Here is a 72,089-nt window from a genome sequence, read left to right as displayed (position 1 = left end):
TGCACGAAATTCCGGCGTAATTTTGATCAAGGAGATGTTCTTATCACCTTCATCGAACGTGATCGTAAATATGTTATGCAACATTTCGATAGGAAATTCTATTTTGTGAAGATGCGTCATTTTTCTTACGGGGTGTTATTTATAGACCCCTTCTCAATTTTCGATTTGTGTTCATGGCGATGGTCGTGCCCAAGGCAGATCATTGCTACATTTAAACCAAATTCAGAATTTATGGAACCCATCTTCTATTCCCCAATTCCACCAGTCTATTCCCCTGTTTCTATTGATAAAGTTAATTACATAGAGATAACAATTACAAATGAGAAAAATGAAATCAACGATTTTTGCTGGTGCTAATAGCACTGCAATAATAGAAATTAATATTTAAAATATATAAATAAATACCAATATCGAGAGTTATGAATTACAGTCCTTCCCACCAAACAGGAGAACATTTGCAAATTTGAATCAGACCAACAAAGAGATACAGTATGACATCATGGTGGGGGATTGGTTCATTCATCCACATAGATCAGATCTGTATATAAAATTTGATATTGTAAAACAAAGTAATGGTGGAGAATATCCAGCTACTGCTAATGTAAAACTTATAGATAATTTTGTTCCATTCTTATTCCCTCAAATTGAAATAAGGAAGCATGGAACAGTGATTAACAGGATTAATTGCCCTGGAATTACATCCACTACAGTGGTGACATTGAAACTATCCAAATCAGAAAGTGTATATTATAAAGTTGGTGGGTTCGAAGCTGTAAAAAAAATTCAAACAAAAAGTCACACAGTAGTGTTCCCCATGAGATTGCTATTTGAATTTTTCTCTGATTATAAAGAAATTATGTGGAAAGGTAGTTTGAGTGTCATATTTCGCAGATCACCTAATGATCATAATGCCATCATGAGATACAAAACTTTAAATGCAGATGCAACAGCTAATTTTTCTAGTTTACCCGAAGCTGCGAAATGTGTGATCCAGTCTATGGAGTTACGAATGCCTATAGTTGAATATGAATCCAATTATGCTCTCAAATACAAAGCCAACATTTTGAAAAATCCTCAAATTCCGATACAGTTTTATACTTATCAATGCATTCAGAAGCCTGTAGACGGTAATTTTTTTGAATTTGACATTACTAATCAGTTTCAATATTTGCAACACGACATGCCAGAATTTGTAGCTGTGTTGTTTCAGACAGGGAGAGATGACAATCAGGAAATGGATAGCAGTTAGTTTGATAATTGTAAAATTAAAAATGTGTATTTAAAGAATGGTAGAAATGAGGTATTCCCTCGTGAAAATTTTAATTTAAACATTGCAGAACAAGATTATGTGAAGTTATATGAAGCATTTAGTGCTTTTAAACGAGTAACTGAAGGAAAAATAGATACGTATTATAATCCAAACAAGCTTATAATTCCCAGACCAATGTTTTTAATAAGTGCATCAAAAAGAAAATTGGTAGTTATAAATTATCGAACAAATATTAAGTTAAAATGTGAGTTTTATGAAAGTTTACCGGAAAATACCATTTGCTATGCAATTTTAATTGTAGAGAAATCATACATATATGATGTAAAGAATGAAAGAGTTTTATTTTTATTTTTATACTATTTAATAATAATATATATAATGAAATATAATACAATATATTTTTATTTATTTTTATTTTAGAGCAAAAATTTAACCTTAGGCTACTCTACCACCATCTAACTCAAATAGATATTACAATAAATAAGAAAAATATTATACAACATTTATTGCAATGTTTACTTGCATTATAGTGTCCATATTCTTTAGTATGGACATTGTGATCTAATATTTGCATTTTATTATTATTACTATCAAAAGCTACTTTATTTTTGTAGTATAGACACCAGCTGATTTGCTAGTTAAATAAATATATTTTCAAATCTTTCATTGTAAGTTCTCTTGTTCATGCTCAACTTACATATATCACAATGTTTACTTGTGTTATTGTATCCATATTCTCTGGTATGGATGTTACAATCTAATATTTGTAATTTATTGTCATTGTCATCGAGGGCTATTTTATTTTTAAATGTAGTATTCACACCATCCAATTTGCTAGTGAGATGATATGAAGATATACTTTTTGTTTTCTTTTCAAATAAACATTCTTTAAAAGGTCCCATTGTAAGTTCTTTTGTACATGATCGACTTACACCCTTGTCTCTTTTAATTTCTTCTTTGCCATCAATATTTATGCAATACATTTTTGTTCTTAGACAAGCAAATTCTGTTATTATAGATCCTGCTGCCTCATCTTTCATATTCCCAGGGATCATCTGATTTTCAAGACTGTGTAATGGATGATTTTCTGGATAATTAATAAAGTCCAAATATTCTTTCATATCTAGCAAATCACTGTAGAATTCCGGTGTTTCTATAGCATACTCAAAACTATCAGTATTTCAATTTTATCTTTGTACACTTCGCAACATCTTATTTGACCGCCCCGAAAGAATTCTAAGTCCCAAATCATAAACTTAGCAACATTGCACTTCAGCTCCAGGTGAGGGTAGCCAACTTTGAGTAAGTCCTTCCAATAGACGAAAAACGCTGCGGTGATAGGTTTTCAATTTAACACTTTCCATGGACTTAGAAACTATAAACCGCTATTATAATACGAAATCAAACAGAAATAATAAATTGGAAAAAGAACCTTGAAGGATATTTACGATTCTGCTTGCTCGACTTGAAATTTGAGGGTTTGAAACACTGAATAGAGTTTTTCTCCACCTGGAGGAAATTGCCATCACGTTTGTGCAGAAAGAAGCAAATTTATAAGAAGTTTATGCAACATTTTATTTACAATACCTTGCATAATATCGAACAGTTCTCAAAAACACATATTTTACACGACTTGTTGAGAAAATGTGCTTGAAACAGAGGAAGGTGGGAGTCTTCATAAACGTCAATATGTTTTTAATGGTACAACATCATTAAGTTAACGTAGAGCAGTTGGTTAGGCGCTGCTATCCTCATTTTTCATCAAGCGTGAAATGTCGCGGGTTCAAATCCAACCCTCTCCTCTTTCTTTTTTTTCTTTTTTTGTTTGCTGAACAGATACCGTTGATATTAGAATATTTAAAAAAAATGAATCCGATGCACACTTGAGGGACGTCCCTTCTGCGCATATTTCCCCTTAGAAGTTGGAGATTTCCAGGATTTAAAGTTAAAACTTTTCTTATTAAGTTATTGTTCATATGTTGTGTTAGCACACGCATCATGATTAATTCACAAATCACATATATGTATTCAGGATGCAAAATGTAATGTTATTTAAGTTATGTATTGTTTGTTCTTCACTGACACCTAAAATATTGATTATTTGATTTCGATACACTAAAAAAAGATACACAGTTAAGTTAAGAAGTGATGTAGTGCAGTACTGTAACGAAGGAGAGCGTTTAATGGGTTCAAATTGCTAAGATTGGTAATTTTATGTCCGTTCCTTCGTAATGACTGTTGTCAATACTAATTAAAATAAATAAATTGTTATTGCGACGAAGGCCGATTCGATAAGAAACTACTAATATGTATTTATATAGTGAGTAATACAAACAAAATTCCTCACTGCTTTGTATCTAAAATGTTTGTCTTCTTTGAACAGAAACTACGAGTATCAGATATAACAAACTTTCCCCACTAACTTTGCAATATTCGAAACCACCATTACAGACTTAGCTCTATGTAACTTGATTCTGCGCATTCCACGTGGCATGTGACTTCCTCCTATCATAGAAATAATTTTCTCTTACCATTTCCTTTCCTCTCGTGAAATACAGAGACCAATGTTAACTTCTTAGCACGGTGGATAAACTTTACACCCAACGATATACTCCTCAAAAAAATCCTGCCTAGGAGGAGAATCGAACCTACGACCACCCTCGTAAGAATCAAGCACGTTACCTCTTTTCCCGATAGCTCATGTTAAAATTTGCTACCAGTTTGAAGAAACCAATTCACACATAATGTCATATCTATAATTTCCTCATGGCAATTTTCATGAGGAAACGAATTCAGATAAAATCGAGAAACGCTGAAAGGGAAAAATGATGATCATATCTATTGTCGTTTTGTCAAATTTTGTAAATTGTGTAAAAATTCCGAGTTTTCAGAAGTATTTTGTTGTTTGTTTAAAGTAGGAACAGGAGAGCGATAAGGAGTCATTTGAACCAGACTATGTTTGACAAGAAACTTCAGCTTTTTCCAAAGACTGTATGAAAAGAGAGAGGAACGTATGAAATATAAAATATGTGCGAAATTTAAACAATGGAAACCTTGAAAGATAATACTAACGAACTTCAAACTATGAAAAACATATTTTCGTGGTGGAAAACTCCAAGTCATTTTCGAAATATGAACTTGATATTTTTCTTTATTATGAAGTGGAGATATGGGACGATACGATCCCTCAGCAAGAAAATTTTAAGTAAGCTACCTCCAACATTTTCAATGGTCATAATTACTAATTAGGGTCCGGAAGTTGATGAAAAATCAACTTTTTTTCTGACCCTTAAAAACAATGCTAAACCTGATATCATGTCCGTTTCCCTTCAGTTAGAGCCGGAAAATACTTTCTATTTTACATTTTTTGTTTATATTTTTCGGCCTTTTTTGGCTTCTAGTTTATTTGTCAGTATTTTTAACAGTTTTTGTTGCATTTTTACTTATTTTTTCAGGTTTATTTTTCTCCTCCCCTGTTGTTTCGTGCATTTTAAATGCATTTACTAGTAAAACTTACATATTTTGATTTCTTGACATGGTCCATTTAGCAAATTCACCATGAATCGAAAATACGGTCAATGGAAAAGCATAATATTATTCTTAACTGAAATGTTTAGCAATGGATTAAAATACTTTGTGTGAATATCTACTTTGACGTTGTTTGTTCTGGACACTATTATCGCTTTAATCTGTAGTTTTAAAGTAAAATTAGTAACAATATTAAATGCAATTACACTCTGGTATACGCGAAGCAGAACTGTATTTTCGGATGCTGGCCGACTAGTATCATAGAAGGAGATGAATTGGTTGATTTGGTGTTTTAAGTCAACTTTATGCATATTAAGGCTAATCGGGACTGGACCTACAGTTTAAAGTGAGATCCGAACCGAGTGCATAAAATAACGTGAACTGTGTGGTGTGGGGGGATCGTTTGCTTATGGAATGGAAGTTCATGGGTTCAAACCTACTTCTTTGCAAAATCTTTTTCGGGAAGTAAACGGCTTTGGACGAGAATGCTTATCTACGTTTCTTGGATATTTCCGTTGATATTTATGCAATTTATGTCCAGCATTTCCGGATGTAGAAAGTTGACATGTAAGCTCTTAATATGTGTTAACTTATAACAGCTTAATGAAAGGAAAAGTATTTCCTAAAATCCTGCCAATCACTGAAAGATTAAAAACATTAGTAGAAGCTTTACTTGAGGCATTAACAGTGGCGACGATTATGGAGCGTGCATGGGCAGATTACCCCGCACTATGCTAAACATTATCTACCAAGGAAAATAAATTGTCCTTGCCCCCCATCCCCCCACCTTGCCCCATCAGTTTTGAAACCCAATCGCCGCAACTGAGCATGCATTGCATAAATATTTACAGCAATATCATATAATATTATATTACGTTATTAGAACACTTCGTACTCTGTAAATAAAAAGGAAAAAAATAATAACGAAAGGGTGGGATTTGAACCTACGATGTTTCGATCTTGACGAAAACATTAAAAAATGAAAAGTGCTGTCATCTAACCAACTACTCCAGGAGATTACTAACGGAAAACTCAGTAAAGCACGTTAATCTCATTTGAAGAAACATTGTGACTGAGTTTCGAACTATATTTCTCCAAGAACCAAGGAAAAGACACATTTTGCAGAATCGTTTGGTGTTGTGCAAGGTATCTTTACTAACATTTCGCAAAATAATCATCATAAATTTGCCTTCTTGCATTCAAATCTGACCGCAATTCCTTCCAGGTGGATGAGAACCTCTTCAGTGTTTCACAGTGCACATACATTTTCCTATTTTCAAATTCGGAACGAAAAATCTTGAAATATTTTCAACATTCGTATTTCTACTTAACATATTTTTGTCTACTCACATATTTCATTACCGCTTTAGGGTATCTTTACTTTATGGAATGTGAAAGTGAAAAAAAATCACAAGAGCGTTTTCTTTCGGGAAGAAGAAATGTTGCAAAGTTGGCTACCTTTAGTTGTCTCTGAAGCGCTATGCTGCCAAATTTACGAATTCCGGACTTTGAAATTTTTCAAATAAGATGTTGCGAAGTGTACATAGGTTTCATAATATCATAATGCAATTTATCCATCTCCAATTTAGCTAATTCTAGAACTGCAACACACACAGCTATTGCTGCATCACACTTTACTTTGTTTTTAGATCTTTCAATAAGAATCAGATTGTCTGTAATTCTTGTAAAACCTTTGTGTGTGGGATCAGCACTAAGTTTCTTGAGTTTTTTTGGATCACAAACCAAATTACACCTTACCTGATTTCTATTGTTCTATGTACATTTTCCATATATTGAATTAATTTTTAATTTAACAACATCTTTTTCACCTTTAGAATTTGTTTGTATTCTATTCTTTGTATTTTCCACAATATAAGATTTTAACCATTTTTCTTGCTCAAATTTTAACCCCTTATGGATTTTAGTAAGTTCCATACTTTGCTCTTTGTAATATTGCAACAGTCGATAGTGAAGTACATAATTTTTTTAGTTTCGAAAGATGACAATAATTTTGTTTGAATTGTACCTTTGGACATTCTGAGAAACTGGTGCCATAGCTAATCCATGGTGATCGACATGGAGATCTGATGGATATTTCAAATCAACTTCCAATAGACAACCTTTTGGATGGCCATTTGAAGAAATCCTTGTTTTTAAGTTCTTCTTCACTCATACATTTGTAATTACCAATTCGCAGTGATTGAGTCATCGCATAATCATATAAATTGTTCATATCAGTATAAAATATGTATTTAGATGGTTTGCTAGGATCATAGGTAAATATTTATTGTTTGCTTTTGCATATCTTAAAGGACACTGCACTGTACCACCACGTTTAGCAGATTCAACAAACATGAACTGGTTAATATTATAGATTAATAGACCAATTTCAACTTTAGTATTTAAAAACATGGCCTGCCAGGATAAACCGAGTGTTGTGTACATAAAAACAGGATCTACTTCATATAATTTAAAACAACGTTCTCGAAAAGTCTTGAATTCATCAGCCAACTGGAGAGTATCTAGAATAAAGTAGTTGTCATGGTAATCCCCCTTTGTTTTGCAACCTAGTATTTTCCAGACTCTCTTTGCATGTTGATAATCTAACTCGCTACATTCTTTATCATCAAGTTTGTTATAAAATTTATTTAACGATAGTTACTGTGTCTCTTTAAATTTTTCAAAATCATCCAAGTGATCATATGGACAACAATTCCAGCTTATCCTCTCCAAAATATTCTTTGGTGTGAACAAATTTCTCGTTGGTTAATTTACTCACTAGAGTAGCCAAACTGCTGGCAAGAAACTGATATGAATCCAAGAATTTAAGAACAACTTTTTTTCCATTCTCTATTTTGATAGTTTTCTCTATAGCAATATATTTATCTTTACTGCGTGGTATAATATTGATATAATGTGTATCATACCCTAATTCTTTGATAAATAAATGTGCATCAAAATTTTGCAAATTATGAATGAACATTTAAATAAAATTATGTTTTTTGATTTGCAAATTACATGAATTACAAATTTATGGATATATTCTCCATTAAAATTGAAATATCTATTACAGTATCTGCAACTTAAAGTATTATCATGTTCCTGTTGTTTTTCTGGTGCAAAAGGGTTCATTGGTATTTCATCATTATATACGATGGGACCATATTTTTCACAACACTCTCGACGTTTTTGAATACATTTTTGGTCTGCATCTTCACCTCGATAAAAATATAGTAAAGTGTTCCCCTGTGCATAGCACCACGCCATGAAGGTGTATAGGGCGTGTGGGGGTAACGCCCCACACTTTCTTGATCCGGTCGTGAGTGGGGGTGATGTGATCAGTATCACGCCCCTGACCCCCCAGGGTTTCGCCCAGGTACCCATGTTATTATGGGCGCCGGGGCCGCTTCCACCGTTAGAAAAGTTCCCGGATTCGAACCCGGGACCTTTAGCATGGTAGTCAGACGCGTTACCGACTGAGCCAGCGTGGCCATGATAAAAATATAGTTCTGAATTATTTTGTTCATATGTTTTTACTAATTTTAGTGCAGAGCCACATGCTTTACGTTTAGCTATATTTGTTGTACTTAAAGCATTACAATCTGGAAAACATGTTGCTACTGGTTCTGGTATTATTTCAAAATCTGCGTAAATTACAAATGGATATTGTGCCAATGCTTTGATATTACTAAATTTTACACTTTTGGATGAAACATAAGTCCTAGGAGGGTGGAGAGAGCAATATTTAATATGTGCCTTTAATTTCTCTTCACATGTTTTCCCACCTCTTCCATCAAAGTTTGATAAGCATCGATCACATATTGCTATTTTACCATGATCTGATGTTATTTGTCTATGTACCAATTGTCCTAGATCCTGTATGAGACAATGGTGTTTCTTGTTTCACATTGTAACATATAATAAATGTATAACACGTGTACCATCTGCTGCTGGATAGTGACGCAGTGGATAAATTTTATTCTTTTTATCAATACCATAAACTTGCACAGCTATTGGTCGATTGTAGTATTCTTTATATTGTTTTTCGAATTTACTAATATCTGAGATATCTACTGGATATTTTATGCCTGACATAGGTTTTTTAAACTCTTCTATATATTCAGGATAATTGTAATTAGAGATACGATATTTATGGTCAGATGCTGGATGAAAATGAGCTATGATGCACCAGAGAAAACATTTATTATCTTTATTTTGAATATTTATTACAGCATTTTTGTTTCTGATCTGGTCTGGTAATTCAATATACCTTGATTCACACCCAAGGGGGTAATATTTTGTTATTTTTAATTTACGTTCATGGTTTGTATTACAAAGTGACCATCCAGATCCTCTATCTTGGAATTCTTGGTGTTTTGAGAAATGTTCTTTACAAATATTTTTATAAATATCTTGCAAAGAATGAATATCATTATAATATTAAAATAATACATTGGTACGATGTGTACGATCTTTTTCTTCATTTTTAGAATTTCTAAAATTTGATGATAAAATGAAATATACTTTGAGAGAACTTATTTCAAGTTTATTTTGAATTGCATTTATAATTTTTGACTCAAATTTTGCTAGAAAATTTGGAATATCTGTATCTTCGTTATTTATGTCTGTTGTAGTATATATTTTCGTACACAAAATTTCTTGTTTTTGGTAATTCTTCATTTTATTTACTATTTCTTTTTATATAATTTCTATATATATAATTATATATATATATTTTTAATAAAGATAAGTTTTATATATTTTTTTTAAAAAAATTAAAAATATTTTTGGTTTTATATATTTAATTTTTATTTTTAAAAAATGTTTCGTTTCATATATTCCTTTTTAAAAATATTAAAATAATTTATACTGAATAAAAAAATAATTATAATTTTTTTTGTTATTAACATTATACACTTTGAAGTGTATATATATTTTTATAAATATAGCTTTTTGCTTTTCTTTAAAAAATTACAGACATGTACATTTTTCAGACGTACATGATTTCAGAATATATATATTTGGAAGAAATAATTATATATATACTGCCACTGGTAATAACTTTTTATCAGTATCTACATTTTCAATTGTAGATTCACTCCACTGTACTGTACAGCAAGTGCTGTACACATCTATTTTCTTTTTAAAAATGTAATAATTGTAAATGCTTGCTTGAACTATAGTGATTTAGGCTCAAAAAGTCAATTTTACCCTATACAAATATGTGATTATAAATGCTTGCTAGAAATATACCGATTTTGGCTCAAAAAGTAAATTTTGCCCTATAGAAATGTGAAATTGAGCTTTTAATAAAAAACATAATTATTGTTTACACTATAACAATGATAAAAATTGGATTTTTTGGATATTTTTCACTTTGTAAATTAGCTGATACCAGGGTAAAATAAATAAATAGCAAATAAGTGGCCGCAAACGAAGCATATTCTCTTCTCCTGCGATGTCACGCTGGAGCAATTTAAAAAGGGAGAAAGTGCATGAGCGGAGAGGAAGAGGATGATCTTGCAGGATATTATACGAATTATGAGTTAAGGTGAACCATGCCAGCGCCTTGATTTCTTGGAACGTTTGAGGTCGGATGGAAATCAGGAGGGAGGGGGAACATCATCTAGCTGGGACGACAATGTCGACTTAGATCCTCAGGTAGACGGGGAAATGGTACGTGGTCCGGGAGAGATTCCCCACACGAAATATGTGGACATAAAAAAAAATGGACGTTCATCGAGTGAAAAAGTATAACGCCACGTGCACTACGATGACGTTCACATTCAGATGAGAAGACGGATGCTATGACGTGCGTGCACGAAGGTTTCGATGCTGTACTGAACGATATTGTTTATAGACACAAACAATCGGAAGAAGTTGGTGTGTTGTTAGAGAACATGTCTGACGAGTCGGTTCGAGCGATCGGTTTGTCGCTACGTCAGATAGGCAAAGTGGGGTCGGATATGTTGTGGAATGTTGTGGCCAGGGTGCTGCAATCGAACGCACGTTTGTTGACGGACTTGCTGCAGCTGCGTGGGTTACGGACGACGAAAAATGAACTTTTTAGGTCTTCTTCCGCACAAGCAATATGCAAAAGTGAAGACAACTCTGGTGACTGTAAAGAGCGGGTCAAGGAGTGATAAGATATGTCTGGCCAAACTGTGGTGATCGGACGGACGTATGCTGACAAAGACATGGATCCTGAGTATTTTCGGAAATAGCACAACGCATTCAACAAGGGGTATAGAGTGTTGATGTTGGAGGCCATGGATTTTTGTAGAAAGTCCGAGGTGTCACTGTATTCGACGAGAGCAGGTTTCGCCTAATTAGCTGCGTTCCAACGTTACTTCGGAAGTGAGTACAAGATATTTGTGTTCACCGATTTGTAGAACCCGGAGGTGTTGTTTGACCAAGAGGTTCCTCAGCCGAAGAAGTCCATATAACTCTTGCTGATTCAGAGAGACAACCACTATGACGTCATTGTGAATTCTGTAGCTGTGTTCTCTATTTCTTATTTGCGAACGCTGTTATGTTGTTTTTTCAGAAATATGCGGCATGTGTGCAAAAATATGTGCCATCTGTGCCACACATCGCCAGTGTTCGAGAAGGAAGATGTGTTGTGTTGCGAACGGTTCAACAGGATGTTCAACAGCAATGATTGTTACAACAACCACCTCAGCACTCGCTACGGTGTGGGATACGGTTTGCACGCAGATACGAAGCTGCACGACCTGTTACCAGTTGTTGTTGGATGCAACCCACGCTAACAGTGCAAGACATGGGTACGGGTACAGATACTGCAAGAGTAGAGGTAATGGTATGTCGGTGAACATTTATTTGCTATTTATTTATTTTACCCTGATTTCAGCTAATTTTCCACGGGGGAAAGATCCAAAAAATCCACTTTTTACTATTTTTATAGTATAGAAATATTTTTTTATCAAAGCTCAACTCCTAGAGAGCAAAATTTACTTCTTGAGCCTGTATCAGTATATTTTAAGCATATATTTACAATTATTACATATTTTTTTAGCGAAATACATGTATTGATAGTGATTTCAGTTATTTTACAATGCTGTACAGTACTGTATAGTGCTGCGTATATAATTATTTCTCAAATGTGCGTATGTTCTGATTAATTTTTTACCTCTGAAAATGTACATGTGTGCCTTTTTTTTAGAAAGAAAAAAAGCTATATATAAATATACATATGCACTTTGCTATGCAGAATACTAATAACATATAAATTTATAATTAATTTTTATTAAGTATAAATTGTTCCAGCATATTTTCCAAACAAAATTGAATATATAAAACCTAAGATTTTTTAAAAATAAAAATTAAATTATAAAACCAAAGAAATTTTATTTTTAAAATTTTTAATATATAAAACCAAAACTTTCCTTAAAAAATATATATATAATTATATATATACAAATTATATAAAAGAATAACAGAAACCAAAAAAAAATTGTATATGAAAATATACCACATCAGATATTAATGATGAAGGCTCAGATATTCCAAATTTTTTAGCTAAATTCAAAGGAAAAAATATAGAAGCAATTAAAATAAACTTGAAAGATGTTCTCTCAAGATATATTTTAATCTATTCTCTATGTATATACATTCTCATAGTAAAAAAAAACAATACATTCATCGTACCCGTGTGTTAATTTTACACAAAACTGATAGTCGTTCTTTGTATGATATTTATGAAAAAAATTGTAAAGAACTTAAGTCAAAACACGAAACGTTCCAAGGAAAAGGTCCGGGTTGGTCACTTTGTGATACAAACCAAAAACTTGAATTGAAAATAGCAAAATATGTCCCTTTTGGGGGTGGATATAGTTATATTAAATTACCCGACGACATCAAAAACAAGAATGCTGTAATAAATATTCAAAATAAAGATAATAAATGTTTTTATGGTGTCTCATAACTTATTTTCATCCAGCATCTAACAATAAATATCGTATCTCTAATTACAATTATTCTGAATATATAGAAGAGCCTAAAAGAACTATGTCAGGCATAAAATATCCAGTAGATATCTCAGATATTAGTAAATTCGAAAAACAATATATAGAACGCTACAGATGAGAGAGGAGGCAGCAGGGTCTATAATAACAGAATTTGCTGGTCTAAGGCCAAAAATGTATTGCTTAAATATTGATGTCAAAGAAGAAATTAAAAGAGACAAGGGTGTAAGTCGACCATGTACAAGTGAACTTACAATGGAAGATTTTAAAGAATGTTTATTTGAAAAGAAGGCAATAAAGACGTCTTGATATCATCTCACTTGCTAATTAGATGGTGTGCATACAATGAAAAGAAACAAAATAGCCCTCAATGGGGAAGATAATAAATTGCAAATATTAGATTGCAATGTATATACTAGAGAATATGGACACGATAACACAAGTAAACATTGTGATATATGTAAGTTGAACATGAACAAGAGAACTTACGCTGAAAAATTTAATAAAATATTTATTTAACTAGCAAATTACCGAGTGTCTGTACTACAAAAATAAAGTAGCTCTTGATAGTAATAATAATAAATTGCAAATATTAGATAGCAATGTTCATACTAGAGAATATGGACACTATAACAATAGTAAACATTGTGATAAATGTTTATGAATTAAAAAAATAGATAATTATTAATATTATTTGTTTTAATATTTTCTTATTTATTGTAATATGTATTTGAGTTAGATGGTGGTAGAGTAGCAATAAGACTAAATTTTTGCTCTAAAATAAAAATAAATAAAAATATATTGTATTATATTGCATTATATATATTAGTATTAAATAGTATAAAATTAAAATTGTTCTAACACTCTTTCATTCTTTACATCATATATGTATGATTTCTCTACAATTAAAATAGCATTGCATATGATATTTTCCGGTAACGTTTCATGAAACTCACATATTAACTTAATGTTAGTTCGATCATTTAAAGTAACAATTTTCTTTTTGATGCATTCATTAAAAAACATTGGTCTGTGAAGAATGAACTCATCTGGATTATAATACATATCTATGTTACCTTCAGTCACTTTTTTAAATGCACTCTAAGCTTCGCATAACTAAAATTTTCATGTTATGTAATGTTTAAATTGTAATTTTCACGAGGGAATACCTCATTTCTACCATTCTTTAAATACACATTTTTAATTTTACAATTATCAAACTGGCTGCTACCCTTTTACTGATTGTCATCTCTCCCTGTCTGAAACAACACAGCTACAAACTCTGGCATGTCGTATTGCAAAGATTGAAACTGATTAGTAATGTCCAAAATAAAAATTTACCCTCTACCGGTTTCTCTATGCATTGATAAGTATAAAACTGTATGGGAATTTGAGGATTTTTCAAAATGTTGGCTTTGTATTTGAGAACATAATTGGATTGATATTCAACTATAGGAATCCATAGACTGGATCACACATTTCGCAGCTTCGGGTAAACTAGCCTCATCAGCTGTTCCATCTGCATTTAAAGTTTTGTATCTCATGATGGCATTATAATCATTAGGTTCTCTGCGAAATATGACACTCAAACCACCTTACCACATAATTTCTTTATAATCAGAGAAAAATCCAAATAGCATCTCTTGGGGAACAGTGCTGTGTGAGTTTTTGCTTGAATTTTTGTTCCAGCTTCGAATCCACCAACTTTATAACATACATTCTCTGATTTGGATAGTTTCAATGTCCCCGCTGTAGTGGATGTAATTCCAGGGCAATTAATCCTGTTAATCACTGTTCCATCCTTCCTTATTTCAATTTGAGGGAATAAGAATGGAACAAAATTTTATATAAGTTTTACATTAGCAGTAGCTGGATATTCTCCACCATTACTTTATTTTACAATATCAAATTTTATATACAGATCTGATCTATGTGGTTGAATGAACCAATCCCCCACCGTGATGTCATACTGTATCTCTTTGTTGGGCTGATTCAAATTTGCAATTATCCTCCTGTTTGGAGGGAAGGACTGTAACTCATAACTCTCGATATTTTCCTTCTTGGTATATATATATATATATATATATATATATATATATATATATATATATATATATATATATATATATATATACAGGGTGTTTCTAAAGGTCGTTTACAACGCTTGGGAGGTGATTCCTCACACGAAAACAAGCAAAAAGTCTAAGTTCCATTTTTACGACTGAGGCTTCGTTTCCGAGATAGGAGCCTCGCAAAAGGTGACAAAGTGAACGTCACACCTAACTGGGACGAATACTATCACAGATAGAGAGGCGGTTCCAAGGGAATCATAAAGGAATCGTATGTGCTCAGTCCGGAAGTCACTATGAAAAGTTCACTGCACGCATGCGCAATGGAGTCCTCAAAGGAATTGGGGATTTCCAGCAACAACAATGCATGGAAAAGGTATGTAACGCAGCAAGAAGGACCGTGACAATGAGAAATGCGTTCAAGACAACACATCCCGACCTCAAACATCAAAACATGACCACCGAACACAAAATCCGAAAAGTTGAGCACGGTTGCATACCCCAGTTACACGCGAGGAATGAACGAATCATGTCATGTGGCATACGAGAGACAGGAGGAGGGAAAGAAAAACACAATATCAGATGATTGCGACAACGTGTATTTTTACACGCGACAACTACGTAATATCCACCCCACACACACAACAAACAACAAATGCTACAATATCTTACGCACAGACAGTCCGTGTCACTGTACACCAACTGAAGATGTCACTTTCACCACACAAAGGGGGTGGGGAGCAATACCAAAAGTGTTCTCACTGGTATTTGCCGAGGGCAATAATCACAGACGGTGTTCAAAATGTCTGCCGTTTACTTCTACGCAGAGATGACAGCGACGAATCAAGGATTGTCGAGTACGAGCAAACAAGCCAGGTGTATCTGCTACCGTCGCGGCGGCGACGTTGATGCGAGCAACGAGGTCCTCAGCTGATGTGACAGGTGTGTCGTATACGAGGGTTTTCATTTCTCCCCAGAAGAAAAAATCGAGAGGGTTGAGATCTGGCGACCTCGGTGGCCAAGGCACAGGCTCATCCCTACCAATGAACCTATTGCGAAACACGTCATGCAGGAAATGTCGTACATTACGATCGAAATGAGCTGGTGCACCATCGTGTTGGTACCACATTTCTTGCCGTAGTGCCAAAGGTACGGTCTCCAACAGTTCAGGCAGAACCTCACTAAGAAATGCATGATACATGCGACCATTCAGGCGAACAGGGAGAATGTATGGTCCAATTAAATGATCATGTACTATCCCGCACCACACATTCACTGAAAACCTGTGCTGGTGATGGGCCACAAAAAGTGCATGTGGGTTGTCAAAGTCCCATACATGACTGTTTCTACTATTGAAGACATCCATCCTGGTGAAAATGGCTTCATCTGTCCACAATACGTTTGCCCCGAAGTGAGGGTTTGTGTCCAGCTGATGCAACAACCATTGGCAAAACTCCATACGAGGGCGAAAGTCACGAGGTAACAGTTCTTGTACTTTCTGCAGTTTAAAAGGGTGCATTCCTTCATCTGACAACACTCGCCAAACATTCACATGAGACGTGTTTCGTGCCCGAGCGAGCACTCGCGTACTGGTGCCAGGATGTTCTGCGACCGCTGTTAACACATCTTCTGCAAACTGATGTGTGCGTACACTTCGGGGTCTTCCAACTTCTTGTCGCGGTGGTAACACTGACCCTGTTTCACGCAGTCGACTGTCCACTACCTGAAAGAAGGTGTGAGACGGTAAACGTCTATGTGGAAAGCGTTCTCCATAAAGACGCCTTGCCTCACGGCTATTACCACGTGCCTCCCCATACATGAGATGCATGTCTGCTAGCTGCTGGGTCGTATACGCAGCCATCTGTGTAATAGGGAGCTGGAACTGCAAAGTATTGTTTTTGTTTAACACTGGCACACTGCACAAATTGGCCGTATCACCGTACGAACACCACAGACCAATTGTTGCGATACTTGACTTGCCCACTCCACCACGTCAACTTCTTTCAATGCAACATACTAGTACTCTTCAATGCGTATGACAACCTAGAGCGAACTGCTCATCATATCCCAGCACCTGCAACACGATTGGGACGACTGCCGGAGAGAACCAACCCTTCGAGCTCCTCTCGCGGGAACAGCAGTCATGAAGGTCAAACGTAGACTACGAGAGCCAGACTTGCCTGTGCAGCGCTTCCAAAACTGGTCTCTTTTACGTCACAATGATCGCGTGCGAACACTTTTGGTATTGCTCCCCACCCCCTTTGTGTGGTGAAAGTGACATCTTCAGTTGGTGTACAGTGACACGGACTGTCTGTGCGTAAGATATTGTAGCATTTGTTGTTTGTTGTGTGTGTGGGGGGGATATTACGTAGTTGTCGCGTGTAAAAATACACGTTGTCGCAATCATCTGATATTGTGTTTTTCTTTCCCTCCTCCTGTCTCTCGTATGCCACATGACATGATTCGTTCATTCCTCGCGTGTAACTGGGGTATGCAACCGTGCTCAACTTTTCGGATTTTGTGTTCGGTGGTCATGTTTTGATGTTTGAGGTCGGGATGTGTTGTCTTGAACGCATTTCTCATTGTCACGGTCCTTCTTGCTGCGTTACATACCTTTTCCATGCATTGTTGTTGCTGGAAATCCCCAATTCCTTTGAGGACTCCATTGCGCATGCGTGCAGTGAACTTTTCATAGTGACTTCCGGACTGAGCACATACGATTCCTTTATGATTCCCTTGGAACCGCCTCTCTATCTGTGATAGTATTCGTCCCAGTTAGGTGTGACGTTCACTTTGTCACCTTTTGCGAGGCTCCTATCTCGGAAACGAAGCCTCAGTCGTAAAAATGGAACTTAGACTTTTTGCTTGTTTTCGTGTGAGGAATCACCTCCCAAGCGTTGTAAACGACCTTTAGAAACACCCTGTATATATATATATATTTTAAATATTAATTTCTATTATTGCAGTGTTATTAGACCTGCAAAATCGATGATCTAATTTTTCTAATTTGTAATTGTTATCTCTATGTAATTAACTTTATCAATAGAATCAGGGAAATAGACAGGTGGGATTGGGGAATAGAAGATGGGTTCCATAAATTCTGAATTTGGTTTAAACGTAACAATGATACTTGTTTCTTTTTGACTACCAATCAAAATTTTCTTCTGCTTTGATAATCATACCTTTGGTAATATTGCAGTGAATATTCAATGTCTCTATAGCTAATAATTTACCTATGTGCCTAACACCTGGTTCTAATTTGCTATTGTTCTCGAATCCTAGAAGTTCTCCCATGGTATAAAAGTCCACTTTTTCATTGCTAGACACAATCTCTACTCTGTGTGTTACAGAATTTTGAGATAGCAATACAGTATTTGGAAGTTCAGATTGTAAAGTAGATAAGTTATACTGTCCGGGAATAATAATATTTTTTTCATTACCTACTAATATAGTATTGTTGTATTCAGTTACATTCGGAATTGGATACATACTGTAGAATGCTCTCAGAGCTTTGGATTTTGTATAGATAATATGATCGTGCAGATGTAGTTTCAAGACCGAAGTCTCGCTGGAGAGATGGAAAATTCCCATATTTAATATATATTAGAGCTTTTTGAAAATCTTTTAATTTGATGTTTGTTATTTTATTTAATATTCTGAGCATCGTAATGCAAACATGGCCACATATAATTTGATCGAAATCTTGAATAGGATCGTCGTTGTAATAAACCTTAACATGTTTTAAGTAACGAAATAATTCTGTAGGGGTACCCCTTCAAAAGAATCGAAAATTAAAGCATTGTTATTTTATTTATAATAGCATATCCAGTAGTACCGATGTCTTGCGATATGTCCAAATTGACCACGCGACATTCTCGAGAATGGAGATTACCTTTAGGGAGAGAATCAGACATGAAACCCCCCTGAAGTGTTTAATTTTAAATATTTTAACTGAAGATTCAATGTCTTGGTTCGAGAGCCCTTCTTCTTTTTTTAATTTTCTGAGTGCTCTGGACTTCACACCACTGCCAATTTTTTTCTCCATAGCAAGATTATGACGCTTCTGCTCATCTAGTTCTGCCTTAAACTTTTTTGAATCAATTACAGTTTTGGCTATACCCGCACTACAACCAGCTAAGCTTCCCACTGCACCCAAAACTGCCAGGATAACTGGAATGCTGAATATGAATCCTCCACTATGTGTTTTTTTCTTGTATTTTGCAATCTTTTTAATTGTGGTGTACTGAGTAATAATTTCATTCCATTTCCTTTGGCTATACAATGTATCTTCTTTTCTTGTTGTTTTTTTAGTTAAAATTGGATTAATTTTTAAATTTTCAAGATCATGATATGGATACAACTCCTTTAGCTTTCATGTTGTTGTTATTATTTATTATTATTATTTTTCAGGGTATTTATATTATATATTTATTTATTGCAAAGCCCACCCTAAGTTTTGTTTTGTATTCATAGCAATAGTTGTACCAAATGCTGTTATTCTTTCACCCAAAGAACCATCTCTGCTAGTTAATCTTCCAAATGCTGCATCTTCTAATTTTTTATCAGCCACATGACGATAATCCAGATCTTTGTGTGTGTTGTATGCAATGTCATGTTCTTTACAAGCTACATCGAGATGATTAATATTTCTGTCTCCTCTTTCTAACCTTTTTTCAAGTTTTGGCCCCGTTCCACAGTATTGGTAACCAGGTACGTGTAATTCGAATGGACGTTTATTAATAATATCATTCACCAAACCTCGACCCTCTGATATATTCCAGAATTTGGGAGGTAAAGTATTGATAATTTTAATTAAGTATCCTATACTTTGAGATCGTTTAAAATAATATTAGCTAGTTTGTCACTGATCATGTTTCCAGTACCCATTTTCTCATTATGGAAGATCTTGTTCTCAACATTTTCTTCCCCTGCTATAACCAGCAATCTATCTATGAGTTTTCTAACATCGTTTACCGACACAAATTCTTTAGGTAAAGTATTGTATTGCTTGATACCACTATCGGTTTGAGTTGGTTGCAGATGGGTTTGATCAGATTTTTGTATTTATCCCCACTGCTCGATTTCACTTGCTTTTGACTGGCATCATTATTTTGGTACAGAGCATCAGTGTCACAATTTCAGAGTAACTTTGATAATCATCTTCTGCTGTTGTTTCTTAGTGATGAGCTCCCATAGCTCAACAGTACCAGGATATCTGGACCAGCTATTTTTCTCGCCCAAATTAATTTTTATGTTGTCCCCTTCGAATGTTACTGTAGATTTGCCAATTTTCCATACTACACCTTCATTTGGTTCCATAGTTGGATACAATCCAAATACTTCATCTTTTTTCGAATTTTCCCGTACTCAGGTAATCCCTTGCCAGGGGACCCAACTCGATTTTCTCTTCTTCTTCTATAGCTGCTTTAGCAGATGATTCCTTGAGTATCAGGGGTGTGTGAATGCTGGATAATTGTGTAGGAGGGAAATCTGCATAATTTTTAGCAGTAAGAGGTACCAATTCATTGATGAGATTTTTATTTTGTTCTGTGACACCCTTAATCTCTTTACCAAGACCACTGATCGCATAGATAATTGGTTGGTCTTGACGTTTGTGTTGTTCGTAAAAATCTAGATTCTCTGATTTCCAAACTTTGAAATGTTTGGACAAGTACTCTTGTAATTTCGAATTATCTTCAATTTTGTGTTTCTTCATATTTTTTTTAATTAATGGTTATTTTATATGGTTTCAACGTTCAAAAAGTCGTTGATTTTATTTCTGAATTTACCATTGTTAGTTTTCCGAGTCATGTCGATGGTGACAAATCCAAAATCGTCACTGTTCCAACAAGATGAACAGAATTTTGAAAATTGGTTGTAATTTAAGTCTCCTCCCACATAATTATCGTATACATGTTTTAAAACATTAGTGACCAGTGCCCACATTTGTTGGCGCTTGTTGGCAGTTATTGATCATGCCCACAAACTATGTAAATTAAAAATTGTTGGTAATATGAGTTACGAGTTGGCAACAGTAATCTGCAGTAGCGTTATCAAATTGAACATTGCATTTGTTTTGGCGCGAGCTATTGTTGAAGTACGTTGTAGTTGATAAATCTACGAGCATGGCGAGTTCCAGAAGGTAAGTTATTTTCTCATTGTTTTTAAACAGGTCTATCTATTATTTGTTAGGGTCATTTTAAACTACTATGATCTATGTTTATTATTATAAAGTAAAAAGTCCCTTGTACTTCATAGCATAGTAACAGTAAGGGTTTAATTTTTACTGCCCACTTTTATTGGCACTGGGCACAAGACTTTGGGTGAAGTTCCACAGCAGTTTTCGTAGCTATTTTTTTTAACATTGAGCCGTAGACCTATATTTCAGATGAATTGAAGTTTACACAAAAACATTGATTGCAAAAGGAACATAGAATATTTACTACATCGCATTTATAAATAATATACCAAAACGATAGAAGTTTATGAGTTTTCGTCATTGCGGATTTCCTTTGTGTATGTTATATAGCCATCGGATTTTTTCTAAATGGAAGGGTATAAAAGGTAGGCTTGGATATACTGTCATTCAATGCCTCCTTGCCGTTCGTTCTTTTCAAGTTGAATGCAATTTTGTTTATATATAATGGTATCATGTAAATACAAGCATTTCTTTTTCTTTCCAGGCTAAATGTTGAAGATATCGCAGCTGTTCTTGAAGAGGATGACGTACTTCATGCGGATGTGTACATTCAACCACCTGAAAATGCATTGGCCAGCGATGAGGATAGCGCTTCTGAAGAAGATTTTGATATCACACGTTTATCTGGTAATCGGCTTCGAGGTTATCCGAAGTTATCGCTAAAAGAATAACTCAAGATGGAATTGCAGAGATCCGGATTGGAGGGGATGAAGGTTCTGCTCCTCTTGATGAACGTAAAACCCATGGAATTTGAAGAAAATGTAATAAGCCAAAATTGCCAGTTTCACGTAAATGGACATCCTGTGACGTACCATACAAGTCTTAATGAGAGTAGTCAAGGTCCGACTGGTTGCAAAATGACTATAGTCCCACAGACCGGTTTGAAATGTTTTTCGATGATGAAGTTTTGCAACACATTGTTGACTGTACAAATGGTTATGCTCTGGAGCTTGGTAATCATTCATTTACTGTTTCAAAAGATGACATTCGTTTGTTTGTGGCAGTGTTGTTTTTGAATGGCTATCGGACAGTGTCTCGTAAACGAATGTACTGGGAAGCTGCTGAAGACACACATCATGAAGGAATTTCAAAGGCTTTCACTCGAAGCCGTTTTGAAGATATTTTACGATATTTCCACGTATGTGATAATACAAAGCTAGACAAAAGTGACAAGTTCTGCAAAGTTCGACCATTGTTGTTGTTGATGAAGGAACGTTGGCTACGTTTCTTTCCTAATGATGCGCATCTTTCCATAGATGAATCCATGGTGCCATATTATGGACGTCATCCCACAAACACATTGATGGGAAACCTATACGTTTTGGGTACAAGGTATGGTGTCTTGCGAATCGTTTAGGATATCTAATTAAAGCAGAACCATACCAGGGGGCCTCAACAGGTAATACTATTCCTGAACTTGAAGTAGGTGGTTCTGTTGTTACGGAACTGGTCAACAAAATGCCACCTGAAACTACATGTTGCCTGTATATGGATAATTTCTTTACGTCCCTCAGATTGTTTGACTCCTTACTTCAAAACGGGCATGATGCAGTTGGTACAATCCGAGTAAACCGAGTTGAAAATGCTCCTCTCATTAATACTAAAGTGTTCAAGAAGGAAATCCGTGATTCGTATAACCAGGTAACGGATACAAAATCTGCAATAACTTTGGTGCAATACAATGACTACAAAACGTTGTAACTGTAGCATCGACGAGCTGCATTGGAGAAAATTAAAAGATGGTGTCGAGCAGAAACGAAGCATATTTTTATATATCAGCCAGCTTGCATTGCGAGGTACAACACTTACATGGGTGGAATAGACCAAATGGATCAGAACATATCTACTTACCGCATCACAATTCGAAACCGAAAATGGTATTGGCCACTCATTGCTTATTTTTTTAAATGTTACAATGAATAATGCTTGGCAGCTGTGCAGATTAACATACACTGGGCACCAGCAGGGTCTACATCTTCTCGCATTCACCCGCTATGTAGTTCAGAATTATTTGTCTAGGTACACACAAGAGCGTCCAAGGCAGTCACGAGTATCCACAACTGGGAAGATACGAGTTGACGATAATATTCGACTAGATGGTGCTCTTTACATCTTAGAAACCAACAAAACACAAACACGATGTGGAGAATGAAAAAAAGAATACTTGGAAAATGTGCAGAAAGTGCAACGTGGGATGTCACATCAAATGTCTTGAACGGTTTCACAGTCACAAATAGACTTTTGAAAAATCGAAGATATACTTTTCTAAATCCAGAAATTTGAATTATAAATTTATTTGAAGCTCATGTAGACGAAATATTTTGGGAGTAATTTACTAAGAAAAAAATCTACCATTATATATACAAGGATATATTATGTAAATTATAGTATACTTCTATGCATAAAATGTTTAAAAACCAACTGTACTTTAAAAAATGTAGAACCTTTGCAATATAAATTACTTTAAAGCACTTGTTGAAGAGTGACTTATATAATTGCTCTATCATAATAGATATAAAAAGATCCATTAGTGCTCAGTGCCCACATTTGTGGGCAAGTAAACACCCCAGCCATTAGTTCCCAGTGCCCACATTTGTGGGCCCCCTCCACTCCAAGTAAAGATATCATATCAAAACTGAAGTTAAGCTTATATTCAAATATAAAACAGATATCTGAAAAAAAATTCTGGGCACTAATGGGTTAAATTAGTATGATCTTGACGAAACAAACAGATAATGTGTGTATTATCTCGTAGTAATTGTTTGGGAATTTTGGAATAAGTTTGAGCTAAATAAAAGCAGTCTATTTCTTTGTGACGACCCTGTGTAAAAAAAATCTAATTTCATTTTGATTTTCTAGAATAGCATCATCAAACGCGACAACAAAATTTTTCAAAGATTGGTCGAGAGGATTTATTGTTGATGCAAAGGTAGCTCTGCCCAGTCCCTCGTACAGCTTCATGAGTTGTTGGTATTTCGGTTGTTCTAAACTCTTTGAGAATACATACAAGTGTCTATTTTTCCAAACTAGGCAATTGGGGCAAGCAAGAAATTATCAACCAGCAAAGTGTTTTTTCCACAACCGGATGGGCCTGCAATGAGGCATCTTATGTTATCAGGTAAAAGCTCTCCATTTTTTTTATTAGTTTCCACTACATCTGGTAAACACTGTACCACATTCCATGTTGGTGTCAAAGAATCACCTGGTTTGCTTCTATCAAACTTTTGTCTGGCAGACATAACCATTTCACATACAATTTATCATTTTTCTTCTTGAATATTTTTTTTTATTAAATATGTATCTGGATATTTTCATTTATTGAGTTCCTCTTCATAGATTCTCTCTTTCAATATTTTGTTATGATTATCTTTTATGATATGTGTATTTCTATTCCCTGGTAAAACTTGAACTACTGTGAATAACTCCGTACTCCAATTTTTAGTGAATCCCTTTTCGAATAATTGTTTAAATTTACCGACTATTACCTGATCCTCTATTTTAAACTTTGGCTTCTTGGTAGTGTATGTATATTTTTGACAATAAACAGTAGAAATCAATCGTTGCTCATCAGACTTGGTTACCTCAGCAGGTTTTATGTGAATAGTACTGTGTACTGTATTATTGTAATTATGAACTAGCTCGGGTAAAAATTGCACCCACTTATAATTGCCCTGTACAGTAAATTGTCTCCACATGCGATTTTTAATGTCCTGTTGAATCGTTCCATATACTAGCTTTGAAAAAACAAAAATATAAAAATACACTATACACTGTAATATATATTTGTTTTTTATATGTTAGTATACAAAACTATATATTTTATGGTAATTAACATACCTCTTCTCTGTTTACTTTGATCAAAAATCTGTTTTAAAGTTTTAACACTGGAGAATATAAGAATATGCAAGTACGGTATCTTCGGTTCAAATATAAATGGATAGAATGTATACTGGGGTATTTTGCAAAAAAAAAAAAATTGACTCTTGTGAGTTATTTATTTTTTACAGTTAATAATGTAATGGATTTCGCTTTAGTTATTTGAAAAAGTGAAATGAAAAAAATAGGTGTCATAGGGGGAAATTATCTAAATCTTAGAATTTTTATACAATAAAATTGGAAGTTAAGCTCTTGCGTGAATCAAATTTTCAGTTTTTTACACTTGGAAAATTAACTAAAAATCATGATTTTCAGTTAAATTACACTAAGAGAGCTCACTATGAAATTGTTAGATTTTGGGTTGTTGGCCGCTCGTGCCCCTTTTCCTACTACTTATATGATACCAAAATTCAACTTTCTAGACTACAAGCATTTCGAAATTAAATAAAAAATCTCCATGTATCTTTCAATACGCTAAAATAAGTGGAAATATGAAATTTTCGGAGGCCTTGGGGGACCAGAAGAAATTGACGAAGAGAGCTGATTATTTTAATTTGACTATCTGATATCAAAATTCAACTTTCTTGACTACAGGAACTTTGAAATTAAAAAAAAATCTCCATGTATCTTTCAATAAGCTAAAATAAGTGGAAATATGAAAACTTAGGAGACCTTGGGGCACCAGAAGAAATTTACTTAGAGAGCGAATTTTTTTTATTTGACTATCTGATACCAAAATGCAACTTTTCTGACTATAGGCATTCCGAAATTAAAAAAATCACTCCACCCTAATGCACAAGTCTGTAATTGGAGGTATCACCTCTATTGAGGGTATTACACAAACCTATCCATGTTGAAAATTATGTATTTATTGCTACAATGTTGGATATAATCTCAAATGTATATACTTCTTTTTTTTAAAAAAAAACGGTGTTGTTGTCTGGAACATAAATAAGCATATTGGGCAAATTTCATTCTTAACTCCTTTTTAAATAGTATAATGGAAATAAACTTTTGACTACACAATCAGGAAACTTTTTTCTTTTACAATGTTGGAAACGCTGGTCGAGTAACCCGCGCCATCTGCAAGGTTTTCTCGGCACGGTGTGCGGTCAGAGCTGTTGTGTGTCTCTACATTATGCATGCCTGTCATTGTCAGAACATCCGTTTTACATGCATTTGACCGATTTTTGTACGCAAAACGATGAGAACGTAGGGCTTCTGTTTAGCGAATACAGAATGTTGATCAGTCTATATGTGTACGATTTTAAACCTTCACCCTTCCTCACAGATTCGACCGATCTGAATGATTCAAACAGGAGGAAAAAGCCAAAGGCATCTAGTATCGCGCCAAGTTCGTGTGTGTGTGGTGTGTGCATCATGGCTACCAAGGTGAACCGATTTTGGGAAGGCTACGTCGTAGCACTTTTCCACCCCAAGATTTCCGTGATACAGATTCAAAAGCAGTGCGGGGAAAATGGATGTGCATTGGTGTTAACGACCATCAAGAACATAATTAATCGACATAAACACTACGACGTTCCAGCACTTCGTTCACCCACAAAGGGGAGTAGAAAGCGACCGTGTACTGCGGTGACTCCACCTGTTGCTCGGAAGTTGCGCCGAATGTCCCTACAGGAATACCCTCCTACGCTACGTGTGATGACAAAACGAGTGCACATGCCACAGTCAACTGTGAACTGCAACCTACTTGACAAATTAAAGCTCCGGATGTTGTTTAAAAGTCGTGGACACTTCAACACTGCAGCCCATCGGAGGGAGAGAAAGACTCATTGCAGGCGTCTCTACGAACGCCATCTATCCGGGGAAAAGTGGAAGTTTGTTGCCACATTCGATGCACCATGGATTTATCTATCCGATTGTGGCAAAATTCGAGCCGTAACGTACACCCCACGAGGCGCAAAAACCCGTCCTGACTTCAGCCGTCGGTGCAAAGCAAGTTCTGGTTGTCGTGGGATACTGCTATGACGGAAAGTTAACGATTCGGCTGGTGCCTAAAAACTATAAAATCAACTCCGCATTTTATCAGCAACATATCCTCACACCAATTTATACAAACGATCTGCCCAGTTTGTATGTAAATGCAATCAATCAGGTCTGTGTGCATATGAATAAGGCCTCTTCAGGTACATGTCGTTCTACACAGAGATTTCTGCAACAAATGGCGGCAGGCACCGGCATCCACGTTATTCCGTTCCAGGACATACCAGTGAAGTCATCTGATGCCAGTCCCATTTACTTTTATGGGGTTTGCCCTATAGAAAAGAGCACTTGCATCTCGTCGTGTCACCACTGTCCGTGGCCTCTCGAAAGCCTGCCAGGAGGAGTGGCTCGAGATTCCCGTTCCAGTACTTCAACGGAGTCTCATACAATGGAAGTTACATTGCAGGACTATTGCCAGGACCAATGGTGTTCACATCGAGGGCAACCGTTGGTGGTCCTGTGGTTTTTCCTAAAGTAGGTGAGACGTCAAAATGGGACTTCAGAGCAAGCACTCCGCTACAAACTCACCACCCTTTGTTGTTGTAGAAGAAGAAGTAGATGACGTCTAGAAGTGAGTCCGACAAAGACGACGTGAGCCCCATCGATGACGAGGCGGCAGCAGCGGAAGCAGATCCATAAATGCAGAGAGTGAGATTAGGACGTGTCAGTCAGACGTGCCAAAGATGTCGGAGACGAGAGGTCGAAACGTGAAGAAGCAGCAGCTGTAGAGGAGGAAAGAAAAAGAAGAAGAAGACGATTTCGCCTACGTCCACGAGATAAAAAGAAGCGGGGTACGTTCCTACGGCGAAGACCATGAGTTCCTCCTACTATCCATCGACTATGTCACGCCGTCGCACATCAAATGGATCCTGGTCGGCTATCGACGTGTCCTCGACGACGGCGGCTGGAAAGAAGGATGAGACTTGCGTGTTCCTTCGATCCCACCATCTGGATATTGCCGTCGAATGGAGCGTGTTGCAAAAATTCCTGGTGCTCGATCCCGCCCCAATGGAGCAATACTTTAGGACAGGCGAGAGATACAGCGTCGACCTGAAACCGGACGTTGGGTGCTGCGAAGACGACGACGAAGAGAAAAATGTGAATGCCGAGAGGTGCATTGCCATCGGCACCATGACTATGTTCTCCAAGCAACATCTCATGCTGATCGTGAGGCATCGGATGATCCAGTTGAATGAGGGTGAATTCTACCGTTTCCTGAACATCACACGACTACTGTCAGCGTACTTGACCTTCTACGTGCACCTCCACGACGAGGTCGCTTAGTGCGTGCAGCGCCATGTGGAAAGGATCGACGGCAGTCTGACGAGGCATCATCTTCCCCCACCACCTCCACATCGATCCATTCTCCATTTCCACAACGACCTTAGCGTGCGCAGCTGGAAAACCGGAAGCTCTCGGTTCTTCGTCGGGGTGAATGCAGCAATTACAGTATGGAGGTGGTCGTCTTCGTCATCGACGAGAGTTTGCAATTGTCTGTGGTGAATGTCAAATCGATCGTCTTCCGCAGCAAAGATGATCTTCGACACCTGCACATCGAGTTGGTGAAAAGACTTTAACAGATCTGTCCACAGCGTCGTTTGGATTGTTCCCGTCACAGAAGCGTCATAATCACCCCTACGTTCCGAGACTGCGTGGTCAATCTGCAGAACGATCACAGTGATTGGAGTTCTATCATAAGGACTTATTTCGACCGGTGGCATGTACAGTGAGAGACTACCAGAACCCATCCCCAACCACCTCTAATGGACATTCCATTTGGTGACTCTCATTGTGTTGTGTATCGCTTGTCTATGTGAGCAATAAACACACATATGTATCCCAATTTATGATTGTGTTTTATTTTGAATAACAACAACAACAGCAACAATTTTGTTGTATTCAGACAGAGCGAGAGATAGCAAGACAACACCCCTGCGCTAAAATTACTAAAATTTATTGTTTGGAACACACACTCTATTTTTTGCATATTATGAGTGTTATTGTTGTGCAGCATCAACAATCTCCCGAGGTGGTATCCCACAATCTCTCTCTCTCTCTCTCTCTCTATTATTATCATATGACATCCCGGGTTAGACACTTGAAGCACATATTTGTGTTTGTTATGGAGACAGAGAGAGACAATTTGTCCCGCTCTCCCGCATAGCAACTACACATACTTGCGACCAGTGGCGACCTGTGGAGCATACTCACGCCAGTTACATTTAACTTACATATACTAAGCTATTGTCGGTAGACGTATTCATTTTATTCCAAGTCTTCCCAGCAACAACAATATCTAGTACAAATATTAAACTCTGTCCGAAGAAGGACATGAAGACTCTAAACCACTGAGCTATTCAGACTCCTTTCATTAATTTCAAACTTAATATGTGGTACAATATCGCGTTTCATAATATTGTTATCCGCCATCTTGCAATCACTCGGTCACACACATATTCCCTCTATAATATTGTTGTTGTCATCCATATTAAAATTTTGCAGACTTTAATTTCTATTATACTTTAATCTTTACACCTGTCGCCACTTTGATTCTTCTATAACAATAATATCCCCTATATTGGAATTCCAGTCACCTCTTAGATTAAAGCTACGACATAACAGTATCGTTGTCGACTATCGTAGGATCTCTTTTTTTCTCGCTGTTGTCCACCATTTTGGAATCACTCGAACTAACAACCTAGTTTCTCTCTTAGTGCTTTTGATGCTATCGCCCAAAAATTAATTCAAATCTTAATACATTTTTAATTTATACCTGTCACTATTTTTATTTGCTGATAACGAAATCATATTATGCACTATTTTATAGTAACACTAGCTGATTTCCAGGCGTTGCTAGGGTATTTATTTATCCCAATCTTCTATTAGACAGGAATACAATGCATTCTAACTATAGTGTAAAATGAACTTGAAGTTGAAAAGCATTAGGAGTGTCACTATTCATTTAAGCGGGCCCAAAAACTATGGATTCCACACTAATATCTGTTGTTTTACATTCACCCACTTTCCACCCCACCCCTAGGGGTGTCAGGGGTGTCTTGGAGTTGATCGGCATTGGGAGTGTCAGTATTCATCTTAGCGACCCCGTATACTATGGATTCTACATTAATATCGGTCGTTTTGGATTATTTTTAAATGTCACCCCCTTCCAACCCACACCCCTAGTTTGCCAGAGGTGTCTTACCTCCACAGTATTTCATTCCAGATTCTAAGGAATATGTGCACCAAATTTGGTCATCGTGTAGACCAATTAGCTTAGCAACTGCGAAAACTATTGATTCGACACTAACCTAGGTCATTTTTGACATTTTGATATTCATCCCCTCTTAACCGCCGTGCCGATAGGTTATGAACGTGGAGTTGAACAGCATTGGGAGTGTCACCATTTATCTTACCAACCAAAAAAACTATGGATTCTACTTATCGGTCGTTTTCGATTATGTTTATGTCACCCTCCTTCCCACCCCACGCTAGGGGTGGCAGGGGAGTCTTACCGCCACAGTATTTCTTTCCAGGTTGCAAGTGATACGTCTATCAAGTTTGGTTGCAATCGCTCCAGACGTCCGAGAGTTATGCCGGAAAAAACATACACAAACGCCCACACACACATACATCCATTATTATATATTCGATAATACACTACCACTCGCACTTTATCTAGCATTCACCCCATCCAATATCTTACATTTCTATTTTACGCAGATTGACTACTCAATATAAAAATGTAGTGTGACTCAAATCACTATTCAATGTACACTTCTCGAAATGTTACTTGACCGCCTTGAAAGATTTCTAAGTCCAGAAATCGTTAATTTGGGAACATAGTTATGGAGAACATTTTAGAGTACCCAACTCTATTGCAGATCCCTCTACTAACCGAGAAACCCCGTGTTGAATGATTGTAAGCCTTGTTTATCAAGAAGTAAGAAACTATATTCGCCCAACATATTAATAGAGAACAAAACGGAAAGCTCAAGTATGAGGAATAATTTAAGAGAATACTTGCGATTCGGAATGTAAAATTGTGATCAGAGAAACTGTTCTGGGGTTGGAAACACTGCACTCGCTCGTGGTCTACGTGGACGAATTCGCTGTCAAGATTAAACACAAAATGGCATAATTTCAATTAGTTTAAGCAAATTGTATAACACCTTTGCAAAGTACTGTCTATGACATATTTCGGTAATTTCTTTACATTGTTATTTAAGTTTTAGTGAATCGTATCAGATTGCGTACTTTGCTCAGCTATTACATAAACACCAATCTTGCCCTCGAAAAATCCTTATATTTACGTGCAATTAGTATTGATACCGCCCGTGCCAAGATAAGCAGCTAACTCCATCTATTAATTGCCAACCTAAACTATCCATATAATTTTGAGCAGATCTGCAAGGCGCTGCATAAGAAATGACACTGGCGGAGGGCTACAATAGAAATATAGGACGAAAAAAAGGGAGACGGGAGATGGATAAGAAATAGTGAAAAAGAACGGGATCGTGATCTGGATTTTGCTTGAGCTATTGCGAAACTTGTCATGAGGTATAGGATAAAATAGTCAACGAATGAACATGTATTTTGCGCTCGTTGCTCCAAGTAAGGAGCACATATGGATTTACCTTTGAAGAAAGGTAGTCTGGTTAGAAAAACACACAGAAAACATGACGTGTGTGTCATACGACATTAGTGGGAACTACTGGAAGAATGGTAAAGAAAGTGTGTGTTTCTTGTATAATAGTGAAGCAATCTAACAAAATGCGTAAGTACAAAAATCTGGTGCAGCGGTACAGTGTAGAGCGTAAGTGAAATACTATGATATGAGTGATTCAATCATTCGCCTTCATTATTGACTGAATATAGTAGCTCTCTTGCTGACACTTTATAGTAAACAAATTTGTGCTGATATTAATTAGCACCATTCAATACACAGCAATCTCCGAGGAGGTTAAAGTTGGTTACTTGAATTTAAATCTTACTTTGTGTTGTGTTAAATTGACACCAAATATAAATGTAAAATATGAATGTCAGTTCTGTTGTTATTATTCACGAACGAATCTGTTTCACCCTGCAAATAGAGGTCAATGAAGAGGAAATATAACACCATGAAGCCATATTTCCATGATATGAAAAACTCAATATGCTTACCAAAGCAGTAATTTATCTTATTATATAACATAAGCTAAACTTAACGTTTCAAACTTCTAGCAAAGTCTTCTTCAGACTATGCACCAAGTACAAATATAACAAGTTACAAACCCTAGACGATATATATACACAAACATTACTCCCCTCCAGACTATTAGAAAGTTTTTCTGGATCATTCTAGCAGGTGGCTTTCCCTTGTCAACTGTACTTTCACCTAAAAGGCTAAACATTTATTTCCATCTAGAATGTGGTTGGACTCTATCTCACGCTCTTTTTCCTTCATTCTTCTTCCTTTTTCTCTCCTCTTTCTCTCTTGTCCTTTCCACTCTTTCTAACACTTTCTTCCATTCTTTGTTTAACATCAGTCCCCCATTCTACTTCATTGTTTCTTTTTCACCTTTCTTGTCTATTTCATTGAGGAAATATAAAATAACAATATATATACTTCGCCATACTGATGGTGATACAGATTATGAGACTAAGTATTGAGTAACCTCTATTGGGTTAAAAACATAATGTGCAGTATTCATTCGAGACATTATCAATCAATTGTAACTACACACCTAAAGTGGTTTGCTCAGTTACATCATGTCCATAAACAACATGAACATTGAAGTTCTGATCAATTTTATACGGGAACAAAACAAGGCTATGGTGGAACAAGACAAAACTATGATGGACGAAATTGAAGAAAAAATAGACAAGGTAGATAAAAAGCTTGACCATAAAATATATTGCTTGACACAAGAAATGAAAGAACATATAAAAAAGGAAAATTTAAAAGTAGAAGCTGAGGTAATGTTGGAATGTAATGCAGTCGAACACAAGGTAGAAAAAAGATTCTTATGTCTAGAAGATAAGGTTAATGAGCAAGCAAACAAAAGTGATTCTGTACAAAAATGCAAGATTATAAGATACAACAGGTTGATGTCATGGTGCATGATCATGAAATTAGGTTATAGAATTTGCATGAGGTGAGAGATTCTGATAGTAATATTCTCATTAATGTGGAAATACTGATAGAAGATGCAAATGGTAAAATTGCTACATTAAGTAGTACCGTGGAACATGTTATATTGAAAATATCAGATTTGCAGGGTACATTGGCAGTAACAAAAAGTACAATTAATGCCGAGACAAAATCAGTCAAACCAGTTTAATCCATATTGTCCAGAAAATATAGGAAATAATACTAGTATTATAGATTTGTCTATGGACAAAGGTGAATGTAAAATATTGCCTCTTATTGAACAAAAAGGCAATCAGCTGATAGAAAGTAAAATGGTTGACGTTTTATACACAGTAGTAGAATCTGTGAATAATTTACATAAATCTACCGAACATTTGTTGTATAAAATAAATCAAAATTCAGATAGCACTGATCAGGTGGAACCCATAAGGGTTGAAAATTATGCATTGTCCTCTACACCAATGTTAAATCTTTGTGCCAATGGTGTGCTTGAGAGATACCATGTGAACTGAATCTGTTAGTAAGGTTAAGGAGGTAATTTCAAATGTTCCTAATGTAAAAATGTGTCAAGTGAAAGCAAAATCCAATATTACCACGGACTTACCCAATACATACTATAAAAGTCAAGTTGTTGAATCTTCAGATTCTGAGAGAGAGGCAGTTCTTGTTAACACACACCATCTAAACAGAAAAGCACGCTTCAGAGGGATTCAGTATTTAAGATGTAGATGTAATCTTCCTGAGTGCAAAAAAAGTTATGCTGCCCAAACGATGAAATATGTACCGCTTATCATGTATGTGTTACATTACCTAAATGGACACTTCTGTGTGGAAAGGACATTAAAAAAAGTAAACAGATCAGTCTTTTGGCCCAAGATGAAACGAGACATAAAGAAATATGTGCTTGATTGTGAACATTGCATACGTAGCAAGCCTAACAAACATCTTTCACAATTTTTCATGAATATTCACATGACTAAGAATCCAGGTCAACTCCTGTTCCTAGATTTGCAAGTAATGTTTCTTAGAGGACCCAAGGAGAGAACTATCCAATGACCGTATTGGATTCAAGCTCACGCTACCTATCAGAGAATCCCATACCAAACAGTAACACCTCCACCATACTCAATAGACTTCATAAAATATATATGGCACACTTAGGCATTCCCACAATTGTTATTTGTGATAACGGTAGTCGATTCAAGTCCCAAGAATTTCAGGATCCTATGAGGAATAAAGAGGTTAGGGTCTTCCATACTACAATTTACCATCTTTCATCCAATTGGGTAGAGAGATACCATTTGTAAATAAATTGGATAATGAAGATATTATGCAAAAATAATCATCCTCATTGGCAAAAGAATATTTCAGACATTTTTCACTTATTAAACAATGCCATTTTCAGTCAGACAGCTTATGCTCCGATTGGATTGAGACTCAATCATAGCATTGACTTAGACTAAAACAAGCATATGCAGTTAAAGACAGATAATCAAATTCCTTGGAAAGAACGGCTACTATTGGCAGACATGAAAAGTATTCTTTCCAGAGACAAAAGGGATACTAACAGAAGTTTGAAGCATGAACAAAAACAAGTTCTGCAAGTTGGTGATTTGGTGTTTGTAAAAACACATCACTTCAGCTCCAGTGTAAGGAAAATAGTTAAAAAATATTGTGAGTTATACTCAGGACTTTATTTGTGCCTTAAGATTGTTCTTACCAGTAACATAGTTGATTTGATAGATTGCATAACAGGTAGTAAGCTAAACAATCAATCTGTTGAAAACTTTAAGTGATGGAAATGTTCGACTCAGAAAAGAAGGAATTGGTTAGAGTATCTAGCTAGAAAATGTCCTCAGACAAAACTACCTGAAAAAACCAGAGTTGAATATAATTCGCAACTTCAATCTAAAGGAAGCATTTCAGATAGCTTCTGTAAAGTAATTCACTAAATTTTGGGTAAATTACATAAAACATATTCTTGGTTGAACAAACAGGATTGTTATATACTTCGATCGAGAATAAGTTTTCCCAGACACAGGAGATTTATGACAGATTTCGGTAATTATTTTAATTGTTATTTAAGTTTCAGTGAATCGTATCAAGTTGCGTACTTTGCTCAGCTATTGCATAAAAACTGATCTTGCCCTCGAAAAATCCTTATATTTACGTGCAATTAGTATTGATACCGCCCGTGCCAAGATAAGCAGCTAACTCCATCTATTAATTGCCAACCTAAATTATCCATATAATTTTGAGCAGATCTGCAAGGTGCTGCATAAGAAATGACACCGGCGGAGGGCTACAATAGAAATATAGGACGAAAAAAAGGGAGACGGGAGATGGATAAGAAATAGTGAAAATTAACGGGATCGTGATCTGAATTTTGCTTGAGCTATTGCGAAACTTGTCATGAGGTATAGGATAAAATAGTCAACGAAAGAACATGTATTTTGCGCTCATTGCTCTACGTAAGGAGCACATATGGATTTATTTTTGAAGAAAGGTAGTCTGGTTAAAAAAACACACAGAAAACATGACGTGTGTGTCATACGACATTAGTGGGAACTACTGGAAGAATGGTGAAGAAAGTGTGTGTTTCTTGTATAATAGTGAAGCAATCTAACAAAATGCGTAAGTACAAAAATCTGGTGCAGCGGTACAGTGTAGAGCGTAAGTGAAATACTATGATATGAGTGATTCAATAACTCGCCTTCATTATTGACTGAATGTAATAGCTCTTTTGCTGATACTTTATAGTAAACAAATTTGTTCTGATTTTAATTAGCGCCATTGAATGCACGGCAATCTCCGAGGAGGTTAAAGTTGCTTATGTGAATTTCTTGTATTGTGTTGAGTTGACCCGAAATATAAATATTATATATGAATGTCAGTTCTATTGTTGTTGTTCACGAATGAATCTGTTTTACCCTGCAAATAGAGGTAAATGCTGGTTCGCTCCTACTATGTGACGCTTGCGTAGGTAGGTACCAACTAACCCGGTGTGTTGTTACAGATCTTAATGGAAGCGCGTGGTAAATTTACCCTCGTTAGCACCTATTCCCAAGCAAGGGTCACAAACAATAGCTGACGCAACGTTTCTGCTGGATAAATGTGTTCTCAGTATTCGAACAAGTCAACAGAAAGGCAACGTCAGGTTCCACTGAACACTGGAATCCGCGGAACGGTCGAAAATCATGAAAAGATTCCGTTCCTGTTTCTTCTTTGATTAATTACGCTACAAATAGAATACTCATTATTACAAGAGGCTAGTGTAATGCAAGGAAAACACTTACTCGTAATTAACACGTGCCACAACCTAATAAATCAATCTCGTCTTAATTGGCAGTCAACGAGTCATAAAAAAGGGGAGTCAAATGTGGCATTTACAAGATTTACCATTCAATTTTTGACACATTCAAGAAAGGGATGGAGAGAGACATTAGTTATCGTAGTAAAAGGACAATATTCTTATTCTTACTCAAAACATGGCATATCCATTAAATATACGGGATTTAAGCCTAACAGGGCAGAAACAATCAATCAAAACAAGAAACATTCAATTTTAACGTCCTTCCTTTCTTTATTCCAACAATTTTAGTTTAACTTTGTTTCTCAACAACAACAAAGGAACGTTTAAGATTTTATGCTAACACTTAAACCCTTTTAAAAGGAACTACGTTCTGTGGAACACGTAAGCAACACGTAAGCTCCATTATACACAAGCATACCCGCAAACGTACACACCAACAACGGCACTAAACAGTGCTAATAATAATTTACTGGGTATTAATTTACAACAGTGAATTCTTAACAACAACGTGTAGATATAAATATATATATATATATATACAGTCATTCGTGCATGGCTTTTGACGCTACCGTGTAAGGTTATGGGGAATATTATTTAAAGAGGGCAAAACGTGGGATGCGGCATGCGGATGGCGCATTAACGGGCGTAATTAAACCAGTGGTTTTCCAGCTTTTGACGATTCTTATGTAACGATTTCCTAAGTAAAGGAATCTCCTTTACCGCTCAATAGTTTGTTCAATCACAAGGGGAAAACAGGGTTGTACTTTTTTAATTATTCCTCTTTCTTGGCAAACGTTATTTAATTGCAATTATAAGAGTTCGCTATCCAATCACTGCACCAAAACACTTAGTTTGTTAAGTTGCGTTCAAAGAATCAAAAAAGGGGGGGGGGGAATGTGTGAGAAAAGTGACTTCGAAAACAGCTTGCACAAATCAAAAAGGTAAATGTATAGTTCTAAAAGCAAGCCGGCAACAGGATCTAAGATGGTAACGTTCACTATACCTTGATTATATCCCTTCGGATGGTCCTTATCAAAAATACAAGCACTCTGTCCAGTTTGGGTACGTCTAACTGCAGTCCAATGCCTCCCCACGAGTCTCGTAATCGTGGCTCCTAAGGAAGGTCTCCCATCTCTCGATCTCAGTAGGTACACGAAGGACTTAGCGTTCAAGGCAAGACGACCCTATGCCGCTGCTAATTGGCTGGTGTGCAACTGCTCGAAGACAGGAAGCGAACTGAGATGTTCCCGTTCGGGATCGTCGAAGAAAAAAGGAGAGGAGGGGAGAATGTAGTTTTTGTTATATACAATAGACGGCGACACAATCCAAACGCCGTAGCGCTGTCGTCTATTGAGTTGGAGAGTTTGTTTACTCTAAATAAACTCTATATTCTTACCAAGAGGTACATGTAATATTCACTAATAATAGATGGTATATTAGGAATATTACAACTATAGGAAATACACAATAAAAATAAATATATTCTTCACCATACTGATGGTGATATGTTGAATGAGCAAAATGTAACATTTCTCACAATTTCCAGTGAAAATGTGTTCGTCGGATAGAAAAAGTGGTAGTTTGCGCAGTCATAAAACGTTTCAATGCATTTGCTAAAAGCGGAGTTGTAGAGTATTGTTAAAGTACTCGCGTCTCATATATAGTTTTCCTAGAAATTAAAGGTCGCTGGTTTAAATCAAGATCCCTTGATATTTTATTAATTTCTTTATTTTAAGTATGGTATTCGAATACATTGAGTTTGGAGTTTAGTAATTAAGTTGAATAATTTAGTTTCAGAATGTTTGAAACATGTACTTCGGTTTGGAATTTGACGAATGATTCTAGCAGCTCAATGTATTTGTTACTTCTTTCTTGCAACAAGGTATACAATTCAGAGATGATATTTATTTCGAACCTGGGTTCAGCGTCTTGGTTCTCGGCCTGTGTATAGGGCAGAGTGGCAACCCACCAATGTGAGGAAATTGGGGAGTTACCAGTGAGTAACGTAACCTGGTCTCGGAGATCTTTTAAATGGCTAGATGTTCGACGTTTTAACCCCATTTCACCCCACTGAAGAACTACATACCTCTAGGTATGATTGTGGCAGGGAGACTGGCAGCCTGAAGGCCCTAGGCCTTTTGAGGTCTCTCGATCCATGAGTTACTATTATTATGAATTAGCACTTAACTGATTTTTTCCCTTTTCTTCAGTACTTAGTAGTTTAAACCTCCAAACAGCGGGTTTTATCGAATTATTCAACGAATCTCTTTTAATTTATTAAAAATGAATCTTTCATTTTCAGTAGAGGTATTGGATCGGTTCAAATCAACACTTGGTAAGAGGCCTATTATTTTTATTAATTTATGCACAATGGAAAACCTATTTTGATGATGTTTTGGTCGATTTTATACTATTGCAAATCTGTGTTTTTTCACCTCACACTTTTTACGAGTGGTACGAGGCCTATTGTTTTATATTAATTTAACCACAATGGAAAACCTATTTTGATGATGTTTTTGTCGATTTTATACTATTGCAAATCTGTGTTTTTTCTTCTCACACTTCGTACGAGTGTTATAATTTCTTACGAGTTAAAGTAATTAACGACCACCCACGCCCACCCACGCACACCCACGCACACCCACGCTCACCCACGCAAACCCATGCACACCCATGCACACCCGTGCGAATTTACTTTCGGTCTATTACCGGTTGACTTCTATTGCATCGTTACGCAACAAGTTATTACGCTACATTACGATGGTTTGTAAGGGTAAACTTTTGCATCATGTTGCGCAACAAGTTACTACCCAATCTTATGTTGACCCCGTATCTGACGTGCTGTTTTCTGATTGGTTGGATTATGACGTAATGAGTGTTTTTCTGATTGGTTCACTGTTTCTGATCTTTTCAACGCGGTCCGCGCTTAGGTTATTTAAATGCGAAAGCATTACAGATCAGCCAGTAAGTAGATGTATTTACAATAGGATGAGTGCCGGAAAGTATGAACCCCCTCTCATGCAGATTTGCTATATTTAAAACAAGCTCAACATGCCTACATGAGCTTTTTGCTCAAGTGTGGAACCCCCGTCTAATCCAAGATTTTTGTAAAAATGCTCTTCAGAAAGTATGACCCCCTCAGATTGATGAGGCTACACTTATAAAAGGTACTTCTGAGAGATTGTTGTCCATAAACTTGTTAAAAATATGCCCCTCTTGTGCCACACTTAAAACTAGGCCACACACACACACACACACACACACACACATACACATACATACACACATACACCTATACATACACATACACACACATATTTATTTCTGGTTTAAGTTCAATTGGATACCAGCTTCAATTTGTTTATCTAATATTAAAACAATGTAATTCTTCTAGAATTGTTCTGTGACAACAGAGCCATCTATGTGCAAATGTCTGAACTCGGTGAACACTTGGGAACAAGTCCATTTTTTTTCATTATGTCAATATTTTTAACTCTTTTTGCCAGTAATAGGGAATGGTAATAAGCAATAAACAAAGTACTTTGGAGCCGAATATGCCTTTCTTAGACGTCGTATATTACTAAAATATCTTTAATTCACATATTTCTCATACCGCTGTATCTTGTTCTATTAGGTTTTTTCAATAAAATTGCCTCTTCAAGAAAATTGCTCAACAGCAAAAGAGGTACCAATAGAACAAGCATACAATGATATGGGGATATGTGAATTGTTGGTTTCTTCGATTCAGATAAATGGATTGAATTGAAACTGGGATATTTTGCATTTGTTACATTCAGTTTCTTTGTTGTAATCTGTTCATATATAAAATCAAGCACCGAGAGAGTATAAGATCAATACTTGAACAATATGTGCGCATGACGGCCCCAAAGCGGTGGGATCGATACTTTCCGCACGGTGCATAGTTCTATTTGCACGGTGCACAGTCCTATTTGCCTGCATTGAGTCTTATTAGAGCTCCGGCAGTTTTATTCTGATCGATTAGTTCCAGACAATTCCGCTCGCCTCGCTGGGGAGGCGCTGCAGTCTGGATTGCATGTACGCTCAGCAGAAAAACGGGATGTACACTCAGAAGAAAGTGCTTCGGCAAAAATGTTAGAGAATAGCTCATGTTTCTGAATGCACCCCCAACACACCCCCATACCCACCTACCCACATCCATACATATTTACTTCCCGGTCCACTTCTATTGCATTAATTGATTAAATGGTTATGACATAATGTGATGATGTGTTATATTCTGATTGGTTTAAATAAGCAGTGTTTCTATTGGCTCTGTAAATCTATAAAAGCCAGGGCACAGTGCAGATTCTTCACCATTGCTGGATTGGCAGTGGAACCCACAAGTGGGGGGCAGAACCTGAACAGGCTCCACCAAAGTATAGGAGACTTGAAGCATATAATTTGGCGGAATAACCCAAGTAAGGTCATAGAGACAATATACACTGATGCAATAAAAGCCAATTTTTGGCAGGGGGGCCAAAGTGGTTCCTAAATACAAAACTCAAGAACTAATTGACATAGAGCTATGCAGTTTTTTTGTCTGCACTGAACTCAACTGATCCAGTATAGAGTTTTGATTTGAACCCCAAGAAATTGTATATAAATACCAAAGCCAAAAAATATTAATACACATACACACATACACACACACAAAGCACAGTGTTGAACTCAACTGATCCAGCATAGAGTTTTGATTTGAACCCCAAGAAATTGTATATAAATACCAAAGCCAAAAATATTAAGTGTATATACACATACACACACACACACATACAAAGTACAGTGTTGAACCCAACTGATATTTTTTATTCAGTATAAAGTTTTGAATTGAAACCCAGGAAATTGTATATAATAAACAACAGCAAAAAATGCCGAATCAAAAATATTGTAATCAATGCAATAAAAATATATCCAGCCCTAATTGGGCCAAGCACCAAAAGATTTGTAACCCGGGCAAATACAGAACTCCCACAATAATTTGCCCCAAATGCCATAGAAAATACAGCATGCAATACTTCACATATAAACATAAAGATACTTGCTCTGCATTGCCCTCTCAACCATCTACATCTGGTCTGAAAAGAAAGCACGAAGCACCTCTTAATGCCAGAGCAGCAAAGCAGCCACGCCATGAACCTATCCGTAGCAGTTTTAACGGCCAATTAAGGGATCACCGGTTTGTATCAGAGCCAAGATGTGGCATTGAGAATTTCTTGAACAGTATAAATTCTAATCTCCAGGCAATTCTCAATGCACAAAATGGCTCTTATAAGCTGTCCCTCAAATTGTTTGTACAATATAAGAAACCAAATGGCACAAAATTTACACATCCCCACATAACAGAAACTGTACCGGTATATTCAAATGCAAATTCGGACAAAATAATAAGCAGGTTGATAGAACAATTGAATATTAAACACTCTGAATTTGCTGCAAAAGAGTCAGGATGGAGCCTATGCGGCTCATCACACAAGTTATATGTTAATATTTCTGAATTCAGCCCATTACAAGGATCTACATATCTGCCATTACCTGATAATATTAAAAACAGAAGAGCCGTGGTTAATATAAAAAATGCCGACCAGAAATGCTTTTTGTGGTGTATATTAGCTGCTTTGTTTCCAGCTTCAAGAAATCCTGAGAGAATAACTTATTATAAACAACATGAACATCTTTTTGACGATGCAATGGAGGGTTTGGAATATCCAATGTCTGTTCAGAATATTGATAAATTTGAAAAAAGGGCCAGGCACATCAATGGCAAACAATTATCTATTAATGTATTTATTTGTTCCACTGGCAATTGCCCGATAGCACCTCTCAGAATCAGTACAATTGATGATGATTCTGCTGTTCCGATTGATCTGCTCTTAATTGAAGGGAATAGTACATATCATTATACTCTGATACATAATCTTGAAGCTTTAGTCAGAAAACAACTAGACAAATCCAATACAATATTTAAGTTGTGCAGAAGATGTTTAACTGTATTTGATGGTCAAAAAATGGTGAAAGGGGTTCGGGAAGTGAATGCAGAAATTGCTAAAAACAAGTTAATTGAGCATCTGAAATACTGTGGGAACCATAAACCTGTTCATATGGTGATGCCCAATCCAAGTGAAAATTGCAAATTCAAAAAGTTTGAAGCCTTGTTGGAACACCCAGCATATATTGTCTGTGATTTTGAATCGAACCTCAAACCTCTTGCATTCTGCAATCCAGATCCCGAGGAATCTTCAAGTACACCATACCAGCTACATGAACCTTCCAGTTTTTGTTATGTAGTTGTACAGGATGGTGTAGCTAGTGAGCCACACTTATACATGGGACCAGATGCCATCAAAATATTTGCACATAGAATAGAAAATGTGTGCCGTGACATAGCATCTAACATCTTATTAAAATCAAAGCCTATGTTGCCTTTAACAGAGGAACAGATTGAAGATTTCAACAATGCAGAAAAATGCCCGGTATGTGATTGTGAATTTTCAGATACAAATATCAAGGTGAAACACCATTCTCATACAGATGGTAAATTCTTAATGGCCCTGTGTAATAGCTGTAATATTAAGATCAAGAGACCAAGATTTGTCCCCATATTTTGCCATGGAGCATCCAATTATGATTTCCATCATCTAATCAGGTACGAGGGGTTTGACAAGCAGAATTTAAATATTTTAGCTGAAAATGATGAGAAATATATATCTATTAGCAAGATAATTAAAGTTGATGGTGTTCCTATTCACATAAGATTTCTTGATTCTTACAGATTTTTATCTGCTAGCCTGGCTACACTGGCCTCTCAATTACCTGATGATCACTTGAAAATCACACGTGCATTGTTTCCAAATCAGGACCTGAAATTAATTAGGAGGAAGGGTGTATATCCATATGACTATGTTACAGATTTTTCTAAATTTGATGAGTGTTCTTTGCCACCACAAGAAGAGTTTTACAGCAAAATCAGAGGATCTGGAATCACTGATGAAGATTATCACCATGCTCAGTTGATGTGGAACAATTTAAAATGCAAGACATTTGGTGATTATCACATGGCTTATTTGAAACTTGATGTCACCCTCTTAGCTGATATATTGCAGGCATTCAGAAAATCTTCCATGCAAAATTATGGACTGGACCCAGTGTATTTTTTCAGTGCCCCGGGCCTAGCATGGTCTGCAATGTTTTTGAATACTAAAATGCAATTGGATCTAATCCACGATCAAGATATGTATCTGTTTATGGAGAAATGTATAAGAGGGGGGATGGTGCAATGTTCCCAGAGATATGCCAGAGCAAATAACAAGCATATGCCTGATTATGATCCAGCACGGCCATCAAATTATATACTGTATGTAGATGCGAACAGCCTCTATGGTCACGCCATGATGCAAAAACTGCCATATGCAGGGCTTGAGTGGGTCGAAGATTTCAATATTGAGGATCTTCAGGATTTTGATGACCGTGAACATGGTCTCATCTTAGAGGTTGATCTGATATTTCCAGATCATTTGCACAACAAATTTTCTGATCTGTCCCCAATTCCCGAGGTTAAGTGCTCACCTGGCTCTAAACAGAAGAAGCTCATGATGACTCTGGAGCCGAAACAAGGCTATGTCACATATTACAAAAACCTCCAGTTCCTGATGAAACATGGTGTTCAAGTAACCAAAGTTGGCAAAGTCTTGAGGTTCAGGCACTCAGAATGGTTGAAACCATATATTGATACAAATACAGAGCTTCGAACATCTGCAAAGAGCCAATTTGATAAGGCCTTGTTTAAATTGATGGTGAATTCAGTGTATGGCAAAACTATTGAAAATGTCAGAAAACATACCGATGTTAAAATAATTACTGACCCCAGCCTGAGCAAAAAATTGGTTGCAAAGCCCAACTTCAATTATAGAAGAATTTATGATGAGCATATGGCACTTTTCAACATGATGAAAACAAAGATCAAATTTGATAAACCTATTTATGTAGGGGCTGTGATATTGGAATTGTCCAAATTACATATGTTAATATTGTATTATGATGTGTTGAAACCTTTTTATGGTGATCGTGTAAAATTATTGTACATGGACACGGATAGTTTTATTCTTGATATTCAAACAGAAGATGTTTATCAAGATATGTCACAGCCTGAATTGTTTCAATACTTTGATACCAGTGAACATACAAGAATTCAACCCCACAACAAAAAGGTGCCTGGCAAGTTAAAAGATGAGACACTTGGTGATGTTATTGTGAAATTTGCTGGGTTAAGTGCCAAGATGTACAGTTTTAAAACATGTAGTGCTGTTGCCAAAAAAGCCAAGGGCATTGGCAAAGTAACTGTGGAAAAAGATCTCCAATTTGAAGATTATGAAAATTGCATCAAATCCCAGAATTCAATCAGAACATCAGAAAATAGAATTCAGAGTGAGGATCACTTGCTGACTTCAAATATTGTAACAAAAGTGGCTCTGGACCCACATGATGATAAGAGATGCATTTTGTCATGTGGCATACATACTTTACCATGGGGGCATTGTGATTTGAAAAATGGCAAACAATGCCCAATTACAGAGCATGATTTGAAATAAATAAACATGCCTATGAACTTATTTGGGTTCAAAAAACAGGCTATTATGGACCTGCCAACACCACAACCCTCTTCTGATATGCTGTCTAAACTGAGTGGCTTGTTAATTATTCATCTGAACAGCATATTTACAGATGATGATGATGAAACAGGCAAAACATTGTACATATTTAACAATAATTTAAATCATTACCAATTACCTGTAGGTGGGCAATTGCAATTTATTACAACCCCTGAGGGTGATGTCAAGATTTCAGTAGGGAGAAATATTTATAGAATTAAGCACTCAAACATGATTTCTGGCACTGTATATACTGTTTCTGCTGGTGACTGCTTATATATTGAGGTCCCTGGATCTTATGACAAGCTTATACCTTTTTTTATAGAATTAAGAATCAGATACTCTATAATAAATAACTACTAAAACAAAAATGCCTAATGATATATTTGGCCATACAAGACATGAAGATCACAGTGACGAGATTCTGATGCTTGATGTCAGAGTCAAGAAATTAAGAAGTGATTTACAAGCTTTACAAACTACACTCAATGCCAGTCTTCAATTAGAAATTACAAATTTACAATCACAATGCATGGACCCTCTTCTTAAAATTGATTCTGAACTTAAAGTGCTGCTTCAGAAATATACTGACCTGGCCACATTGGATAATTTTCAAAGTTTGGAAGAAGCTGTTGCAGCTCTTCAAGCCAAATTTAAGACCCAGGCTACCAACTCTGAGCAATTGAAACAGCAATTGGAAGAGCAGATAATTAATGTCCAGACACAACTCCAAACAATTGTCAAAAGCATAAAATCACAGGAAGATTTTGATCTAGTCATTTCCACTCTAAAAGAACAGATTCAATCACTCCAGATACCTAATCTGGACCCTCTGCACAATGCCATAGCCGAGGTTAAAGAAAAAATTGAGACACTTGAAAATTTTATGAACAATTTGCCATCTTCTGATGCTTTGAATGCAATAACTCGGAGTGTAGCAAATATTAAGCTGCAACTTGAAACATATGAAGATTTTGGAAAAATTCAAAGTACCATAACCCATCTTGAGGGTACAATAGCAGCAGTGCAAAGTGATTTGGCAAATGTAGAAGAAACTCGCCTGCCCGGTATTGTAGACACACTTGTCAGTGTCCAGCAACAAATCACAAAGCTTGAAAACCTCAACACTGAATCTGAGCTATCTCATTTTCATCACTTGATCGATGATATCCAAACAAAGCTTGAAATTTTACAACAATCAACACCCACTCAGGCAGATATAGCCCTGCTCCAAAATGCTATGCAAAATGTGGCTGATGCTTCTGAATTAAACAATGTAAAATTGGCACTTGAATCTTTGCAAAATACAGTATCAAATCTTCCTACATCACAGGAACTTAAAAATATTAAGAGGGCAGTGAATAGGATATTGAAATCAGAAGATATCAAGAATATCCAAGCAGAGATCAAACATCTCACTCAGACAGTGGCCACTCTACCAACCAATCAACATATTAATGAACTGCATGCCCTGTTTGAGGATATCAGAAGACAGGTCCATGATCTTACTGCTCAAAATTCTAAATTGGCAGTTGTTGAAAATTTGCAACAAATTGTAGCTAATATCAAGCAACAGCTAGGGACCATGGAATCTAATCAAGCAAATGCTCTGTCTGTTTTTGCCACCCAGCTTCAAGAGATTGTGCAACAATACAAGAAACTCATTGTGGACATAAAAATTAAGCCAGGCCATGAGGATGTTGTTAGGACTATCAATGAGCACCTTGAATCTGTAACAAGCAGATTGCTCACAGCAGAAAAGGAAATAACAGGCATAATCGAGAATCCAAAACATTCAGTAATTCTTGAATTGTACAGCATCCCCAACAAAGAATATGATTCACCATTTACACCAGGTGGCAAAATATATATGCTGTCCCCTGTACAATTTTATTACCAGTTTTTTGTTGGGGGCACACTGAGACCAATCAAGATCAAATATTGGCATCAGCCACAGGCACACCACTACCCTACCTTATCAATAACAAATGCTGAGAACAAAGTGAAAATCACCAGTGTAGAATTAGAGGATTTTACAGATCCCAATACATTAGAAACAGCCTATACTGAAGATGATGGCTCTTTGGAATTTAAAATACAAATAGGAGACAAATTATATTTAGAAAATCCTGCAGTCTCAGCTGCTGAACACCCTATAGTTGCAATATTCTTGTTTACATACTATGTCTAGTTGTTGATGAATTACACAGACAAGCCAGACATAATTATAAGAGACTGCCAGTAGTCACAAAAGGCATAGATGATTTATGGCAGAGCGACTTGATTGAGATGGCAACTGGACAGTTGAAAAATTTAGACAAAATCAACAAGGGCTACAAGTATCTACTCACTGTAATAGACACATTTTCAAAATTTGCCTGGGCTCTGCCACTCAAATCCAAGACTGGGGCATGTGTTACAGAAGCCTTCAGGACAATCATCAATCAGAGTGGAAGATCACCGCGCTATTTGCAAACAGATAATGGCAAAGAATTTTATAATTCAGTGTTTCAACAATTTATTAAAAGCCAGGCAATAAAACATTACTCGAGTTACAGTGACCTCAAAGCCTCAATTGTAGAGAGATTCAACAGAACCTTAAAAAATCTTATGTATAAACAATTTACACTTCAAGGTAATTATAAATGGATTAATATTCTTCCAGAACTTCTACATAAATATAACAACTCGATCCATTCCACAATAAACATGAAACCCTCTGAAGTAACTCCGTCTGATGAGCAAAAATTGATCAGGACTGTTTATTATCCTAGATACCAGCCAACAACAAGAAAAGCCAAATACAAGGTGGGTGATCAAGTAAGAATCAGCAAATATAAGCACTTATTCAAAAGAGGCTTTACAAGAAACTGGAGCACTGAATTATTTACAGTGGTTCAAGTTAAACCCGGGACCCTTAACACATATATAATAAAAGATCATCGAGGAGAAATTCTCAAAGGCAGATTCTATGAACAAGAACTCAGCAAAACTAAACAGCCTGACACTTATCTCATAAAAAAAAATCATCCGCAGAAAAGGCAACAAGTTATTTGTCAAATGGCTGGGTCATCCGGAAAACAGCTGGATCGATGCAGACAAAGTGATAATATGAACACCTGGGATGTTATAAAAAGGCTGCCAGAACCTGAACAGCAGATTAAGAGAAATGGCAACTTGCTGCCTGATAATATTAGATGTCTTATTGTTGGGCCATCGGCTTGTGGTAAAACTACACTAATGATTGATAATTTTTTATTGGCACCCAACTGGTTAGACTGGAAAAACAGGCACTTGTTTGTCTTTTCTAAGAGCTTGGAACAATTAAAATATCAGCAGCTGATGAAGCTATATGATGGATTGGATATAGCCACTTTTGAACCAGATGTTAAGCCACTCCATGAATGTCTCGATAATTCTGTTGTTGTGTTTGATGACATTATACTGGATAATCAAAACAAGGTTAGGAATTTCTTTACACAGGGCCGACACAAAAACATTGATTGCTTCTACCTGGCACAGACTTTTTCTAAAATACCGAAGCAACTGATCCGAGACAACAGCAATTTTATATGTGTGTTTCATCAGGATCATACCAACCTCAAACACATACATGATGAATATGTAGGTGGGGACTTGAGCTACAATGATTTTTCCAAGTTTTGCAGCAGGTGCTGGAACCAGGACAGTTATGGGTTTGTCACAATTGATATGACAAGAACACCCAATACTGGAAAATACAGAAATAAAATCAACGATTTTCTAGACGTTGAAACATATATAAATAACCATGAAACGACCAGTCATTGATGATCTTAAGTTAAGAGATTATCTTGTAAAAAGATTTAAGGGATGGAAATCAGAGAACCGAGGAATTTATGAAAAACACAAACAAACAGAACAGCCTGTAATTGATGCTATTAATAATTTAGGTAAGAATATCAAAACTGTTACAGAGCAAAATCAAGATTTGATCACGGAGCTTGTACCTGTAGCTGCAAGGAACATATTAGATTATCCATTCACCCCACTTTCCAGTATTCATACACCTAGTCCTGTTGCTCCTCGAAGAATTGAAGCTACACAGGATCCTATTGAATTGGGTCTTCTTGCTCAAAAATATTTAAGCACACCTAAAGACAATAAAGATGAGGTGTTTGGCTTATATGCTGACACAGAGCTTGATGGGAGCATCATACATAGAATTGGCAATTTCAGAGTAACATTTATGGGAGATGATATAATTGTTTATTCAGAATCTCGTCTCGGAGAAAAAGGTGCTTTTGTTAAGTATCTCGGAACACCTGGGTTGTGGGAACTGATGACTAGGAAAAGGCCTGGCAGCTATACAGATCAAGATTATGAGGATTACAAAGAAATATTAATAAAATCAGATGCTCTATACCAGAACAATGATCCCACACAAAAAAGAGTCAAGTCTAGCAGTGGGGCAAAATACAATAATTTAATCAAGCCCATATGGTCACAGATCAAGACTGGCAGTGGAATCAAACAATACAACACCCTGCCTAAAGAATTTGTGTGGGTTGATGATGTCAGGAAACTTGTAGATAGGTTATTGGTGATAGCTGGGGAGGAAAATGCTGGCAACCACAATTTTTACAATGAAAAGGTTGGAATTATGGACATGATAAGCACAAAATTGTCTAATTTTATAGTGAATGACCCTAAGGGGATTGGATATCTCATAAAAATTATTAATACTCTACCACCTAAATTTTGGAATATTTCTGAGGGTCGGGGGCTTGTTAATGACATTATAAACAAGCTGCCATTTGAACTACATATTCCAGGCTATCAGTATTGTGGTCCAGGCACAAAATTGGATCATAGATTAAACAGAGGTGATCCTGGTGTAAATCCCCTAGATGCTGCTTGTAGAGACCATGACATAGCATACAACACACATTCTGATCTTGACAAGAGACATGTTGCAGACAAGAAATTAGAAGAGGCTGCATTTGGTAGATTTGTAAGCAAAGATGCTTCTTTAAGTGAAAAAATAGCAGCATTGGGGACCACCATAGCTATGAACACCAAACAAAAACTGGGGTGGGGGTTGTGAACATGTATATAATAAACCTACAATGAAGGCCAAGGGTGTTATGTATCAAATACCTTATGCAGGTCTCAAATCTCTTAAAACTATTGATAGTCTCTTGACCAAAAAGCAGCGCAAGAAAAAAAGCTCTTGTATTGCCAAGGGACATGGTATGAAATTGTTGCTTAGCACCCCCCAATTAAAAAAATTACAGCAATCTAGAAAAAAATCACATGTAGGGGGTTTCATATTTACTATCCCTGCCATCTTAGCTGCTCTCGGGGCTGTGGGGAGCTTGGCTGGGGGATCAGCTGCCATAGCAAAAACAGTAATAGATGCCAAGAAAAATAGGGCAGAATTAGATGAGCAGAGGCGCCATAACCTGGCCATGGAGAAAAAAGGCAAAGGTGTTAAGAGAGCCATGAATAAGTTTAAAAAAAACAAGAGCCGCTTACAAACCAAGATATTGAAGCTTTAATCAAGCCACTGGGCATCAAACATTTTAGGGGTGTGTACATGTCTGATTCTTTACCAGAACAACCACTCAACAAAGAGTGTGGCATTGTTAATTTGGATGAGTACAAAAATCAGGGCACTCACTGGATCTGTTATCTTAAATATGTAAACAGTAAGGCATTTGTGTTTGATTCATTTGGAGGTGTTCCACCTGAAAATTTAGTAAAATATTTAAAATCACCTAATCTTTATTACAATAATGCCCGTGTTCAAAATTTCAAAGATGTTAATTGCGGACATTTGTGTTTATCAGTTCTTAGATATATGTCTCAAATAAATAAACCATCAATTGAAAATTTTCAAAAGGCCTTGTGGTATCTGAAACATCATGGGGGTATTCCATCTCACCAGCCAAAATTCAATATTGAAACTCAAATTGCATGATGACATAGTGTATCCCAAAACAATAGCTCTCAGGGCATTTTACGGCATGTACTTAATCCCTAATATTACACACCACAACAACACAATTGCAGTAGGGGATCAAAAAATTGTCATCACTCCAGGGCAATATAATCTGTCAACTCTAAATGCTCAATTACCCAGAGGTGTAGTGTTAAGTCAAAATTCTGTCACTCACAGAGTAGAAATTGTGTCTGCTACAGAAACAGTGCATCTGGGTACTATAGGAGAGTTGTTAGGATTTGAGAACAACACAAAACTTGAACCGGCCATCAAACACACTGCTATGAATATACCCAAATTCTTAGCCATAGAGACTCTGAATATTCACTGTAATGTGGCTGAGGGTATGATCACCAAATCAAATGGCATAGGCACTCACAAACAAACCGGCATCATTGCAACATTCAAACCTAATTCCGAATTCATGGAGCCCATCATCTACAATCCATCCCCAACATTATATTTTCCTGTGTGTCATAACAGAATAGATTATATTGAATTGATGGTCACTAATGAAAAAGAAGAATTAGTTGATTTTGCTGGAGCCACAACAACTGCTATCATAGAGATTAATATTTAAATAAAAATACATACAATGGAAAATATTGAGAGTTATGAGCTACAATCATTCCCCCCAAACAGGAGGACATTTGCAAATTTAAATCAACCCAACACAGAGATTGAGGTTGATCTTGATGTAGGGGATGGATTTATACACCCCCACAGAGCAGATCTATACATCAAATTTGATGTTGTAAAGCTCGATGGTACAGATTATCCGGCAAATTCAAATATAAGATTGGTAGATAATTTTGTGCCGCATCTGTTCTCTGAAATTGAGATCAGAAAGCATGGTGTTGTTATAAACAGAGTGGATTATCCCGGCATTACCTCCACAGCTTTGGCCACGCTAAAATTATCCAAAACCGAGGCTTCATACTACCAAATAGGCGGATTTGAGGCTAGTGATAAGATATTATCTAAAAATCATACAGTGCTGTTCCCCATGCGCCTATTGCCAGGATTCTTCTCAGATTACAAAGATATTATGTGGAAGGGTGGTTTAAGAATCACATTTAGAAGAGCTGCAAATGATAATAATGCTTTGATGAGGTACAGCACATTAAACCCTACAGGAGAAGCTCTGCCTAATACCTTACCTGATGAAGGCAAATGCATTATTCAGACTATGGAGCTAAGAATCCCAGTTGTTGAATATGAGGCCAGTTACGCTCTTAAATACAAAGCTGATATAATAAAAAATCCACAGGTTCCTCTGCAATTTTACACATATCAATGCGTACAGAAGCCCGCATCTGGTTCTTATTATGAGTTTGATGCTACAAATTCATTCTCCAGCATACAATACGACATGCCGGATTTTGTAGTGGTACTGTTTCAGACTGGGAGACACAATAATCAGGAAAAAAATTCAAGTAGATTTGATAACTGCAACATCAAGAACATATATCTTAAAAATGGCAGAAATGAGGTCTTTCCCAGAGAAAATTACAATTTAGACATGTCCAAGGATGATTTCCTCAAATTATATGAGGCTTTTTCTTCCTTCAAAAGGGTCACTACTGGCAGTACTGACATGTATTACTCACCAGATGAATTCAAAGCACGGAGACCCATGTTTGTAATCAACACTTCAAAAAGAAAACAAGTTGTGGTGAATGACAGGACAAACATTAAAATTATCTGTGAATTCCATGAGGCTTTACCCGATGACACCATATGTAGTGTCATTCTCATAGGAGAAAAATCATATGTTTATGATGTAAGAAATGAGAGAGTCACAGAACAATTCTAGAAGAATTACATTGTTTTAATATTAGATAAACAAATTGAAGCTGGTATCCAATTGAACTTAAACCAGAAATAAATATGTGTGTGTATGTGTATGTATAGGTGTATGTGTGTATGTATGTGTATGTGTGTGTGTGTGTGTGTGTGTGTGTGTGGCCTAGTTTTAAGTGTGGCACAAGAGGGGCATATTTTTAACAAGTTTATGGACAACAATCTCTCAGAAGTACCTTTTATAAGTGTAGCCTCATCAATCTGAGGGGGTCATACTTTCTGAAGAGCATTTTTACAAAAATCTTGGATTAGACGGGGGTTCCACACTTGAGCAAAAAGCTCATGTAGGCATGTTGAGCTTGTTTTAAATATAGCAAATCTGCATGAGAGGGGGTTCATACTTTCCGGCACTCATCCTATTGTAAATACATCGTATCGTGAGAGTGTTTGAAGAGTGCGGACGTGTTGTTGCAGTGCTAATCATATTTTTTTCATGTGCTAAGCACAGGGTGACATTTTCTTTACTATAAGTGATTATTAATTTTTTATACTTAGTACAAATATATATTTTATATATAATAAAAAAATAGTTAATATAAAATAAAACGTCATGAATATTTTTGAGTTTAAAAAGCAACAACATAATCAGCCTGTAGAGAGATTTCCAGTGCACATCGATGTATTTAGAGAAATTTATCATTAATTGAAACGGTTACTTCTTGTTCACTTCAATAGTATTTGGTCTCGTGTTGACGAGGATACTGGAAAGCACTTATTTGTATTTAATAATAACTTAGCATCATATAAGTTACCTGATAGTGGAAAAATTCAAATTATCGTTTCACCACCCAATGCGGCAGTTTTGCACACATGATTCGAAATTTGTATAGAATTAAACATAGTACATTATTTCCTTATACGTCTTACGATGTGGAAGCTGGTGAAATTTTGTATGCTGAGATAATTGGAGAGTATGATAAATTGATTCCTATGGTTATCGAAATAAGAATAATCTATCCTCTTATTAATATATAAAATACCTAACAAAACATGGATATATTTGGTAATAGAAGGCGACATGAGATTCCAGATAATTCAAGCGAGATTGCTAGTTTAGATGCACGTTTAAAGAAACTGAAATCAGATTTACTCATATTACAGAATTTGCTAAATCTAAATATTCAAGCGGAGATTACAAATCTTCAAACTCAACAGATTGAACGTATAGTAAAAATTGATGGATAACTCAAATCTTTGCTCGAGAAATATACTAATTTAGCTTCAATAGATAATCTTCAAAACTTAGAAGGAAATATTGTCAACTTGAAAAATGAACTTGATAAATATAGTCAAATCCAGAGAACGAATAGCGAACAGCTGAAACAGCAATTAAATGACCAGGCAAATAGTATTCGTACCAAACTGCAAACCATCGTCCAGAATATCAAAACTCAAGAAGAATATGAGCAGGTAAATGCAAGTATTGCTAAATTGCAAGAAGTTTCAATCTTTCGAATTCCTTCATTGCAAGAAGTTTCAATCTTTCGAATTCCTTCATTGCAAAATATCAAATCTTAAGATTTTTGGAAGATACAAGGTACCATAGCTCACATAGAAGATATTATGGCAACTATGAGAAATGATCTAACAAGTGTACAGGGAACTCTGGAATCGAAACTGCCTGGCATTACTAATATTCTAGCTATAGTTCAACAGCAAGTTACTAAGCTTGAAATCTTGAATACTGAATCATAACTATCGCATTTCCATCATCTTCTTGACGACATTCAGAGTAAATTAGAGACACTGCAACAGTCTACACCTATGCAGGATGACGTAGCGCAACTGCAAGAAATTTTGAAAAATGCAGCTGATGCAACAGAACTCGATGCTATAAAATTAACTCTTACCACACTTGAGAATACTGTAGCTGCTTTGCCTACTTCTCAGGAAATCAGAGCTATGAGAAGAGCAGTACATCGAATTTTAAAATCTGAGGATAACATAAACATTCAAGCAGAAATTGCGCAAATCAGAGAAACTGTTGCTAGTCTCCCAACAATCAAATAATTAACGAACTACATGCATTATTTACAGAACGCAGAGGTCAAGTACACGATCTTCCTACCCAGATTTCTAAATTGAAAATTGTAGAAAATTTACAGGAGGTTATTTTTAATATTACGTTAGAAATTACTACTCTTGAAGCAAGTCAAGAATCTGCTTTAGCATGTTTTGCTACTCAACTTTACGATATCAAAGAGGAAAATAAACAACTGTATGTTGATGTAAAAATCAAACCTAGCTACGATAAGTTGGTTCGTACTATCAACGAACACTTGGAATTGGTGTTAAGCAGACTAGATGACGTAGATACTCGTCAATTTTATTCTATGGAAATTGCTAGGTTACAAAGTGTTCCAAACGCTCGAGGGCACTGGACGTACCTCAATGCTGGGAATGTTTACAAATTATATCCGTACACTCGGGTACATGAATTTTTTGTTGATGGTAGTTTACGATTTCTGAAGTTCAGTTTTCTAAAAAATGGAAAACATATTGAAGTTCCTCATTTAGTATAGGGCGAAAAGATGGTATACACAAGACAGTTCAAATACCTATCGCATACTGGGATGAGTCTACCAATAAATATAAGTACATGACGACGAACAATTATCAGTTTTTGATATTGAAATTGGTGACAAACTAGTATTTGACATAAAACGGTTATACCCTGAGGACAATCCATTTTATGCGATATTCTCACTTCGAACTCGATGCCAAGACAAGATATAGTTCATGAATTACACAAACCACCCCGTCGCAATTACAAGCGGTTAAGTGTAGTAACAAAAGGTATAAAGGAATTCTTCCAAACTGATCTGATTGAGATGGCACCTTGAAGGGGTACTTTAAAAAAATTGGATAAGATAAATCATGGTTACAAATATATGCTTACAGTTATTTATACTTTTAGCAAATATGCATGGGTTGTTCCCCTAAAATGCAAGACTGGTACTTGTATTACCGAGGCTTTTAAGTCGATATTTAGTGACGGAAGGATACCAAAATATTTACAGACAGATAGAGGGAGAGAATTTTAAAATCTACATTTGCTAAGTTTATGCCACAACATATTAAACATTATTCAACATACAGTGATCTGAAAGCTAGTATAGTGGAACGATTTAACAGGACATTAAAAATCGCATGTGTTGACAATTTACTCTACAGGGCAATTATAAGTGGGTGCAAATTTTACCCGAGCTAGTTCATGATTACAACAAAACAGTTCACAGTACTATTCACATGAAACCTGCTGAGGTAACCAAATCTGATGAGCAACGATTGATTTCTACTGTTTATTGTAAAAAATATACATACACTATCAAGAAGCCAAAGTTTAAAATAGGGTATCAGGTAAGGGTCAGTAAATATAAAAAGTTATTCGAAAAAGTTTTACTAAAAATTGGAGTACTGAGTTATTCTCAATGGTTCAAGTTTTACCAGGGAATAGAAATACATATATAATCAAAGAGAATCATAACAAAATATTGAAAGGGAGATTCTATGAAGAAAAACTTAGTAAAACAAAATATCGAAATACATATATAATCGAGAAAATATTGAAGAAGAAAAATAATAAATTGCATGTAAAATGGTTAGGTCTGCCAGACAAATGTTTGATAGAAGCAAACCAGGTGATTCTTTAACACCAACATGGAATGTGGTACAGCGTTTACCAGATGTAGTGGAAATTAATAAAGCTGGTGGTAGTGCTGCTATTGCCAAAACTGTGTTTGATTCGAAAAAAAATAAGGCAGAACTAGAAGAGGAAAAGCGTCATAATCTTGCCATGGAGAAAAAAATAGGCAAAGGTGTGAAGCACTCAGGAAATTAAAATAAAGAAGAAGCACTCACTAACCAAGGTATTGAATCTTTAATTAAAATATTTAAAAGTAAACACTTCAGGGGGGTTTCATGTCTGATTCTCTCCCTAAAGGTTGTCCTCACTCTCGAGAATGTGGCGTGGTCAATTTGGACAAGTCCGAAAACTTTGGTACTCACTGGATATGCTATTATAAACAAAATTACAATGCTTTTATTTTATATTCTTTCGGAGGGGTACCCGCTACAGAATTAATTCGTTACTTGAAACATGTTAAAATTTATTACAACGACGATCGTATTCAAGATTACGATCAAATTATATGTGGCCAAATTTGCATTACGATGCTCAGAATTTTAAATAAATATCAAACATCAAATTAAAAGATTTTCAAAAAGCTGTATTATATATTAAGTATGGGAATTTTCCATCTCTCCAGCGAGACTTCGGTTTTGAAACTACATCTTCACTATCATATTATCTATCCAAAATCCATTGCTCATAGAGCATTCTACAGTATGTATCTGATTCCGAATATAACTGCCTACAACAATATTATATATATTGAACTTCCAACCACTGTCTTGCTTTTTCAAAATTCTGTAACACATAGAGCAGAAATTGTAACTACCAATGAAAAAGTGGACTTATCTACCATGGGGGAACTTTTAGGATTTGAAAATAATAGCAAATTAGAACCAGGTGTTAGGCACATAGGTAAATTTATACCAAAATTCTTAGCTATTGATACATTGAATATTCACTGCAACATTGCCAAAGGTATGATTATCAAAGCAGAAGAAAATTCGATTGGCAATCGCAAGGAAAAAGGTATCATTGCTACATTTAAACCGAATTCGGAATTTATGGAACATATCTACTATTCCCGAATCCCACCAGTCTATTTCCCTGTTTCTATTGATAAAGTTAATTACATAGAGATAACTATTACAAATGAGAAAAATGAAATCATCGATTTTGCCGGTGCTAAGAGCACTGCGATAATAGAAATTAATATTTAAAATATATAAATAAATACAGATGGAAAATATCGAGAGTTATGTCCTTCCCTCCAAACAGGAGGACATTTGCAAATTTTAATCAGCCCAACAAAGAGATACAGTATAACATCACGGTAGGGGATGGGTTTATTCATCCACATAGATCTGATCTGTATATAAAATATGATATTGTAAAACAAAGTAATGGTGAAGAATATCCTCCACCCGGGGCTAATGTCAAACTTATAGATAATTTTGTTCCATTCTTATTTTCTCATATTGAAGTCAGAAAGCATGGTGCAGTCATTGACAGGATTGATTGCCCTGGAATTACATACAGTACAGTAGGGACATTGAAAATGCCCAAATCGGGGAGTGCATATTATAAAGTTGGTGGGTTCGAAGGTGGAAGAAAAATTCAAGCAAAAATCACACAGTACTGTTCCCCATGAGATTGCTATTTGGATTTTTCTCTGATTATAAAGAAATTATGTGGAAAGGTGGTTTGAGTGTCATATTTCGCAGAGCACCCAATCATCATAATGCCATAACGAGATACAAAACTTTAAATGCAGATGGAACAGCTAATGAGGCTAGTTTAGCCGAAGCTGCGAAATGTGTGATCCAGTCTATGGAGTTACGAATGCCTACAGTTGAATATGAATCGAATTATGCTCTCAAATACAAAGCTAACATTTTGAAAAATCCCCAAATTCCGATTCAGTTTTATACATACCAATGTATACAGAGGTCAGTGGAGGGTAAATTATTTGAATTTGACCTAACTAATCGGTCCCAATCTTTGCAATATGACATGCCAGACTTTGTAGCTGTGCTGGTTCAAACAGGGAGAGATGACAATCAGGAAAAATATAGCAGCCAGTTTGATAATTGTAAAGTTAAAAATGTGTATCTAAAGAATGGCAGAAATGAAGTATTTCCTCGTGAAAATTACAATTTAAACATTACAGAACAAGATTATTTAAAATTATATGAAGCTTATAGTGCATTTAAAAGAGTAACTGAAGGTAACATAGACATGTATTATAATCCAGATGAGTTCATAATTCACAGACCAATGTTTTTAATCAATGCGTCAAAAAGAAAATTGGTAGTTATAAATGATCGAACTAATATTAAATTAGTATGTGAATTTCATGAAACTCTACCTGAAAATACAACATGCAGTGCTATTTTAATTGTGGAGAAATCATATATTTATGATGTAAAAAATGAAAGAGTGATAGAAAATTTTTAATAGTAGAGAATAATATATATAAAAATTAAACTACGTGTAGATTTTTTTGTTATTTTAAAAATTTTGGTTTGATCTTAGATTTATTTTTTTCGCATGTGTTGACTGCAATTATTATTAACTTCTAAACTAAAGTGCCCCCAAGGCAAAGTATGGATTCCACACTCGAGAATACACCTCTTGTCGTCGTGTGGATCCAGGGCTACTTTTCTATTTTATTCGTTGTAATCTCATGGTTTGAGCTTTGTATTCTATTATCCTCTCGAAGTATCCTCGACTGTGAAGAAAGACAACAAATATAATCCTGGAATGTTAGTTTGTTTTCCACAGTATGTTTTCACGTTCCTTTTCCTTTCTTCGTGACGCTGCTCTCTGTTCTCTCTGTTCGAACGCAAACTAGCAAACTCAACAACAATATCACCATTACACTCATCTTTGAACTTACCGAGAACCTTCTTGTTGTGGGAAGAAATTTCAAATCTGTTGGGTTGAGGGTAGGAAGAAGTATCGAAATACTCAAGCATGGAAGGATGTTTAAGATTTTCGTAGAAGTTAGATGTTTGTATGTCATAAATAGAACTATCGGTGTCCATGTACAAAATTGACAGCTTATCTTTATAGAAAGTTTTCATAATATTATAGTGAAATTCGAACATGTACAATTTCGACAAGTCGAGAACTGTTGCACCAACGTAAATAGGTTTTCTGAATTTTATTAATTTTATATCTAGATTAAAAAGTATTAAATTCTCGTTGTAAATTTTTCGCGACTTGAATCTAGGATCAGATACTGATTTTCTACATTTATTGTTATCTCAATTCAATTTTATGTCTACATGCTTTCTGACGTTCTCCATCGTTTTTCCATAAACGGCATTATTCATTAGTTTATAAAAATCTTTATCTAATTCTGAAATGGCAGGTGTTCTGTATCTCGTGTTGGTCTCAATTAAAGATTTTAACCATGGAGAGTGTTTTAACTTGAGAATTCTTGTCACATTTACTACCTGAACACCCTTCCCAATCAAAAACTGGAGATTCTTGTAATGGACGACATATCTCTCTTTTCTCTCTAGAGTTAACATAAGCTTGCTTTGATTAGAATCAGGTGGACATTGAATTTTCTGGAGCCGGAGGTAAATCGGAAGAAGTAGCATGCAAACTATTTGGAAATTCAATGTCCACCGCAATGAACAGACCAAATTCACGATCATCGAAACGATTAATATCAATTGAAATAGGATCCAGCCACTCGAATCCTCCGTATGGAAGTTTTTGTATCATTGAGAACCTGTAGAGATTGTTTACGTCAGCGTAAAATATGTAATTCGATGGTCGATTTGCATCGTATTGATTCTCAGACATGTGAATATTGTTTGCCTTTGCGTATCTCTGCGAACATTGAACCATACCCCTACGTATCCCTCTTTCTATAAAAGTAACATGTCCACGTCCGATATCAATTCCAACTTGATTCTTGTCCGGAGAAACATAGCAGACCACGCCAAACCAGGAAGACTGTAGAAGTATGCTGCATCTAATTTATAAATATTTATTGCTGTTTTTCTGAACACTTGGAATACATCAGCAAGTATTGTTACGTCAAATTTGAGATATGCATCATGATAATCGCCGAGAGTATTGCATCTCAATTCCTTCCATATTAATTTCGCATGTTCGTATTCTTCGTCCGTGATTCCGTTTTTTTTCAGTTGACTGAAGAATTCTTTTTGAGGTGTTAGAGTGCCATCGTCAAATTTATATTCATCGGTTACATATTCGTAAGGACAAATGCTTTTACGATTAATCAGATCTACGTGTATGTTGGGAAAACTAGCTTTTGTAATTTTAAATTGTTCGTCAGTAAGTTTACGCTCTAAAGCATCGAGACTTGCCGATAGGAATCTAAAGAATCTAGAAACCTCATTTCTATGATTTCATTCGTTGCTTGAATTTTAACTTCCTTACTTATAGAAATATAACGCTCTTCGTTTTGAGCAAGAATATCTATTTTTTGCGTATCGTATCCAAGATTCCTAATTAAGAAATGGAAATCGTAATTAGATCCACTATGAAAAAATATTGGTACGAATTTAGGCTTCTGGATCTTGAGGTTGCAGGTGTTACAGATACCACTAATATAGTTTTCGGTGAAATGATTATGGTGAAATACTTTCCGATTCTCATCCGTGAAATGTTGATCACACACCGGACACGTATCAATGTTATTGTACGATTGAAGTTCATCGCTTGATAGTGGAAGCATTGATTTCGATTGGCATAAGAGGCTGCCAATGTTCTCAACCTCCTCCACTATCTTTTTGAAAAAGAGTTCAATAACATTCGGTTCGCGATATATATATGGTTTATCTATCCTATTCTGCCAAACAACAACATATCCAAAACTATTTGGATCATGAAGCTGGTACGGTGTTGTGGAAGAAAATTCGGGATCCGGACAATGGTTTGAGAAAAGCCTCAAAGTCCGCAATGATAATAGCCGGATGTTCCAACAAGGCGTTGTGCATTTTAAAATTCTTCGAATTAATTTGCTTTGGGCATTAACATGCGAGCCGGTCTGTTGACTCCACAGTATAATTTATGTTCAGCAAGTTTTTGTTTGGCAATTTCTTGATTTTTGAAATGTTGGTAATTACGTCGATCACGATCCTCGAATACGGTTAAACATCTTGGACAAACTTCGATGTGTGCTTCAAGCTTGGTTGTTTGCCTTCTGACCAAGCGGGAGAGTGAACGAATTAGCGTGTAATGATGAACATCATCGTCAACAATAAGAAGCAGATAAATTTCCAGGGCTTCTTCATCAACAATATTAGTTATCCTAACGGGATGCACAAAATTCTTAACTCAAGTATACGAATATACATTTATAGCTAATCGTTTTCCGTCTCCATTCCGTACCCTGTTTTCAAACTTTGTTATGTCGGAAATAGCAACAGGGTATTCGATGCCTGTCATAGCATATTCAATCTCGTCGATATATTTCTTATAGTGACTAACTCGTTCCGGATTATCTATCCAATGAGCCGGGTGAAGCGCTGCTAAAATGTACCACTTATTGTCAGTGTTATAAATATTTAGCACATCTCTCTTATGCAGAATTTCTACCGGAAATGGAACGTAGCTCGAAGCAGAAAAAGGTGTAAATTTGTTTACGTAAGCGATTAACCTGTGAGGGCTTCTACATAGAGACCAACCTGATCCCTTAGCCTCGAATTCATCGTGTTTCCTAATCAATTCACTAGTAAGATTAGAATAAAAACGTTCAAATTATCAATGTCTGCCAAATAAATAACTTGGTTTCTCGTTTTGTGAAAAAAAAATATTTCTTGTACCATTGGGTTTCTCATATTCACAAATTAGATCAACGTATACTTTTATGGAGTTGTTTTCCAGTTTATTTTTCAGAATATTTATGATAGATGTTTTAATTTCATTCAAGAAACTTGAAATATCACAGCGTGGGTTCGAAGTAAAACAGAAATCCTGGAGTTGGTTGTTGAATGCAGATCTAATCGGCTTTTGGTCATTAGATATCTTAATTTGTTTGTAAGTAACAGCTTCAGTTCAAGGATGATCAATTTTTCTTTTCAATATTCCATGTCCGGTTGACATTTTGCAAATTTTTATGTGTTTACTTAAATTAACAATGCTAATTATTTTTCCACATTGAGTACAAGGCTTAGTAGGTAACAAACGATTTATTTTCGAAAATGTTTCAGCTATGCCCTATGCTTGCTAATATTAGTTTCGGAGATTAATTTTCCACAAATAGCACATTCGATGAAGTTGGTAGATGACATATTTTTTAATATGCTTTAAGTAAATAACATTAAGACGCACAATCAAGTCAAAATTCAATAAGATTCTTTTAAACTTACGATAATTTATAGAATGTAACTTAAAAAGACAATAGTTATAATTACAATAATATTTTTTTCAGCTCTGTTATTTATATATAAATTTTCTTGGAAAAAATACAAAATTCAATACAAATACAAATTCATACAAATTCAATCTGTGTGAAAAACGACTTGAACCATCTTCAAAATAAAGTAATTTTAGCTATTACGATAAAATTTTCAGCTATGTTATTTATACAAAATTTTCGGAGACAACAAGTGACATGTGATCACACCAAAACTCAATCTGATCGAAATTACTATGAGCTATGTAGCTTTAAAATAAATTAAATACTTAACTTTTAACAAAAAAATTATGAGCAGCACTGCAACAACACGTCCGCACTCTTCAAACACTCTCACGATACTGACTGATCTGCAATGCTTTCGCATTTAAATAACATAAGCGCGGACCGCATTGAAAAGATGCGAAACAGTGAACCAATCAGAAAAACACCCATTACGTCATAATCCATCCAATCAGAAAACACCACGTCAGATACGGGGTCATCATAAGATTGGGTAATAACTTGTTGCGCAACATGATGCAATAGTATACCCTTATAAACCATCGCAATGTAGCGTAATAACTTGTTGCGTAACATGATGTAATAGAAGTAGACAGGAAATAGACCGAAAGTAAATTTGCATGGGTTTGCATGGATGGGCGGGCGTTACGTACTTTAACTCGTAAGAAATTATAACACTCGTACGAAGTGTGAGATGAAAAAACACAGATTTACAATAGTATTAAATCGACAAAAAAATCATCAAAATAGGTTTTCCATTGTGCTTAAATTAATAAAAATAATAGGCCTCGTACCAAGTGTTGATTTGAACCGATCCAATACCTCTACAATTTTCAGTGTAAAAAATATTTTGGGAAATTTTTTAAATCAATTTTAAGGTTATTCTACTGTCATCAACTTCCGAGCTCTAACAATGACTAAGCTATCTTTTCTTTCTGGTTTCATCACCTGTCACGTGGTATCAGATTGTCTTCTTCAATTTAGATAGCTGTTTTGTCAAATGTTTATCGCCTTCTGAAAAATTATCTCCTGTGGTAGGGGATCGATCTTAAGACCTCCGTCAAACACGTCGAGCACGATATCACTACACCACAGGTACTACATTCTTCTTGTGCCACTAGTAATAAACATATAGTTTAAGCAATGACAGTCCACTATTTACGTCCTTTAATATAACATCTCGTATCCGTATTTCTCAAATCACACAAAATGAAATTGTAAATTCCCAGCTGGGATAGTAAGTTTCTTTCTCCCTCTCTCTCAATCAATATATGGACATAATTTCACTTCTGCCAATTTTGAGATAGAAAAGGCTTGTGCTATTTAGATCTTCTTTCTCCAACATTTCTCAGTACTTCGAACTTCTGAACACACGAACGCAGTATTTGCACATGTATGAGTAATTTTCCGCAAGTTTTACATAACTAATAGTGAATCCAAATACGAAATTTTGTTAAACTAAAGAACCTAAATAGTGGACTGTCACTTTTTAAACTTCACGTTTAGTACTAGTGGCACCTGTGGTGCAGCTGTATAATGCTCACCGTGTGTGATGGGTCGTAAGACTTCTCACATGTTGCAGACATTACATATGAAGCAAGCCTAGATCCAGTTGAAAGTTAGTGCTTTGAAATAAATATCTTCTCTGTATTGTATACCTTACTGAAAAAAGATAACTGGAAATTTTCGTCAATTTCAAAACCGAATTATATTTTGTGAACATTCTGAAATAAATTTTAAACTTAATTACTAAACTAAATACTCAATGTATCTAAATGCCATACTTGCAAAAAAGTTTTAAAAAGTATGGAGGTCCTGGTCTTGAATCTGCAACCCTTAATTTATTGGAAAACATATATCGGAGACGCGGGTACTTTACCAATACTCTACAACTTCGCTTCTAAGAAATGCCTTGAAACGTGTTGATGACTGCTTAAACTACCACTTTTCTATCCAACGAACACATTTTCACTGGAAATTGCTAGAATTGTTACTTTTCGCGCATTGCACAATATTTGCAAAGGTGTCGTTATATCTTATTTGCATAAACTATTCGTAATTATGCCCTTTTGTGTTCAAATTTGACAGCGATTTATTCCAGGTGGACCACGAGCGAGTGCAGTGTTTCCTACCTCACAACAGTTTCTCTGATCCCAATTTAAAATGCCGAATCGCAAGTATTCTCTTAAATTATTCCTCATACTAGAGTTTTTGTTCTCTATAAATATGTTTGGGGGAATATAGTTTTTGACTTCTTGTTATTAACAAGACTGTAAATAATTCACCACGGGGTTTCTCGCCTACAAGAGGGATCTGCAATAGAGGTGGCTACTCTCTGCTTTTTCTCCAGAGCTATGGTGAAACATTAACGATTTCTGGACTTAGAAATCTTTGAGGTTGGTCAAGTAACATTTGGAGAAGTGTACCTCCACCAAGAATCGAAACCTGTTCCCTTAGCACAAAGCATTTAAAATTTCCTGGTTTGCACATTAACTTCTAAGTGAAGCCACCTAATTTATGTCTATACAATATCCACTTTTCAAATACGTGAAAGTAAGCTTGTCTCTGAATTGTGAGGGCTATTCTCCTCCCATTTTCCGTGTTGACCAAAATTCTGAAATTTGGGCCGAGAAAAAGAGTCCTCGCATTAGTGAGTGGTCATATCTATAGTGCCGTCTAAAGTTATCAGGATCCTGGGTTCGGAAAGCTTTTGTTCGGTGTTGCCATCTTCTAGGCTATCTTCACACTATCTGCTCAAAGCGAAGGCTATGTTCTGTGTCGTCTTATAAAGGATGGGGATGAAAGAGTAATCCTCGAGTAAAATATATCAGCGAACTAGCTTCGACGAAAGATTGCGTGTCGTTTAAATACACGTATTTGCCTTGTTGTCTATGCGTTGATCGAAGTGGCGACCAATAAGGTAAAATGATTTTAATGCATACAAAATGGCTGCAAGTTCCTGTTCTATAACACTCTGTTTATTCTCACGTTCGGCTAATACGTGACTTCAGTAAGCGCATGGTTGGTACTCACCTTCTCAATTTTACTGCATGTGAGCTGGTATCGGTATATACCTTCGTGTTCTTTTTCGGTTCATGTGGAAGTAAAACAGGTGTAGAATTAATGCTTCCTTTAACTTCTCAAAGCGGTTTACTGTTCTGGAATGCAACGGAACTTTTTCCCTCTACCAATTATCTTTCGTAAAGGCATGGCCATGTCTGGAAAGTTCTGAAAATAATGAATAAGAAATTAATGAAATTGGTAACTGAATAGCAGTTGAGCTTAAAATTTATGATTTCATGGCAAAACACAGAAAAACTGAGTTATATTTACAAATATTAATAAACATTTTTAAAATGTCTGCAAGATATATAATTTCACATTTATAAATTAAGTTCAATGTTTGCACTTATCCATGAATTAATTGCAATGTTTGTTTCAATTTTTTTCTTTTATTTTCAAGATTTTTTTCGGCGATCCATGGGACGATCCACTCAAATATAATCAGGATATTCAGGGTGATCACACTTTCAAGATTTACTCATATCACGAAGTCTACCCTGCAGAAAGTATTCGTGCCTTTGACATTAAAACCAGAAATTGTGTACTACCAGAGGACGAAGCACTAAACTACAAAAGCCTCAGAACTTGTACTCGGGAATGCAAGAGACAAATAGAAATTATGTTTTGCGGATGCTCCATTCATAATTTCCCTAAATCTGGTACGTGAAAATTTTTATTCATGAAATTAAAAAAAATTGTATTGTGTTATGCTTGTCGTTAAAATTTATTTATAAAAACGCTTTGTTTCTTTAACGCAATTTTTATCATCAATTTAATATTTTCAAAATTGTAGTAAGTATTGCAGGAATCTTTCTGATTTGAACGTTCAATGCGTGTCAGTTGACAATCATAGCTTGGTGGTTTCCTAAGGTGAAATACATGTGTTATTTTTTAATTTGCATTCGAAAAGTATTTACACATTAGATAATATTGATTATTGGATTTAAATTTTGAACATTTTTATTACAGTATTATTACTCTCTGTAATCAGGGAATATTGTGGTTCGGATCCCACTTCAAACTGTAGGTCCAGTTTCGATTAGCCTTACTGTGTATAAAGTGTACTTATGTAGAACACCAACTCAAGAGCATAAAAAATTTAAAATTGAACTAACATTTCGAAAATACTCAGTTATCTTTCTCCTTCCTGTCTTCATCTGGAGGCACTTCAACTTCATGTATTGAATGTTTCGTAAATCTCAAAACCAGACTTTCAGGTTTTTCAAATCTTGAATTACTTGTTCTTGCCATGGTTTCTTTATGCTGTCTAAGGCTCGTGTTCAGAGTGGTTTTGTTTTACTAATAAATCATCAGACATTCCATTTATGTGCCCAAACCATCTTCATCTTTGTGATTTTAAGATATTTAAGATGGTTTCATTCCTTGTTAATTTATTTAGTTCTTCATTAGTTCGAATTCTTGAAATACCATCAGTGTCTTTCAGAGGACCATCAATTTATCTTCGAAATTTTGTTTCAAATATTAAGAGCTTCTCTTTACAAGTATCTTTGAGAGTCCACGTTTCAGATGTGTATGTGATTATGGGTCTTGTTATGCTATGAAAAATCTTAGTTAAGCAGATATAGATATAAGTTTCGTTATGTATAAAGCTAAGTTGGCGAAATATGCAATAATACCCAGAATTAATATCTCTCCAAATTCTTCTTCAATCGTGTTGTCTCCATTTAAGACCTGCTATTTGAATAATCTCAATTCATCTATTCTCTCTTCGTTTATAAGTAGGTCTTGCATTTTACTTTTACCTTTTACACATTTAAGGCAATTTTTTATTTCAAAATTTTCCATTTTCAAAACGAAGCTGTTGAAATGTTTATATTAATGTATTTTTGATCTTCGCTGTTATAAAAGTGTCATTGGCATATGAAATACATTGTTTTAATCTTGTTGGAATTTTTCATGTCAAGAAGTGTGTATGGCTGGTTCTAGATCACTATAGAAATTTCTATGATTCAAATTACAAGATTACAGCCTAAGATTGCTAACTTTCGAAACATTGAATTCCAAATTAAGCCATTCTCAGCTGTGTCTGTGATCGCAAATGCCTGTTTCTAGAAACCCCTGATGTTGTAAATGACTGTTTGGAGGGGAAAATGTGTCCGAAGTGCTGTTTTGAGCCCTTATTTGCGATTTTCCTGACTTGCTTTTATGCCTTCCCATGTACAGGGACTTTCCTGTTGATTATGGGTTCTGGTTGTGTATAAAACGCTGAATAATGTTCAAGAAACCCGAGCTCTCTGCGTCAATTTTTTCAAACGTTATAAGCAATTTTGTAAGGGGGGCTAAAGTATATGGGGGAGGAGTATGGAATGCTTAATTCCAAATCGCTCTCTAAAAATTGCTACATTTCATTAGAAGGCTACAGCCTAGATCCAGAGTTTTTTTTAAATTTTACATCTCCATCGCAACTTCTTTTCTCTCTCACTCTCTCTCTCTTTCTCTCTATCATGTGCGCAAGGCGTGGAGGGAAGTTTATCTGGTTGTATGCTTGATGTCAAACTGCGATCATTGACTAGGGAGCGTGATGTCATGTTCAAAGTTACCATTCATATTTTACATGGACATTGAATACACTAGTTATAATATAGTTATTGCCAGCAATGACAGACAATGATGCATGTGAAGTTTCTTCATTAACATAACATTTAATGTTGTTTGTAAGTTAGTGACAAATTTTAAATTTACTTCCTCATAATAATATACAATTCGTTAGGAACACATTATCACATTTCATGTTTCTTTTAATTTGAAGGTAGAAATTTGAAATATAATTCAAGTTGGCAAATTTGTCCAAGCAATGATAGGTATATATAGGAGATCCAAAATTTGAGTAATTATGAGAAATGGTTTGTTAGGTATTTTAGGCATTTTATATAATCAGCGCTCTTGATAAATAGCCTTAACTGCATACTTTGGGCAAGCCCACAAAATTTGAAAATTTTGAAGTCCAAAACTCCACGATGTATCAAGAAGACGTGGCAGTACAGCAAACCTCACGTAGGAAATAGTTACGCCACAAAAATTCGAATCTTTAGTGATGTTAAAACAAATGTGTCATTTACGTATTTATTTATTTTGGACGAAAATTTCCTGATAATTACGTAAATAACTTTCCACTAATATGTTTCGCAACACATTCTTCAATCCTGCTTGATTCGTGAAAAAACATATTCATGCAGATTATTTAAGGTTAGGTTTTGTGAAACTCGGTGAAGACCTTAAAGAAGGCAAGTATAATGGCTCCAAAAACAAATAGATTCATTTTCAACGTGATAAACTTTACGTGCTAAATTCTTGCACGATATGAATTCTGAAAAAAAGACATTACACACAACGCTTAACACAATGATAATAACAAATCGGTATTCGGTGATAGAAGCACACGTGTTCTTCGCAATTACATGTCCTATCATATCGACAATAAAGGCAAGAAGTGGAAGTTCATCACATCTTGCAACACTGTATATCATCCGAAACAATTCTTCCCAACTCAACTTTTGACTTGTAGGAGGTTTTTGTAGCATATACGTATATTGATAACCACAAACTATAATATATGGAATCATAGAATATATCAACAGGCCTCTCGACATGTAAAGTTACAACAAGTGGCTACAACGTGCCACACAGTATCTAGCGAACCCAGAAGAGCGAGAAAACTAGAGCTTTTGGTTAGGGTGTCCTCCTTATAAACTGAATTTCATATTTTGATCGGCTGTTCGAGTCTCGACTCAGATAGTAGTTATGTTTTTTAAGATTGCTGTGGATGGCGGTTTTTAATGTAAGTTTATTAAAATTGTCCCATAGTTTTCACTTCATTTCAAATCAACATCGGGTACAGTGTGTTGTAATATTTTTTTATATAACTGTTTGCTTTTATTACTAGTATGACAACGTTAATCAAGATATTAATTCTCCATTGGAAATATCGGAACGTGTTTAATATAGCAGTACATGTATATGTGACGAATAAAATTTCAAAATAGTCGACATATTCATTGGATATTAATAAAGAAAATATTAATACTAGCATGAAGGAAATTACAAAGGTTAGTTAATTACATGCGTTATTGCTTTGACTCGATAGTTGATATTGAGTGATATATTAATTTCCTAGCTTTGTGTTCAGGAGGATACGGCGAGAATATCACGTGGATCATTCGCAACCTCAAGCGACTTTGAGTATTACAATAAAAGGATTTCCTTCCTACAACAGGAACTTATTGTCTTCAGAACTGGAAGTTGGTCTTTCCGAAGACAAGAATTTCGTCTGTAAGGAAACTGAGAGTTTGTAGAAATTCATAAGAAAAATGATTCGCATAAATTTTAATAAATAATAAATTACTTTAAATAGGATTCTAATCTAAATATTTTTAAAGTATTTCCCAGTTCATTCACTGCGTTTATATACTTTGCATTTTTTCGTTTCCATGTTTTCGTTTGGTGCTAAATTTTAATTTTTCATACAAAATTTTTTGACACATATCAATATTGGACATCTTTAATTTTTTTTAAATCCTCACGTATTTTATTCTGTCTTTCAATTCGTTTATCGTCGTGTTTAGCCATCCAAAGTGAGAGGGAAACGACGTAAATAATCTAAATTCCTTGAATCAAATCAGTAGTGAGAACGATATGTTTTGGACCACCCCCAAAATCTAATTATTTTATAGTGATCTCTTCAAGAGTAATTTAATCAAAAATCAAAATTTAGGTCTTTTTTCTAAGTGTAAAAAAGTGAAAATTTGATTCACGCAAGAGCTCAACATTCAATTTTTATTGAGTAAAATCGCAAGAGTTAGATAATTTCCTCTTATTTTTTAAAATTTTGCTTTTTTATAACAAGTGAAATTTATTTGTTTTTCTAAGTGTATAAAAATAATTGAACCCAAGATGAATTTTTTTTTTTTTTTGCAAAATATCAAAGTTTCAATTCGGTCCATTTATCTGAACTAAAGATACTGTATTTGCATATTTCTATATTACTATATGTACTAATTAATTTTTTACACTGTTTGTGCTCGAATCTAATGAGTAACATAATGGCGGTATGAGAAATATACAAGTAGAAATATATTTTAGCAATATGCGACGTCTACCAATTAGCTATATAAACTCAAGAGCGCTCTTTCCTATTTCTTCAGCTAATCGTATTGCTAACCGAAGATATTTAAAATTATTGAGTAATGAATATAATGTACAAGAAGTACATTTCTTTGCAACTAGATGACATAGGGGTAGCAACACACAAATACTTACTGCTTTCATGTTCTCCAAGTACATTTATTCGCAACTACGTAGATGGCAGTGGTGATATATAAAGCACTGTGTAACCTAGTTTTACTCAGACAAATCAATAGTATTGTCACGAGAATTGTTGCATGCAAGAATTATTCATGTAACCTAGTTTTACTCAGACAAATCAATAATGTTGGTACGAGCATTCTTGCAATCCAACATTACCGAGTGTGCGTGTGTGGAGTTCGATGCACTTAAGGGTGCGTGTGAATATTGAGGCATTAACCTGCTAAGAATGTCACGGCCATTAGGTCATGTGACACTTGCTGATTGCTTGCCTAAGAGTATAAATAAGAGGTTGCTGTCTATTATTCTTACCTTTGCTGGATTTGCAAGGGAACGCACTTGTGAGCGATATAACCTGAATAGACCACCAGAGCATCGGAGACTTAAACAGATGATTTGGTGAATTAATCTAAGTAATGTCATAGGTCTTCGTAGTGTTTTTTTAACGTACACATTATATGCAATGTGTTAAGAGATTTTTAAATTTTTATGTTAACAGATTTTATTTTAATAAATTTTTCAGATTTTTATATAAACAGATTTGTATGTTAACAGATTTTTATGTTAAAAGATTTTTATGTTAACAGATTTTCATATTAAGAGTTAATAGATTTTTATGTTAAATTTTTATGTTAACAGTGAATGAGTTATGCAGAGTTTTCTTCAAAAAACAAGAATTTCCCGATTAGTAAATTGAAGTTATATATAAAGGTTTGCTATTTTAAATTATTATTTGAGAATTGTAGCTTGTGAGAAGATGTTTGTAAATAATTAATTACCT

Source organism: Lepisma saccharinum, chromosome 28 (genome assembly GCF_977018435.1).
Source record: "Lepisma saccharinum chromosome 28, izLepSacc3.1, whole genome shotgun sequence".
In the NCBI taxonomy this organism is placed as follows: domain Eukaryota; kingdom Metazoa; phylum Arthropoda; class Insecta; order Zygentoma; family Lepismatidae; genus Lepisma; species Lepisma saccharinum.
This window is presented reverse-complemented; position numbering follows the sequence as displayed.